The 72,089-nt window shown below is 39.2% G+C and overlaps 1 protein-coding gene across 2 annotated transcripts; it reads right to left on the bottom strand.

Moving 5' to 3' along the window:
• Nucleotides 1-24,389: 24,389 nt before the first annotated feature.
• On the bottom strand, nucleotides 24,390-51,886 carry RAD21 (RAD21 cohesin complex component). 2 transcript variants are annotated; one of them, XM_069600360.1, is made up of 14 exons: nucleotides 51,560-51,886; nucleotides 44,175-44,349; nucleotides 38,838-38,967; nucleotides 37,564-37,663; nucleotides 36,027-36,133; nucleotides 35,528-35,734; nucleotides 34,946-35,071; nucleotides 34,496-34,618; nucleotides 32,653-32,876; nucleotides 31,324-31,483; nucleotides 30,765-30,910; nucleotides 27,709-27,858; nucleotides 26,707-26,790; nucleotides 24,390-26,078 (listed from the first exon to the last, which is right to left on the bottom strand). In XM_069600360.1, exons 2-14 carry the CDS (start codon nucleotides 44,316-44,318, stop codon nucleotides 25,887-25,889), a joined length of 1,893 nt encoding a protein of 630 aa, XP_069456461.1. In that variant the 5' UTR covers nucleotides 44,319-44,349; nucleotides 51,560-51,886; the 3' UTR covers nucleotides 24,390-25,886. The 2 variants fall into 2 exon arrangements, with proteins under 2 accessions (XP_069456461.1, XP_069456462.1); XM_069600361.1 differs by having other exon boundaries at nucleotides 51,299-51,569.
• Between the last annotated feature and the right edge of the window lie 20,203 nt (nucleotides 51,887-72,089).

The raw sequence follows: 72,089 nt of genomic DNA, 5'->3' as shown, positions 1-72,089 counted from the left end.
GTTGTTATGCCCTCCTTCAGGGGATCTTCCTGACCCAGGGATTGAATCCACATCTCTTTACCACTAATCCATTAGCGCCACTAATCCATACTGGTTGAGTAGTTCCTCCCGCACTGACTCTGGGCTTGGTGGTTTGATTTGTTCTGGCCAGTTGGACAATAATACAAAACAGAAGCTTGAAACATGTGGGCATTGGGGCTTCCCTTCACCTACTGCTCTTGAGAACCCTGTTAAGCCTGGTTAATGTGCTAGATTATGAATGACATGGCCTGGTTATAACATTGTCTCTACAAATGGTGAACCATTGAGGTCATTGACCACCAGTTGACCATGAAAACAGGAGTGAGCAAAGATGACACCACGTGGAGCAGAAGTGATCTGTTCCTACTGAATCAAGCCTTAAATTCTGAGGATGGTGAGGCAGCAAACCATGTGGTCATCTGAGGGGAAGCCATTCCAGACAGAGTTCAGTTCAGTTCAGTTGCTCAGTCGTGTCCGGGTCTTGGTGACCCCTTGAATTTCAGCACACCAGGACTCCCTGTCCATCACCAACTCCTGGAGTTCACTCAAACTCACGTCCATCGAGTCAGTGATGCCATCCAGCCATCTCATCCTCTGTCGTCCCCTTCCCCTGCCCCCAATCCCTCCCAGCATCAGAGTCTTTTCCAATGAGTCTTCGCATGAGGTGGCCAAAGTACTGGAGTTTCAGCTTTAGCATCATTCCTTCCAAAGAACACCCAGGGTTGATCTCCTTCAGAATGGACTGGTTGGATCTCCTTGCAGTCCAAGGGACTCTCAAGAGTCTTCTCCAACACCACAGTTCAAAAGCATCAATTCTCAGTTACCAGCATAATATTCCTGGAGTATGATGGGCCTGACTTGGTCCAGGCATAACAAGGAAGCCAGAGTGACTGGAATGCAGTGAACAAGGGGAAAGGAAGTAGGAAATATGATCAGGGAGGCAATGGACGAGAGTGAAGTTACCTGGGACCAATGCCATTACAGCGACTGGCGTTTACTCTGAGTGACATAGGAAGCCATTGGAAGGTATCGAACAGAGTCGTCATCCATCTGGCCGAGGTTTTAATAGGATCACTCTGGCTTCTCCCTTGAGGACAGCTTGATGTGGGGGAATTGGCTAAGGTGAAAGGGAAACCAGTTGGGAGGCTATGGCAATGATCCAGGGAAAGAGATAATGGACACTTGGATGATAGCCATAAAGGTGGTAAAAGTGGTTGAATTCTGGCTATATTTTGAAAACAAAACAGCAGGATTTGTTGGAGGGTATGATGTAAGATGTATGAGGGAGATTAAGGAGTCAAGGAGGGACCCCAAGGTTGTGGGTTTGAGGAAATGGTATTTCCATTGACTTTGATGGTGAAGTTACAGGAGGAAGTTGTTTGTAGGTGAAGCTCAGAAGGTCAGCTCTGGACATGTTAAATTTGAGATGTTGATAGACATCTCGGGGAGAGGTCAAGCTGGCAGCCAAGAGCTAAAGATTAAAGTCAGCTAGAGGTATAGGGTTCAGCGTCATCAGCATGTGGGTGCTATTTAAAGCCGCGAGACTGGAAGAAATTACCAAGGGAATGTGCACAAATGAAAAAGACTTTCAAGGACTGAGCCTTGAGGTATTCCAATGCTAAAGATAGGAAGATGAGAAGGAATTAACAAAGAAACCTGAGAATGAACTTCTAGTGAAGTGGAAAAACTAAACAGCAAGAGAGTGAATGTGAAATACCCCAGAAGCCAGGTCAGGAATATATTTCAAAGATGAACCAAGTGGTCGAATGAGCAAATGTGCCAACAAAATCATTGTTGTCAGGCCAGCAAAATCATTATTGACCATGTGATAATCATATTGCTGAGTATAAAATGACAGACTGGATTTCTGGTTCAAATTTTCTGTGAGTTGGATACTCCAAGTTGAACCTAGAGCAATGAAACTGCTTTGGGTCTGTTGACCAAATTGGGTAATAGGAGGGTCAGACCTTGGACTATAGTAAATTCGTGTGACCTTGTGAGACTATTTGGCAATCCCTCTGTTTGTATCTGCTTTTAATGATATTTTGGCTTTGTCACGTGCAGGGCCTGCCTGGGAATTCAGTCTTCACATGTGCCTCTAGCCAGCCTGCCCTGTCAGAGCTAATCTATTAGCTGCTTTATGAGATATCCCATCTGGGCTGGGTCTTTCATGGGTAGGTTCTTGGAGTCATTGCCACACACATGGTGAATGGGGCAGTAGAAACTATGACCTTTATCACAGTCAGATTGGAATTCATACAGCAGAGACCTGCCTGGGAACCAAAAGATGTTGTTTCTAGTGCTAACTCCCATCACTTACTTAGATCTGTTATTTAGGGTAAGTTACTAAGTTTCTTAGTGTATTATCAGGAAAGGTTAGATTATACAGCTGTTAATAAATTAGTACTAAAATCTCAGTGGCTTAACACAACAAAGGCTTATCCCTTGCTCCTGGTATATATTTATCCCAAGTTTGTGAGCAGCCTCTATTCTCCCTAGTTACTCAGGGACCAGCTTGATGGAGGTTCCACCAGCTAGTAGCTACTGACGCACTCCCACCCTCCTTCATCCTTTGAGCTCAGGGGAAGAGAGGAACAGGACTGGGAGAAGAAAGTGCAAATGGGTTTTTCACTTCCTCAGTTCTGAAGAACTAACTGTGCTTCATTTCTGCACAAAGCCCATGGGTGAAAGCTAGTTTTGTGACCTCACCTAACTATCGTCAAGTCATGAAGCATGAAGAAACAAATGAAATCTTCATTGACCATTGTAGTCTAGGACACACTAAATTTTTATATCTGTTGATACGATTAACAGCAATACTGTTGTTATTATCATGGAGATACGATTATTGATCTCATAATAATACTATTATTTATCTCAGATGTTAGGATTAAGTGAGATAATGCAGGTGACATGCTTAATGTACAGCCTGACTCCTAACAAATGTTGGACAAGTTCTAGACATGATATATGTATTATTAATAGGGCTTTCCTGGTGGTTCAGTTGGTAAAGAAGCCACCTGCAAAGCAGAAGACTGCCTGTAGCATAGGAGACCTGGGTTTAATCTCTGGATTGAGAAGATCCCCTGAAGAAGGAAATGGCAACCCACTCCAATGTTCTTGCCTGGGAAATCTCATGGACAGAAGAAGCTGGTGGGCTACAGTCTATGGGATCGCAAGAGTCAGATATGACTTATTTTTAAGTGGGCAGTAAATTGTTCTTTTGTTATTATTATCATCATCATTTTGTGATTCTCTTAAGAGCAAAACTGATTTTGCCTAAGCCCTTAACCGTTTGTCACTTTGGGGCCATTGTAAAGTCATTCTTCCCTGAAGTTTGGCTTAGGATCAAGACGAGGGCCATTGACAAAAACATTCCAGGAAAACTGGAATTGAAGATGGCTTCTCTTTACCTTCTTCCCTTGGCCTACCCTTTTTCCCCAGTATTCCTGGCCACAGATGCCTCTGTTGGCAACCCAGGAAGCAGTCTGAAGATATTGGAAGCATTTAGCTCTTTCTCCTCCTAAGTGATTTTCCAGGGTCCAGAGCACTTCTTACATGTCCAAGCTCTCAGAGTGTGAGACACGGGAGGCTGCAGGGGCGGCTCAGTTTTCCTCGCAGTCAGGCTCCCATGCAAACAATGGAATGAGGTGGACTTAAAAAAATGGTCGTACTCAACAAGCAGACTTACTCTTCTCTGGAAATGTTTTTCAACTTTCTCTTTTCTGTCTGGTTTGTCGAGGTATGAAGATCCCATGTGACCTGATTTAAAAGCAGAAAGGTCTGTTGAGAACCCCTATTTGTTGTTAAATATAGGGATATGGAGAAGACTGTACTGAAGGAAGGAGAAATGCCAGGTGGTCCTTTGAGCCTAGACTCTCTACAAAGTCCAGCAAGACTGAGTAGCCCGAGAGTTAATCCTGCCTACTGCCTGCTACCTAGGCTTTGCTTCCTTACATTTGCCCTTGAAATCAATCCTGCTCTTTTTTACCTCCATGCTCTTCTTCTTTTTTAAAAATTGCATTTATTTTTGGCTGTGCTGAGTCTTTGTGGCTGCACATAGGCTTTCTCTAGATGCAGCGAGCAGGGGATCCTCTCCGGTTGCAGCGCACAGGCTTCTCAATGCAGTGTCTTCTCTTTCGAGGAAGCATGGGCTCTAGGGCGCAGGGTGCAAGGACTTAGTCGCCCCACGACATGTGGGATCTCCCTGGACTAGGAATTGAACCTGTTTTCCTGTGTTGGCAGGCAGATTATTTGTCATTGGCTCATCTGGGATGTTCCCTGCCTTTTTTATGCAATTATCTATTATGTGTGTAATAGGTATCTGTCTATCTTTTTTAATCTATCTGTCTAGGCCAGGTTTAGTTGTGCCACGTAGGACCTTTACTCACAGCATGCAAAACTCTTAGTTGCGGCATGTGAGGTCTAGTTAGTTCCCTGACCAGGGATCGAAACTGGGCCTTCTGCATTGGGAATGTGGAGTCTTAGCCACTGGACCATCAGGGAAATCCCTGCAGTCTTAGCCACTGGACCATCAGGGAAGTCGCTGCCCTGCCCTTCTATCTATCATCTGTAGTCTACCTGGCAAATGAAATCACACTCATTCTTCAAGGTCTGGTTCAAATGCCGCTCACTGCCTCCTTGAAATCTTTGAAGATGTCATTGTAAGGATTATGTTTTTGTGCTATTAACAGTGTCTGGTGTTTAATAAATGTGTGCCGAGTTGAAAACCTCCCTCTTCATTAATTTTATCCTTTAGTTTATGTTTTTGGAAGCCATCGACTATGTCAGGGTTTGTGGAAAGTTGTTTTTGCCCCAGAATCTCATCAGGAAAAACATTAAATGTTGAAATTCCCCCAAACTTTCAAGTTTATAAAACTTGAAATAGTTACTCCCAGACATCATCCCTAACTACATGATATTCCCTTACCTTCTGTGAAATTGGCTTGTAGATCAAGGTTTAACCTTCAGTTCAATTCAGTTCAGTCGCTCAGTCATGTCCGACTCTTTGTGACCCCATGGACTGCAGCATGCCAGGCCTCCCTGTCCATCACCAACTCCCGGAGTTTACCCAAACTCATGTCCATTGAGTCAGTGATGCCATCCAACCATCTCATCCTCTGTCATCCCCTTCTCCTCCTGTCCTCAATCTTTCCCAGCATCAGGGTCTTTTCAAATGAGTCATCTCTTTGCATCAGGTGGCCAAAGTATTGGAGTTTCAGCTTCAACATCAGTCCTTCTAATGAACACCCAGGACTGATCTCCTTTAGGATGGACTGGTTGGATCTCCTTGCAGTCTAAGGATCTCTCAAGAGTCTTCTTCAACACCACAGTTCAAAAGCATCAATTCTTCGGTGCTCAGCTTTCTTTATAGTCCAACTCTCACATCCATACATGACTACTGGAAAAACCATAGCCTTGACTAGATGGACCTTTGTTGACGAAGTAATGTCTCTGCTTTTTAATACGCTGTCTAGGTTGTTCATAACTTTTCTTCCAAGGAGTAAGCGTCTTTTAATTTCATGGCTGCAATCACCATCTGCAGTGATTTTGGAGCTCCCAAAAATAAAGTCAGCCACTGTTTCTACTGTTTCCCCATCTGTTTGCCATGAAGTGATGGGACTGGATGCCATGATCTTAGTTTTCTGAATGTTGAGCTTTAAGCCAGCTTTTTCACTCTTGTCTTTCACTTTCATCAAGAGGCTCTTTAGTTCTCCTTCACTTTCTGCCATAAGGGTGGTGTCATCTGCATATCTGAGGTTATTGATGTTTCTCCCAGTGATCTTGATTCCAGCTTGTGCTTCATCCAGCCCAGCGTTTTTCAAGATGTACCCTACATAATAGATAATAATAGATAAAGAGCAGTGACCGCAGGCCAAGCACTGTAAGTGCTTTGCTTGCATTATATTATTTAATCCTCATAGGATCCTTGACTAGTTTTTGCAGTAGAGAACCAAGATGTAGAGAAGTGAAGGCAGTCCCATGGTTGGTTTCTAGTTAGAGACAGAGCTGTTACTCAATTCACCTTTCTCTTATTCCAATTTCATGCCCTCAGTTCAACCAAACTCTCTCAATAAAGAGAAACTATCAATTAAAAACAAATGTGTTGCAGTATAGTTAATTTACAACATTGTATTAGTTTCAGGTATACAGCAGAGTGATTCAGTTATACAGATATTTATTCTTTTTTAGATCCTTTCCCCCTAATAGTTTATTGCAGAATATTGCCTTGAGATCCCTGTTCTTATTGGTTATCTATTTTATATATAGTAGTGTATATTTATTCCAAGCTCCTAATTTATTCCGCCTCCCCCAACGTGTTTCCCCTTTGGTAATTATAAATTTGTTTTTGAAATCTGTGAGTCTATTTCTGTTTTTCAAATAAGTTCATTTATATCATTAAAGTAGGTGCTTTGCATGGATTATATCATATGACATTTGTGTTTCTCTGACTTAGTATTCCTATCAATGTTTTGATGATTGCTATTGACGTGATTATTATCCATCCATGAGTTGGTTCTCTTATTTATTTTCCTACTGTGTAGGAGACTGCCAGCAACTGTGATAATTAGAGTGGGACTTGAGAATCCCTTTGGCCAGATGCCCTGTGGAAATAACACTGTATCAGTCTGCTCAGCTTGGACAGCCTCATTCCATCTCTGAATTGTGTGGGAATTTCCCACTGCACAGCTGTTGGCCATTTGAGAACTAATTAGTCCTAGAGCATAAATAATAACTGACCACGGGAAGGGCTCTTCCTCCTTCCAGTTGGGGCTCCAGATGCTGGCCAAGTGTTTGACATGGCAACTCTAAGGCTGGGGCTAACTTGTGGTATCTGAAAATATCATCTGGGAATTGCCTGCCTCAGACCCACAGGAATGCTTGTTAAAAATGCAGATTCCTGGGCTAGATTTCAGGCCTATAGATTCGTAATCTCCCACATGCCTCTTGCATTCATAACATCTGAGAAACACTGCATTGTTGGGCTTTTGTAAATTTGAGAGGGTGAGACTTTTGTCTGTATGTGTAATTTTTTTCTAGCCCTGCTTCTAAGAAGAGGTTTCTGTTAGGTTATATGCTTATATAGTGGTTATACGGTGGTTATCATGAGCTGAAGCATAAAGTCAAATAAGAACTCTCCTGTTAGGCTTAGAGAATAAAACAAAGGCCCTGGGAGAAGCGAAGACAATGTTATTTAAAGAGGAAGCGGTAACAGAGAGAACAGTCCTGGAAGCCTTGCTTTAGTGTGCTTTCCTTCCAGCTTTTATACTCCATGCAACAGAAGCCACACAGCTGAGGCTGGATCTGCATGATGTTGGGAACAATTTTGGATCATATATCATATTTAAAAATCAGTGTTCAAGAAAATCTGGATTCATGGCCTCTCTTGATAAACCCCTAAATGTGGCATCCTTGGGTCCTGTTTTCTGAACCAGCAGTTGATGAGATTTTAACAGACACCACCCACCCCTCCCACTTCTGTTTGTCCAGTTTACCACTATTCCCCTCCTGCTGTCTTGCTGCACACCGACCGTGTCACTTATTTCCATTACCTGCCGGACGTGCCTAAGCACGTACCCTCCTGGCAATGCATGGCTCGGAGAGAAGTGGGAAGAATACTGAACAGGAAGCAGAGGCTACTGGAAGCGTGTTCTTGGAATAATAGCCCCCCACCATTTTAAATTCCTGTGTTGACTCACTAGTTGAAAAAAATGTAAATGTTTAGAGGAAACAGCATGAAAGCAAGATAACAAGGCAGGACCAGAAGGTCATCAAAGTAAGTGGCTCCAGTCACCTCCTAATGCCCAGGGCCCTCAACTCCACCTGGGAGGTCACATCCAGGGGTCGCTTCCCATATTTATGGAGCAAGGCTGGTTGTCTATGTATGTCCTTGTCTTCCAGGTTCTATAAGTGATACATTCTTCTTCTTCTTTTTTAAATTGGAGTATAGTTGCTTTTTGGGCTTCCCTGGTGGCTCAGTTGGTAAAGAATCTGCCTGCAATGTGGGAGACCTGGGTTCAACCCCTAGGTCGAGAAGATCCCCTGTAGAAGGGAATGGCTCCCCATGCCAATATTCTTGCCTGGAGAATTCCATGGACAGAGAAGCCTGGCAAACTACAGTTCATGGGGTTGCAAAGGGTTGGACACGACTGAGTGACTAACACACACACACAGTTGCTTTATGCTGCTGTGTCAGTTTCTGCTGTACAGCTAAGTGAATCAGCCATACATACATATTTATTTCCTCTTTTTTGGATTTCCTTCCCATTTAGACCCTAGCAAGCACTGAGTAGAGTCCCCTGTGCTATACAGTAGATTCTTATTGGTTATCTATTTTATATGTGGTAAGTGTATATATGTCAATTCCAGTCTCCCAGTTCATCCCCCACACCCTTGGTGTCCCTATTTGTTCTCTACATCTGTGTCTCTTTCTGCTTTGCAAATAAGATCATCTGTGTCATTTTTCTAGATTCCACATATATGCATTAATATACAGTATTTGTTTTCCTGAAGTGATAAATTCTTAAATTACATTTATGAAAGTGAAAGTATTAGTTGCTCAGTTGTGTCCAGCTCTTTGCAACCCCACAGACTATAGCCCACTAGGCTCCTCTGTCCAAGGAATTCTCCAGACAAGAATACTGGAGTGGTTGCCATCTCCTCCTCTAGGGGATCTTCCAGACCCAGGGATCAAACCCAGGTCTCCCGCATTGCAGACAAATTCTTCACCACCAGGGAAGCCATAAATTACTTTTATAGAAGAGACTTAGAGACTTGTAGAAATGAATTTTGTGTGTGTGTGTGATAATGTGTTTATAGTGACAAGACAAAAATGTTTTGATGCAGGTAGTTACATACTTCCTAATACTTTCCAGGTACCAGCTGTTGGTCTGGCTTGATGCTTGTTGTGTTCATAGAGTATGTTATTTGAATCTCACAAACCCATAAGGTAGATCTTGCTACGCAGCCTTAAGGATGAGGAAACTGAGGTTCAGAGAAAAGAAGAGGTTTGCTTAAAGCGTATTAGTGGTAAGTGACAGTTGTTCAATCGCCAAGTTGTGTCCAGTTCTTCTCAACTCCATGGACAGCAGCATGCCAGGTTTCCCTGTCCCTCACCATCTCCCAGCGTTTGCTCAAGTTCATGTCCATTGCGTCAGTGATGCCATCCAACCTTCTCATCCTCTGTTGCCCCTTCTCCTTCTTCCTTCGATCTTTCCCAGCATCAGGGTCTTTTCCAATGAGTTGGCTCTTTGCATCATGTGGCCAAACTATCGGCGAAGCTTTCAGTATCAGTCCTTCCAAAGAGTATTCAGGGTTGGTTTCCCTTAAGATTGACTGGTTTGATCTCCTTGCTTTCCAAGGGACTCTCAAAAGTCTTCTACAGCACCATAGTCTGAAAGTTTCAATTCTTCAGCACTCTGCTTTCCTTATCGTCCAGCTCTCACGTCTGTACGTGACTACTGGAAAGACCATGGCTTTAACTATATGGACCTTTGTCAGCAAAGTGGTATCTTTGTTTTTAACATACTGTCTAGGTTTATCACAGCTTTCCTGGCAAGAAGTAATTGTCTTCTAATTTCATGGCTGCAGTCACCATCCACAATGATTTTAGTGCCCAAGAAGAGGAAATCTGTCATTGCTTCCACCTTTTCCCCTTCTATTTGCCATGAAGTGATGGGACTGGATGCCATGATCTTAGTTTTTTAATATTGAGTTTCAAGCCAGCTTTTTCACTCTTCTCTTTCACCCTCATCAAGAGGCTCTTTAGCTCTTCTTCATTTTCTGCAGTCAGGATGGTATCATCTGCATATCTGAGGTTGTTGATATTTCTCCTGGCAGTCTTGATTCCAGCTTGTAACTCATCCAGTCTGGCACTTCACATAATGTGCTCTGCATTTCAGTTAAATAGACAGAGTGACAATGAACAGCCTTGCCATACCCCCTTCTCAGTCCTGAATGAGTCAGTTGTTCCATACAGGGTTCTAACTGTTGCTTCTTGACCTGCATACAGGTTTCTTAGGAGACAGGTAAGGTGGTCTGGTATTCCCATCTCTTTAAGAGTTTTCCACAGTTTGTTACAATCTACACAGTCAAAGGCTTTAGCATAGTCAATGAAACAGAGGTAAATGTTTTTCTGGAATTCCCTTGCTTTCTCTATGATCCAGTGAGAAATTTGATCTCTGGCAATTTGATCTCTGGTTCCTCTGCCTTTTCTAGATCCAGCTTGAACATCTGGAAGTTCTCGGTTCCTGTAGTGCTGAAGCCTAGCTTGGAGCATTTTGAGCATAACCTTACTCGCATGGGAGATAAGTGCAATTGTACTAAAGAACTGAACATTCTTTAGTACTTCCCTTCTTGGGAACTGGGATGAGGATTGACCTTTTCCAATATTGTGTCCTCTGCTGGGTTTTTCAAATTTGCTGACATATTGAGTGTAGCACTTTAATAGCATCATCTTTTAGGAATTTTTTAATAGCTCTGCTGGAATTCCATCACCTACACTAGCTTTCTGGGCAGTAGTGCTTCCCAAGGTCCACTTGACTTCACACTTCAGAATGTCTGGCTCTGAGTGAGAGATTACATCATCATGATTATCCCGGTCATTGAGATCTTTTTCGTACAGTTCTTCTGTGTAAAAAGGTAAAGTGACAGAGCTGGGATTTTAAATTCAACTGTGTCTGATTATGAAGTCAGTAGTTTTTCTACCAGGGAGTCTAATGTTATATTTTCTCATTTTTTTTCATGGTTTCAAGAGACATGTTATGGTTGAAGACATATATAATGGTATTTATTGGATTGTGTTATACTAACCAGTAGGTCATGCCACCTTAGAAATTTAACAGCATTTCTCTAAATGATAGGAATGTTTACTTGCTTTTAGGTTAGGATGATCACAGGTGACTCATTCTAACTTCTAAGAATTTATAATTATTTTTCAATTATTTAGCATTGTATGGTTTAATATTTTTGGCACAAGATCCTTAAAAGAAAGTATATTAAAATCTGCAATTTCTTTCAAAGAAAGTGGGAAAGTTTTGCCAGTTAACTATAATGATCATTCTTTCATTCATTTTTTTCTCTAAATTTATTGAGATTATATTGATATATAACATTGTACAAAGAGCACAGCATGTTGACCGATACACCTATCTATTACAAAATTATTACCAATATGGTGTTCACTAGTTCTGCTGTCTCTTCACGTAATTACCATTTCTTTTTTTGTAGGGAGGATATTAAATATCTATACTCTCAGTGACTTTCAAAGATATAATAAAATATTCTTAATGATAATCACCATCATATACATTAGATTCCCAGACTCATCTCATAACTGAAGTTTATTCTCTGATCAACAACTCCGCTGTTCCCCCACCTCTCAGCCTGTGGTCCTACCATTCTACTCTGCCTCTATGAGTTCAGCTTTTCTAGATTCCACACGCCAGTGATATCACACAGTATGTGTCTTTCTCTGACTTACTTCACTTAGTATAATGTCCTCAAGGTCCATCTATGTTGTAGTAAATAGCAGGATTTCCTCATTATGACTGAATAATATTCCATTGTCTGTGATGTATATTTACATACATTTGTATTTACATTGTATATTCACATTTTCCCCCTGTTTTTGTTGTTGTTGTCGTTCAAAAACACTAAAGTTGTTTCCGTCAGTTCAGTTATGTCCGACTCTTTGCGACCCCATGAACCGCAGCACACGAGGCCTCCCTGTCCATCACCAACTCCTGGAGCCTACCCAAACTTATGTCCATTGAGTCAGTGATGCCATCCAACCATCTCATCCTCTGTCGTCCCCTTCTCCTCCTGCCCTCAATCTTTCCCAGCATCAGGGTCTTTTCAAGTGAGTCAGCTCTTTGCATCAGGTGGCCAAAGTATTGGAGTTTCAGCTTCAACATCAGTCCTTCCAATGAACAGTCAGGACTGATCTGCTTTAGGATGGACTGGTTGGATCTCCTTGTAGTCCAAGGGACTCTCAAGAGTCTTCTCCAACACCACAGTTCAAAGGATCAATTCTTTTGCACTCAGCTTTCTTGATAGTCCAACTCTCACATCCATACATGACTACTGGAAAAACCATAGCCTTGACTAGGTGGACATTTGCTGACAAAGTAATGTCTTTGCTTTTTAATATGCTGTCTCAGTTCAGTTCAGTTCAGTTGCTCAGTTGTGTCCAACTCTTTGCGACCTCATGAATTGCAGCATGCCAGGCCTCCTTGTCCACCACCAACTCTTGGAGTTCACTCAAACTCACGTCCATCGAGTCTCTGTCTACGTTGGTCATAATTTTCCTTCTAAGGAGTAAGCATCTTTTAATTTCATGGCTGCAATCCATATCTTGGCTTATTCTTTGGTGATAGCCATTCTAGCTAGTGAGAGGTGATATTTCATTGTGGTTTCTATTTTTTCTTTTTTGCTTTGAAGTTGTATGACTTCTTTGTAGAATTTGAATATTAACTTCCTATCAAACAGATGATTTACAAATATTTCCCCAATTCTGTAGGTTACCGTTTCATTTTTTTGATGGTTTCCTTTGTGCAGGAGCTTTTTACTTTGTAATCCCACTTATTTTTGCTTTTGTTGCCTTTGCTTTTGGAGTCAAATCCAAAAAATCACCAAGACCAATGTCAAGGACTTTACACCCTGTGTTTTTGTCTAGGAGTTTTACAGTTTGAGGTCTTAAGTTCAAGTCTTTAATCCATTTTGAGTTGATTTGTCTGTGTGGTATAGGATAGGGGCCCATTTTCATTCTTTTGCAGATTTCTTGGGAAATCTTATGGACAGAGGACCCTGGTGGATTGCAGTCTATGGGACTGCAAAGAGTTGGACATGACTTAGAAACTAAAACAGCAACAACCCAGATATCCCAATGTTATTTATTTGGTGCTTTTGTTGCTAATCAAATGATTTATATATGAGTGAATTTATTGCTGTGCTCCATATTCTAGTTCTTTGATCTGTTTGTTTTTATTGCCAATACTGTATTGTTTTAATTACTATAGCGCTGAAATATAATTTGAAATCAGGAACTATGATTCCTCCAGCTTTGCTCTTTCTCAAAATTTCTTTAGCTATTCGGGGTCTTCAAAGTCAATTTCCCTTGGGGTCCTCAGTCCCTTTGCCAGATCCTCAAGTTGGGAAATCTGTTGTGGGTCCTAGAACTTTCTTAACAGTATGAGAATTTATTTGGTAATACTGTTCTGCAGTTTGTGAGTCATCTGCTTGGTGGCTCTATGGTAGGGTTAATGGCAACCTCCTCCAAGAGGGCTTATGCCACACCCAGGACGGCTGCATCCAGAGCCCCTGCCCTTGCGGCAGGCCACTGCTGACGCGCACCTCTATAGGAGACATTCAAATACTCAAAGGGAGGTCTGGCTCAGTCTCTGTGGGGTCTCACAAGGTTTTGTTTGAGCCCTCCAAGCATCTTTGGTGTGTATGGGGTTTGATTCTAAACGTAATTTCGCCCCTCCTACCATCCTGGTGGGGCTTCTCCTTTGCCCTTGGACATGGGGCATCTTTTTTTGGTGGGATCCAACGTTCTTCTGTTGATGGTGGTTCAGCAGTGGGTTGTAATTTTGGAGTTCACAGGAGAAGATGAGCGCATGTCATTCTACTCTGCCGTTTGTCATTCCATACGAATTTTTCAGTTCATTTCAGTTCAGTCAGTCATGTCCGACTCTTTGTGCCCCATGGAGTGCAGCACGCCAGGCTCCCCTATCCTTCACCATCTCCTGGAGTTTGCTCAAGCTCATGTCCATTGAGTTGGTGATGCCATCCAACCATCTCATCCTCTGTTGCCCCCTTCTCCTCCTGCCTTCAGTCTTTCCCAGCATCAGGGTCTTTTCCAATGAGTCGGCTCTTTGCCAGAGTATTGGAGCTTCAGCTTCAGTCCTTCCAATGAATATTCAGGGTTATTTCCTTTAGGATGGACTGGCTGGACCTCCTTGATGTCTAAGGGACTCTCAAGAGTCTTCTCCAGCACCACAGTTCAGAAGCCTCAATTCTTCAGTGCTCAGCCTTCTTTATGGTCCCACTCTCATATCCGTACATGACTATTGGAAAAACCATAGCTTTGACTATATGGACCTTTGTCAGCAAAGTAGTGTCTCTTCTTTTAAATACACTGTCTAGGATTGTCATAGCTTTCCTTCCAAGGAGTAAGCGTCTTTTAATTTCATGGCTGCTGTCACCATCTGCAGTGATTTTGGAGCTCAAGAAAATAAAATCTGTCACCATTTTACTTTTTCTCCATCTATTTGCCATGAAGTGATGGGACTGGATGCCATGATCTTAGTTTTCTGAATGTTGAGTTTTAAGCCAACTTTTTCACTCTCCTCTTTCCCTTTCATCAAGAGGCTCTTTAGTTCTTTGCTTTCTGCCATAAGGGTGGTGTCATCTGCATATCTGAGGTTATTGATATTTCTCCCAGCAATCTAGCATTTCTCCAGCGTCTCTCCATATAAGTTAAATAAGAAGAGTGACAATATACAGCCTTGATGTACTCCTTTTTCTATTTGGAACCAGTCTGTTGCTCCATGTTCAGTTCTAACTTTTGCTTATTGACCTGCATACAGATTTCTCAAGAGACAGGTCAGGTGGTCTGGGATTCCTATCTCTTTCAGAATTTTGAGTTTGTTGTGATCCACACAGTCAAAGGCTTTGGTGTAGTCAATAAAGCAGAAATAGATGTTTTTCTGAAACTCTCTTGCTTTTTTGATGATCCAACAGATGTTGGCAATTTGAAATCTGGTTCCTCTCCCTTTTCTAAAACCAGCTTGAATACCTGGAAGTTCATGGTTCACGTACTGTTGAAGCCTGTCTTCGAGAATTTTGAACATTACTCTGCTAGCGTGTGAGATGAGTGCAACTGCACAGTAGTTTGAACATTCTTTGGCATTGCCTTTCTTTGGGATTGGAATGAAAATTGACCTTTTCCAGTCCTGTGGCCACTGCTGAGTTTTCCACATTTGCTGGCATATTGAGTGCAGCACTTTCACAGCATCATCTTTCAGGATTTGAAATAGCTCAACTGGAATTCCATCACCTCCACTAGCTTTGTTCATAGTGATGCTTCCTTAGGCTCACTTGACTTCACATTCCAGGATGTCTGGCACTAGGTGAGTGATCACACCATCGTGATGATCTGGGTCATGAAGATCTTTTTCGTACAGTTCTTCTGTGTATTCTTGCCACCTCTTCTTAATATCTTCTGCTTCTGTTGGGTCCATGCCATTTTTGTCCTTTATTGTCCCCATCTTGGCATGAAAAGTTCCCTTGGTATATCTAATTTTCTTGATGAGATCTCCAGGCTTTCCCTGTCTGTTGTTTTCCTCTGATTATTTTATTTCTGTTGGAAAATTGTTAGGGATTACACTGAATCTGTTTATTGTATTAGGTAGTATGGATATTTAGTAATATTCTTCTAATTCATAAGCACGGAGTATCTTTCCATCTATTCATGTCTTCAGTTTTTCTCATCAATATTGTATAGTTTTCAATGTATGCTCTTTCACTTCCTTAATAAAATTTATCCCTAGGTATTGTATCCTTTTTGATATAATTGTAAATCAGATAATTTTCTTAATTTCTCATTCTAATAATTTATTGTTAGTGTGTTGAAATGAAACTGATTTTTGTGTACTGATTTTGTATCCTACAACTTTACTAAATCTGTTTATTATAACTTTTTTTGAGGGAGAGAGTCTTTAGGGTTATCTATATATACCCTGCTTATTTAACTTATATGCAGAGTACATCATGAGAAACGCTGGGCTGTATGAAGCACAAGCTGGAGTCAAGATTGCCGGGAGAAATATCAATAACCTCAGATATGCAGATGACACCACCCTTATGGCAGAAAGTGAAGAGGAACTAAAAAGCCTCTTGATGAAAGTGAACGAGGAGAGTGAAAAAGTTGGCTTAAAGCTCAACATTCAGAAGACTAAGATCATGGCATCTGGTCCCATCATTTCATGGGAAATAGATGGGGAAACAGTGGAAACAGTGTCAGACTTTATTTTTGGGGGCTCCAAGATCACTGCAGATGGTGATTGCAGCCATGAAATTAAAAGACTCTTGCTCCTTGGAAGAAAAGTTATGACCAACCTAGACAGCATATTGAAAAGCAGAGACATTACTTTGCCAACAAAGGTCCATCTAGTCAAGGCTATGGTTTTTACCAGTGGTCATGTATGGATGTGAGAGATGGACTGTGAAGAAAGCTGAGCACCCAAGAATTGATGCTTTTGAACTGTGGTGTTGGAGAAGACTCCTGAGAGTCCCTTGGACTACAAGGAGATCCAACCAGTCCGTCCTAAAGAAGTCCAGTCCTGGGTGTTCATTGGAAGGACTGATGCTGAGGGTGAAACTCCAATACTTTGGCTACCTCATGCAAAGAGTTGGCTCATTGGAAAAGACCCTAATGCTGGGAGGGATTGGGGGCAGGAGGAGAAGGGCACGACAGAGGATGAGATGGCTGGGTGGCATCACCGACTTGATGCATATGAGTTTGGGTGAACTCTGGGAGTTGGTGGTAGACAGGGAGGCCTGGCGTGCTGCGATTCATGGGGTCGCAAAGAGTCAGACACGACTGAGTTGGACACGACTGAGTTGGACGCGACTGAGCGACTGAACTGATACATACTATCCTGTGTAAGTAGATACAGCTTTACTTTTAATTTTCTGATTTGGATGCCTTTTTTTTTTAATTTTGCCTAATTGCTCTGACTATTGTACTGTTGTACTGTTTTTAATAAAAACTGTACTTTTTAAATAAAAAGCTCAAAGATTGGGCGTTCTTGCCTTACTCTTCATCTTAGAGAAAAAGCTTTCAGCCTTTCAGCATGTAGTATGATGTGGCTGTGGGCCTGTCATATATGGGTTTTACTATGTTGAGGTACATTGCCTCTATAGCCATTTTGCTGAGAGTTTGGATAATGAAAGATGTTGAATTTTGTCAAATGCTTTCTGTACCTCTGTTGATTTTTACCCTTTGTTACTGAAGTGTATCACATTGACTGATCAGCAGATATGGATCCATTCTTACATCCCTGGGAAAAAACCTAACTTGGCTGTGGTGTATGATCCTCTTAATATACTGTTATAATCAGTTTTCTAATATTTTGCTATTTTTGCATTTGTATTCCACAGGGTTATTGGCCTATAGTTTTCTTTTCTTGTAGTGTCCTTGTTTGTTTTTGGTATCAGGGCAATGCTGGCCTGGTAAGATAAATCTGCACGTGTTCCTTCTCGTCTATGTTTTGGAAAGGTTGAGAAAGTTTGGTGTTAATTCTTCAAATGACTGATGGAATCACCAGTGAAAGCATTTCCTCCTGGGCTTTTTTTTTTTTTTAATAGTGGATTGTTTTTGATTACTAATTCACCACTTGTGATTTTTCTCTTCAGATTTTCTATTCCTAATTCAGTCTTGTAGGTTCTAGAAATTTATCCACTATTCTAAGTTGCCATGTATTATTTATAATATTCCCATATAATACTTTGTATTTCTGTTATCAATTTGTCTCCCCTTTCATTTCTAATTTTGAGTCCTCTCTTCTTTATTAGTAGCCTAATAAACAGACATTTGTCTGTTTTATCTTTTAAAAGAAAAAGCTCTTAGTTTCATTTTTTCCCCTAATATCTTTTTTAGTCTCTATTTAATTGATTTCTACTTGAATTTATTATTTCTTTCATTTTATTAACCTTAGACTTAGTTTTTTCTTTTTTATTGTTTATTAAGATGTAAAGTTAGGTGGGCTATTTGAAATCTTTCTCTTTCTTATGTAGGTATTTTTATTTACTGCTGTAACCTTCCCTTTTACAACTGCTTCTGCATCCCATAAGTTTTGGTTTTATCTGTTTCCAATTTTTATTTGTTCCAATTTATTTTTTATTTCTTTTTCAATTTCTTCTTCAACCCATCCGTTGCTCAAGGGCATTTTGTTTTATCTCCCCATACTTGTGAATATTCTAGTTTCCTCTTGCAATAGATTTCTAATTTCATACCATTGTTGTCAGAAGAGATGCTTGGTATTATTTGTTTTGTTTAATTTGGTGACATGTTTGATGGTCTAATACATAGCTATCCTTGAAGAATGTTCCATGTGTACTTGAGAAGAATGTGTATTCCGTTGCTTTTGGATGGAATGTTCTGTAAATGTCTAAATCCATCTTGTCTAATGTTATCACTTAAGTCCAACATTTCATTTTTGAATTTTGGTCTAGGTGATCTATCCAGTGTTGAATGTGGGGTACTAAACTCCCTACTGTTACTGCCTTTTTCTCCCTGCAGAGATGTTTATTATTTGCTGTAAAGCAAGGGCTTCCCAGGTGGTGCTAGTGGTAAAGAGCCCACCTGCTAATGCAAGGGACATGAGAGACGTGGGTTCGATCCCTTGGTTGCGAAGTTTCCCTGGAGGAGGGCATGGCAGTCCACTCCAGTATTCTTGCCTGGAGAATCCTCATGGACGGAGGAGCCTAGAGCTACAGTCCATGGAGTCCCACAGAGTTGGACACGACTGAAGCGACTGAGGACGCATAACGTGTATATTTGGGTGCCTTGATGTTGGGTATGTGAATATTTATAATCACTATATCTTGGTGAATTGAGCCCCTTTATCATTATGCATTGACCTTCTTTGTCTGTTATTAATGTTTTTGGCTTAAAGTCTGTTGTGTTTGGTACAAGATTAGTTGCCTCCGCATGCTTTTTGTTTCTACTTGTAAGGAATATCTTTTCCCATCCCTTCACTCTGAAGTGAGTCTGTGTAGGTAGTATATGTTTGGGTCTAGATTTTAATCCCTTCAGCCATTCTGGGTGTTTTCACTGGTGAATTCAACTCACACATATCTAGAGTTGTTATTGATATGTAAGGACTTAACTACTGCAGTTTTATTAATAATCAGTTTGTTTTATATTTCCATTGTTTATCTTTACCTTGTTTCTGGCTACTTTTGTAAATTGGTGATTTTTTATGAGCATATATTCTGTTTCTTCTTTCTTTATCTTTTACACTTTTACTATAGGCTGTTGCCTTGTGGTTACTAAGATGGTTACAGAAGACGTCTGATAAATAAAACAGTCTATTTTAAGATGACAGAAACTTTAATTGTCTACAAGAGCTTCACCTTTTTGCTTTTCTGCCTTTAAATTTTTGACGCATTATTTACTTTTTATATAGTGTGTTCATTAACAAATTATAATAGCTATGATTATTTTTAATACTCTTTTGATGTTTTTGACTTCCCTGGTGGCTCAGATGGTAAAGTGTCTGCCTACAATGCGGGAGACCCGGGTTCAATCCCTGGGTCGGGAAGATCCCCTGGAGAAGGAAATGGCAACCCACTCCAGTATCCTTGCCTGGAAAATCCCATGGACGGAAGAGCCTGGTAGGCCACAGTCCATGGGGTCGCAGAGAGTCAAACATGACTGAGCGACTTTCTTCTTCTTCTTTTGATGTTTATACTGTAGTTAAGTGGTAACACATCGTCCTACTACAGAATTAGTTTTCTAAGTTTGAATGTTTATTTTTACCCATATGCTGTATGCTTTTGTACATTTTCATGTTACTGATTGGCATTATTTCATTTCAGCTGGAAAAACTACTTTTAGCATTTCTTGCAAAGCGGGTCTAGGGGTGATGAGCTCTGCCGGATATTTTTTCTGCTCTAGAAAATTTTGGGCTGGCAATTGTTTTTCTTTCAACTTTGAATATGTCATTGCATCTCTCCTGACCTAGACTTTTAGCTGAGAAATCTGCTTAGAGCCTGATGGGAATTTCTTTATAGGTTATTATCTTTTTCCCTTGGCTGCTGTTAGGATTATCTCTTTATTTTTGATTTTTGACAAGGTCATTATAATGTGTCTTAGATATGGTTTTATTTGCACTGAGTTAATAGGGTTATATTAGCTTTGTATACTTGGATATATAATTCTCTACCCAGACTTGGAAAGTTCTCAGCAGTTATTTCTGTTTTAAATTGAGGTGTTATCTCTGCAACCCCATGGACTGCAGCACCCCAGGTTGCCCTGTCCTTCACCATCTCCTGGAGTTTGCTCAAACTCATGGCCATTGAGTCAGTGATGCCATCCAGCCATCTGATTCTCTGTCACCCCCTTTTCATCTTGCCCTCAATCTTTCCCAGCATCAGGGTCTTTTCCAGTGAGTCAGCTCTTTGCCAAGTATTAGAGCTTCAGCTTCAGTCCTTCCAATGAATATTCAGGGTTATTTCCTTTAGGATTAACTGGTTTGATCTCCTTGCTGTCCAAGGGACTCTCAAGAGTCTTCTCCAGCACGACAGTTCGGAAGCCTCAATTCTTTGGCGCTAAGCCTTCTTTATAGCCCCATTCGCATATCCATTTATGACTACTGGAAAAACCATAGCATTGAGTATATGGACCTTTGTTGGCAAAGTGGTATCTCTTCTTTTTAATACACTGTCTAGGATTTTCATAGCTTTCCTTCCAAGAAGCAAACGTCTTTTAATTTTGTGGCTGCAGTCACCATCTGCAGTGATTCTGCAGCCGAAGAAAATAAAATGTCACCATTTTTACTTTTTTTCATCTGTTTGCCATGAAGTGATGGGACTGGATGCCATGATCTTCACTTTTTGAATGTTGAGATTTAAGCCAGCTTTTTCACTCTTCTCTTTCACCTCTCATCAAGAAGCTCTTCAGTTCCTCTTCACTTTCTGCCATTAGGGTGGTATCATCTGCATGTCTGAGGTTGTTGATATTTCTCCCAGCAATCTTGATTCCAACTAATGCTTCATCCAGTCCAGCATTTCGCATGATGTATTCTGCATATAAGTTAAATTAGCAGGGTGACAGTATGCAGCCTTGATGTACTCCTTTCCCAATTTTGAGCTAGTCCATTTTTCCATGTCTGTTTTCAACTGTTGCTTCTTGGCCTGCATACAGGTTTCTCAGGAGACAGGTCAGGTGGTCTAGTATTCCCATCTCTTTAAGAATTTTCCAGTTTGTTGTGATCCACATAGTCATAGTCAGTGAAGAAGAAATGATTTTTTTTTTTAAATTTCCTTGCTTTTTCTATAATCCAACAGTTATTTGCAGTTTGATCTCTGATTCCTCTGCTTTTTCCGAATCCAGCTGTACATCTGGAAATTCTCAGTTCACATACAGTTGAAGCCTAGCTTGAAGGAATTTGAGCATTACCTTGCTAGTGTGTGAAATGAGTGAAACTGTATGGTCATTTGAACATTCTTTGGCTTGCCTTTCTTTTGGATTGGAATGAAAACTGCGCTTTTCCAATTCTGTGGGCACTGCTGAGTTTTCCAAATTTGCTGGCATAATGAGTGCAACACTTTAACAGCATCATCTTTTAGGATTTGAAATAGCTCCGCATGACTTCCATCACCTCCACTAGCTTTGTTCATAGTAATACGTCCTAAGGCCCACTTGACTTCACACTCCCAGATGTTTGGCTCACACTCCCAGGTAAGTGACCACTCCTAGAGTGATCATGGCCATCTGGTTCATTAAGACCTTTTCAGTATAGTTCTGTGTATTCTTGCCACCTTTTCTTAATTGCTTCTGTTGGGTCCTTGCTGTTTCTGTCCTTGATTGTGCCCATCTTTGCATGAAACGTTCCCTTGGTGTCTCCAGTTTTCTTGAAGAGATCCCTAGTCTTTTCTCATTCTGTCGTTTTCCTCTATTTCTTTGCATTGTTCACTCAGAAGACTTTCTTCTCTCTCCTTGCTTTTCTTTGGAATTCTACATTTACTTGGGTTTATCTTTCCCTTTCTCCTTTGCTTTTTGTTTCTCTTTTCTCAGCTATTTGTAAGGCTTCCTCAGACAACCACTTTGCCTTCTTGAGGTGAATATATCATCAGTTTCAAGTGCACAACATGATTTGATCTTTGTATATATTGCAAAATGATCACAGGTTAACATCCATCACCATATGTCATCACAGATTTTTTCTTGTGAGAACATTTAAGATATACTATTATCAACTTTCAGTTATGCAGTACAGCATTAACTGTAGTCACCGTACTATATATGACATCCCTATGACTTATAACATGAAGTTTATACATTTTGACCTCCTTCACCCATTTCACCAATCCCTCCTTCCCCATGTACCTTTGGCAACCACTAATCTGCTCCTTGTATCTGTGAATTTGGGAGTTTTTGTTGTTTTAGATTCCACATATAAGTGATATCACATGGTCTTTGGTTTGCTCTGACTTATGTCATTTAGCATACTGTTCTGAAGTTCTGTTTTTGCAAATGGTGATGTTTCATGTCATCTTTTATGGCTGAAGAATATTCCATTGTGTGTCTGTATGTGTATAAAAGACACACAGTTTTTATCTATTCATCTATCATAGACACAGGTTGCTTCCATATGTTGGCTATTATAAATAATGATGCAATAAATTTGGATGTGTGTCTTCTTCAGTTAGTATTTTTGATTTCTTCCTGTAAATATTGAGAAGCAGATATGCTGGATCATATGTTGACTCTACTTTTAATTTTTAAAGGACCCTCCATACTGTTTTCCATAGTGGCTGCACCTATTCAGTCTAACAGCATACCAAATATTCCCTTTTCTCCACATCTTCACCAACACTTGTAATTTCTTGTCTTTCTGGTAATAGCCATTCTGACAGGTGTGAAGTGCTATCTCATTGTGGTTTTGACTTCCATTTCTGTGATTATTAGAGATGATGATCTTATTTTTTTCATGTACTTGTTGGCCATCTGTATTTTTTTTTTGGAAAAATGTCTGACACTCTCCCATTTTAAAATGATTGTTTTGCTATTGGGTTGTATGATTTCTTCAAGTTTTACCTATTAATCTCTTATCAGATACATACTGTAAATGTTCTCTCCAATTTTGTTTTCAGTTTTCTGGCAGTTTCCTTTGCTGTGCAAATGCTTTTTGGTTTTAGTCGTACTTGGTAGTCTTGTTGCTTTCTAAGGTCAGATCCAAAAAAATCTTGGTTGAGACTGATTTCAAGGAGCTTATCACCTGTTTTCTTACAGGAATTTTATGGCTTTACGTGTTATATTCAAACTGTACTTGATTTGTAGTAAATTCTTTAATTTCCAGCTTCATTCTTTTGTACGTGGTGGTGGTTTTCCCAGTACCATTTTTGAAGAGACTGTCATTTCCCAATCGTATATTCTTGGCTCCTTTGTTCTAAGTTAACTGGCTGGTAAAGTTTGTATCTAGGCACCTTCCAGGTGGGCCTTTTGTCTGCTCCCTCTGATTAGGGCCTGGGTCTGTGTGCACGTGTACTCCTGAGTCAGTTAATTCCTTTGCTGTTTGCTACAGTCCTGTGGTTTGAATGTCAGCTTGTGAATCCTGTTGGTTATTAGAATTAGCTCATGAAGGGTCCTTCCCTCAGGCAGCAGCCGTAAAAGCTGGGGCATCAGACGTGTATGATCTCATCTCAGGGATATACTGGTGACTTGAAGCAAGCTAGAAGTGTCTGTTGGTTTTCCTAGTCTCTGAAGAGGATCACAGTCAGCCCCTACAGGAGTGCTAAATTAGAAGCCTGAACCCTAAGCATCAGCTTTTTTTTCTCCCCTCTGTGTATTTATATTAAAAAAATATTTTTGAGTATAACTGCTTTACCGTGTTTTAAGTTTCTGCTGTACAGCAATGTGGATTAGCTGTATGCATACATACATCCCTTCCTCCTGAGCCTCCGTCCCACCCTTCTAGGTCATCACAGAGCAGCGAGCTGAGCTCCCTGGGTGTAGCAGCTTCCCACTAGCTATTTCACACGTGGTACTGTATGTATGTCAGTGCTCTCTCCATTTGCTCCACCCGTCTTCTTCCCCTGCTGTGTGCACAAGTGCTCTGTACCTCTGCACCTCTGCATCGCTACCAAGCATCAGCTTTCAAATAGAAGCTTTTCTTTGTTTCCTGAGTGCATGAAGTCTTAAGTGTCTTAAAAGTTCACAGCTGGTGGTGGGACAAGTCAGATGCTTGAATGCAAAGATGGGTTCATTGCAAGTTACCTATTGAACGCCCTGGCTAAAGTAGATTTCTCAGATGGAGCCAGCAAATCTCCAGGACATTGTTAATTGGCTATGTTTGTTTAGACCCCCAAGGACCCCCCCCCCCCATGTCATAATTTCTATGTACTTAGCAATTACAAGACTATAACTATGCCCCAAAAGATTCCTCAGCATCAGCCATTTATTGGTTTCATTTTAATCTTAATACATTCTAATACACCTTGTAAAGATTTATTATTTTGTACTCTAAATATCTCTTAAAAAATTCACTATTAGTGTGGATAATAATTATTTCTAGTTAAGGCAAAAAAGATGAAGCAATATTCTTGGGGGATGCCACCAACTGAATACTCCAAAATTTACAGCTTATAACACAACTTTTATTAGAAAAGTTATACATAACAGCATCAACTATTTTCAAGAACAATATTAAACCCAATAAGCAACAAAAACCAGACTAACAAAATGTGTAACAAGAAACTAATGACCTTTCTATAATCAAACATTCAATTATCTACAATGTCTTTATACACAGGGAGAAAAATCCATGGTTTACAGGCACATGATACTGAAATAAAGCGGCAATAGCAATTTTATACAATTACCATTCTCAAGAAACTGAATCATCAAAACAGGAATTACGAGTTCACAAATTTAAAACATCTCACATAATTTAAAATTATTGGGTATACACTGAAGTCTGAATGATTTTTTTTTCCCGTACAAGTGCCAACACTTAAGCTAGAACTTTTAGTGTGTAATTTTGCCCTAAAAAGTTAAGACATGTTTTGATAATCATTAACAGTCACATAATTTCTCGTGCTACCTGGTCTGTTAATATTTAAAGCCTTTATTTGGATGTTTTTCTTCACTTAATTTATAGGAAACTATTGGATTTCTGTTGCAAAGCTATTACAGTTCCAAACAAAGGAGTGTGCAAGCTTTGGAAAAAAAGATCAGTACTAAAACTTACAATAAATATCAAAGAAGCCATTAGTTTTTACAGCACTGTCTGCTTAAAGGTTAAGTCTACCAGTTGTACAACTTCCCATCAGTCTGTCCTTTCAGTTAGCATAGCAATTTCTATTTTCATGATCTGAATACTCAAATATGTCCAAACATCTTTTTAAAACCTTGATTTATAGCTCCTGGAAAATTATAGATGCTTTTTATATTCATTCTACTCTAAAAAGTCTATTTCTGCTCATTTTAGAGTCTCACTAAAACAACAGATTTCAGCATAGTAAGATTCATTAAAAAGTTTCAAATGGAATGATTTACAAAATAGGGCACTTTAAACCAAGTCCTATCTTTTTATACAGTACAATTTCACATACCAACCCCTACCCCCCGATGGTGAATTGTGAAATTATACTTTAAAACTTATCCCAAGAAGACAGTCTATTTGGGGCACCATCCCTGAAGGACAGTGCTTCCTTCTAAGACTGCTGGGTGTTGCTGATGGGAAAAGACCATTTCTGTCAAAGATTCACACTACTGTTCTTAACTGTCAGATGTTTTTTCCTGAAACGTTCTCCTTTATAATGCAGTAATGGAGAACTGAGATTAAAAACTCTAACCTTCCGTCGCTACTCAATTATATGCGCCAATATTGCACACATCTGTTGCGGACTGATCTTGGGGTGCTTGCTTTCTCCACCAGAATACAAACACCATACAAGCAGTTCTGCTTAAAGAGGAAATGGGTAAATTTAAAATACTGGGAAAAATGAAAAGGCAGAGACTTTGTACAGACAAAAATCTAAATTTTCTGGAAGGGTTTTGTGTGCCCTACACATGGGGGCAATTTGTACACACTAGTGAAATGAACACTAGCTCTAATGCTTCTAGCTGCTCAAATAATGTGGAACCTTGGTCCCGGTGTTGCAATGATATCACTGTACGGTTCTTCCTGTGTCAGCTCAATGGCTTGCTGCTTTTTAAGAACCAAGAAGCTGTAGAACTTTGCTGCAGCTTGCTTTCTGTTTGTGTTTCGGCACAACTCAAGCAAACTGATAGATTCAGCTCCAGTTTTAGCGAGAGCTCGCTGAAATAAAACGAGAGAGGAAGGATTAAATGAAAGTAATCAGCAGACCAAATCAGTAGTTTTAGAAGCATACTATTTTTGTATATTATGTGAATGTTTCTCATGTTTAAAAAAAGCAAAGGGACAATGTTAACACAGACTCATTTCTTTGTAGATTTAATTGAACGGATAAAACAGTAAAATAGAGCACTTACAGTTTCGCAAACTTTCAACTATCCTTTGAATCTATTTTAGGAGACCCTGAGCATCTTGCCTGGTATTTCAGACACTCAAGCAATCTCCTCTGTATCTGATACATGAAGGCCCAAGGATAAGTGACACTCTAACCCTGTACAATGATTTGACAAATTTAATGATTCAACATATTAAATTTGCTCAACCAAAAATAAGATGTATACACACACCAAGGAGCTCTGCTTTGCAGAGTAACAATGGGAAAGTGTTCACCTGGATGCTTTCCAGGCTTGATTTTAGCCTAACAGCTTATGTATTAAAGTAAGGTATGTGGTTTTGGAAGAAGTTTCACAAAAGGCAGACTTGCTGGTTATGTAGCATGTAACTTTTCCTTTTAAGGAAACAATGCCAAAAGCCTTTGACGAATTTTTTCTCTAAGCCTTCACCGGCATACCTGAAGACCATGAAGCATCTGCTGGGTCCTTTTGTTCCACCTTCTTTCCTCTTGATCCTGATCACCCCCTGAAGCATCTTCATCCTAAGTGAAAATGACCCCACACAAAACTGACAAAACTGTTACAAAATGAAGCATTTCTGTTACCTCCTGAAAGCTCTAAATTGTGTATTTTGGTTAGTGGAAAAAACACTTCGCGTTTAGTTCAGTCTTTTTTAAATTACAGAAGAATATCCTCTGTGCATTTAGCTGATTATATGATTCTGTACTGATCTAGAAGCACGGGATCTACACAGTGTGGTCCATGGACTAATGCTGGCAAGCAATGGGTTATTGGCCGCTGCTAAGAAACTTATATCAGGTGTTTCAAAAGAAATGGGCTATAATATATAATATATATTTAACTGTAATAGCCTGGTTCCTAGTCACCTGCCACCTACAAGATGGAGGTTGGCACTGGGCAAGAGCTGAGATACTCCCAAACTATGTTGGAACTATACATAATATCCAAGGACCAGGAGTTAACAATCTCAAAAATATCAGAAAGCGTAATTTTAAATACTAACTGAACACAGTCTGAGATACTCTAGAACACAGGCTGGAAGAACTCAGGGGTTAAATTCTTACTTTAAAACAATGTAAGGCTCATACTCAAGCCCTAAATGGTTATGAAACCTATGCTGGCATAAATTACAAATATGAACAGATGGTAATGAGAGTTAGTCTTGGAATAAACTTTAAATATAAAGGTTTAAATAAAATATTTGATAGGACATCAAATAGAAAAATATCTAAGTCTTCTATAACAATCTTAAAGACCCAACAAAGGCGGGGGGTAGGGGGTTGGGAAAACAAAAGAATTTGGCTAAGTTTTGCTTTTATTCAAACATTTTTCATCACTCTAATTAACTCAGCTCCAATACGAAAAATAACAAGCTGGTGGAAGATTTTCTCTAAATCTGGATGAGAATGTACTCATCAGATCTTTTTACATTTCCTTACCTCCTCCTCCTCCTCATCTTCTTTCTCCTTCTCCTTCTCTTTTTCTTTTTCTGGTAAAAGTTCTAACTCTGGAATTAACTGACAGATATTTGGAGGTTCTTCTGGGGGCAGCTCTACAGGAGGTATTTCCATCTGCTCTGCCTGCTGAGGCTTAAAGCAATAAAAACAAGGCAATTTAAGGATGCACATTTTAAAGGTAGCTTCTTTTAAGTATGTAGTTGCTGCAGTTTTCAAAATGAAAAGAAATATTGGGGTCACACCTCCACACTTCCTCATAATCAAAAACTGATTACAAGTCTCAACATTAGTTTACAAAAGAAAATCCATTCTCTGTCTTATTATCCTAGAGCAAAGGTGCTTTGTTTTTACTTACTATTTGCAAACACTTAACAAAAAACCCTCAAAACTTTCTGTATTAACATTTTAGGAATAAACAGAATCCACTGACTCCAGGGCAATGCAAAAAGGCTCTAACATTAATTAGCCTGGCACAGGCAACCATAACTGTGTGAGGCTGCTTTAAGGTTACTGCAACTCAGCTTGAGTGCTAAACAGGCCTTTGGGCTCTTCCTGAAGCAAATAATACAAATGAGGAGACTGTTTTTCTGGATCCATTTCTTGTATTTTCTTCTCTGACTTAATACAAACAAATGAGAACATTAAAATACTGACAAGGGAACAATTATCCAGAGAGTGGTACTACAGCAACCCACCTGTTACCTACTCCCCTTCCTGAACTCAGAAAGAAAAATGCGCCCAGCCTTTTACAACTCCTTAACACCAGGGGGGGCTTAGAGAACTAGTTCTTAAAATCTGCAAGGAATATTCTTTGCCAGTGTCTTGATGGAGGCTGAACCAAGAGCCTAAGGTACCCCAAAGTCTCCCTTTGTCCAAATTAATGTATTCTATAGACTTAAGCTTGGGAAGCTTCAAACCAGACCACCTTTCTTTTCACTTACAATAGGACACTGAAGTGAACTCAATGGTAGCCAGTTTAAATGAAGTACCAAGATGCTACTTTACTTTTCGGACAACAAGATAGCCTGAAACTACTCTGTACTATAGATAGGCAGGAATGTTTGCTAAACAATAAACCAGAATCTGGAACAGAACAGAGGCCTAGAAATAAAGCTACACTATATGGTCAATCAATTTAGCACAAAGGAGCCAAGAGTAGACAAGGAGAGGACAATCTCTTCAATAAATGGTGCTGGGTAAACTAGACAGCCACATGTTTAAGAATGAAATGGATTAAAGACTTGAATCTAAGATTTGAAACCATAAAACTCCTAGAAGAAAACACTGGTAAGAAACTTATTGGTCTTGACAGACCCTTTTGGATTTGACACCAAAAGCAAAGGCAATAAAAGCAAAAATAAACAAGTTGGACTTCATCAAACTAAAACACACTACAAAGGACACCATCAATAAAATGAAAAGGCAACCTACAGAATGGGGAAATATCTGCAAATCATTTATCTGATAAGAAACTAATATTCAAGATATATAAACAACTCAACTTAGCTCAAGAGCAAAACAAACTGAAAATGGGCAAAGGATCTGAACACAAATTTTTCCAAAGACAATATACCTGATGACCAACAGGTACAAGAAAAGGTGCTCAACACACCTCTAATTAGTCAATGTAAATAAAAGCCACCTGACACCTGTCTGAATGACTAACCTGTTAGAACACCAAAAAAGACGAGAGCGCAGCAAGTGCTGGCAAGGATGAGGAGAAAAGGGAACCCTCACGCACTGCTGGTGCAAGTGTAAATTGGCTCAGCCATTAGGGAAACTGTGGAAGTTCCTCAAAAAATGAAAAGTTAAAACTAGAAATTGCACCTCCACTTATTTATCCAAAGGAAATGAAATTACTATCTGGAAAAGATGCTTCCATGCTCATAGCTAAGCCATGAAAACCACCTAAGGGTCCATCAACACATAAATGGATGACGAGAATACAACACACACACAGATCTATTATTCACCACATGAAATTATGCCTTTTGTGACAACATGGATGGACCTGGAGAGCACTATGCCAAGTGAAATGAAAGGTGAGTCCTCTATGACAGCTGTATCACTTATATATGCAATCTTAAAAAGCTGACATTCATAGCAGCAGAGAGTAAAATGGTGGTCATGAAGGCTAGAAGGTGGAGGGAATGAGATGTAGTAGATGTTGGTCAGAGTATACACCTGCAGTTATAAGTAAGTCTGGGGGATCTAATACACAATATGATGATTACAATTAACAATACAACTGTCCCTCTGTATCTGCAAGGGATTGGTTTCAGGATCCCTTCTAAATAGAAAAATTCATGGAGTGCCCAAGTATCTTACATAAAACACTTATTCCAGACAGCCCTCAGTATACATCCATGGATAAGGAGGTTCAACCAACTATAACTACATACTTCAAAACTGCTCAGAGTAGATCTTGTGTGACAAGAAAAAAATCTAATTCTGTAAAGTGATTGATAGTAACTAAACTTATCATATTAATCATTTCACAATATATACATGTATCAAGTCATTATACTGTACACCCCAAACTAATACAATTTATATGTCAATTTTTTCTCAATAAAAATGGAGGGAAAATGTTCCATCTTGCTAACAGTTATTTATCAGCAGGAAGCTTGTTCTATTTTACTCAAAATGTATTTAACAGGTTCCTTATGTTGCTTTTCTTACTCTATCTAGAATTGTCTGATTCACCATGGGCTAATGTTTGAGAAATAAAATAAAATTAGAACCTAGTGTCAAGGATTCCATATTAGCCAAGGATGTTCAGGCCACTCTGAAGCAAGACTATCCATGAAGAGTCAGAAAAAACCAAAAACTTCTAAACTAAAAACCACTCCCACTCAGGGCACACTGTGTTTAGATCCCTGGCTGCCGTTCTCTCTCTCTCTGGGTTCATTCCTTGCTATTTTCTGCCCAAACCAAGATACTTCACAAGGTCTCCTTAAATAACACTTGCTACTAATAGGGATCCTTAAAATACTGTCTGAACATCCCAAACATTTTTGATGGAGAGATGTGCTTACAGGGATCACGGGTTCTGGGTCAATTTGTCCCGCTTTTCGTTTAACTCCCTGAGGTGGTGGTGGGGGCATGGCTGACTCATCCAAGTTTGTTCTGCTGGTCTCCATTGACTCCTGGAGGCGGCTGGGCTCTTCCAAAATAGGCTCATCTACAATTGGTCATATGAAGAGAAGACTTAGGTCACACAGTCCTTAACAGTATTTTAGAACCATTTAATATTAATATGCCACAACATAGGTACTTTCCCTAGTAAGGAAGACAGAATAAAATTTTACCTCCACAAAAGTTACTCAATTTATAACAATACATTTAAAAGTAGGAGGGAGCTTTAAAAGGACAGATGCCACTTCCAGTCCAAGGCAGGACAATCCTTCAGCAGACTAGCACTCAGCCAAGTCCTAAACCTCTACGCAGTCAGAGAATATAAAGCATGTATTTTCCTGTTCAAAATCTGAGTACACTTCTTCGTTCCTGACTTCTTTTACTTTGGCAATATATAGGTAAGATTTAAGCCAAATGTTCACTTAAACTTTATGAGGCAACTATTCTAATAAAACAGACCGATAACATCACGCTGCTGATGCTGCTGCTGTTGGTCCTCTCTGGGAACCTCTGGATTTTCAAATTCTTTGAGGAATTCATCCAAATTATCAGCCTCTCCTCCTTTCCTCCTTTTTCGAAGATCTTCTGGTACTAGTGGTGTAAGACAGCGTGTAAAGAGCTATAAAAAATTAAAAGATCAATTATATAATCTTTACTACCAATCACAAGAAATGAAAACCTACCACTAACATTACAATGTTTTAATAGTTGGTGTATATATACATAAAATTGAACACGATTTCTACTTAATGTTATACCATATTCACACTCCATTCTATAATTTGAAGTCCTGTAAGATTTTCATTGCAGCAATTTTAGAAAATTTGAGGAAATTTTTTTATCCATTGTCTAACTTGGAGATTTAGTTTTAAATTTACTGACCCGCAGTTTATTTTCACATTTATACACTTAAAACTCAATCTAACTGAAATCATACCCAATAGCTTTACATGGTATCCTTTTCACTTAATGATATGGTAATTTTATTAACTATTATTTCTAGTATTTTTAATGACTGAATATTCCACTGAGTGGAAATATATGTGGGTGTGCATATATATGCCACATTTGAAAGATTTTTTTAATATTTTAAAGTTCTTTAGAAAAATTTAACTGTAAATAACTATTTAACATCTTCATGGAGTAGTTTTTTTCCCCCATATTTTAAATTATCTCCTCAGGAAAAATAGTAATGAAACCACTAAGTCAAAACAAACAAACAAACAACTTAAGAACCTTCTTCCAAATGATTGTGCATCCGAAAAAACAGCAGTTTTAACAAAGTTTGCTGCTTTAGAGACTTTCATTTAAAAAAAAAAAAAAAATTGGTTCTAAGAGTATTTCAACTCTAGAAAAGGGGTTGTAAATGAAAAGAAATTCTCATAAAGCCAGAAATCTGTATTGTGGGTAAAGTAGAACCAAGCCATGTTTTAGCCAGAAAGCACCATCTACAGAATACAGACTTGAACCACAGTACACACTAAGGCAACAGAACTAATAATTTATCACAGGAAGTTGAGGAGAGAGAACTATTACTAAAAACACCAGTGGCTTTTTAGAATAGTGAAAATTCATTCACATCTTTTAGAAATGTAGGTGTCACTTATCATAATCTTTCAGATCAGGTTTATGTTCAGTATACTGTGGTTTAAGGGAGAAAACAGAAGATGCCATATGGCTGGCTGAACAATACCTGATCAAAAATGATGTAAAGAAAAGGTTTTAAAGTTTATTTAAAAAAAGTGATCAAAATCTGTATGAAATTTAAAATCCTGCAAACGCTATTACCTTCAGTAGTCTGTTATTCCATAAAGGCTGAGCAGGTAAAGAGAAGAGTTTTTCCACTCCTCCTGTCTCTTTCCACATCATCAATTTCTTGGTGGGTGGTGCCAGATCCAAAGTAGTAACAATATCAGAATAATCACTAAGCTGGGCTCTAATTGTCTTGCTATCCAACTCTTTGACACTGTCAACGATGAGCTTCCTCTTCCTCTTGGCTTTTGTTTCTTTGACTGGCATGATAAAAGAAAATAAGGTCATCTTTCTGAGAGGCCAGCAAGAACTGTACAACTTTGGTCTCATTGTATTTCTGCCTTTCTACATGCCTAGAAGAAATGTTAAACTTTCATGAGTACACAATCTATTTTAACTGATGTTTCCCAAGCACCATATAGAAGCTGACATATGATAAATATTCAATAAAAATTTGCTGAATGAATATGTATAGACTTTTAGCACAAAATCGGCAAAACAAAACAAAACAAAAATCTAAGAACCAATTCATTTTTGCCCATGTAGTTTTATACTGTAAACACGAAACATATCACACCTCATTCAGAGTTAGACCCAAGCGCTAGGTTTTGCAAATTAGGTGAGTGACCATTAAAAAAAATTAACTTTACTTTGCTAACCTCTTTATTTCCTCATCTGAAATATGGCCAACCATTTACAAGGGATTGTAAAATAATTAGTATAGTGTCTGGCATAGATTGAGGACTCCATAAATGGTTGCAATTACTATGACTTTTATTAGAAAAGTTACAATTCCTATATGGCAGCTGCATAAGCACCTTGATGAAGTGAAACAAGCCCAAACCCAGTTAAATGAACCTGAAACTCCATCCTGTACACTTTTTGTGTTTTCATTTCTAATCCTTACTAAATTCTTACAAAGCAGGTAACATTATCTCATGTTGCTTAAGATACAGAAAGGCTCGTGGTGTTAAATAAATTCCTCAAGATTTCATTCTGTCATACGTTCTATAACTCTATTGGTTTTAAAGATAAAATATGCACGTCGTTCAAAATTCAAGAAGCTGTTAACACAGTGACAGCCTCTGTCCAGCCCCTGTCCTCTAGCTACTGAGTTCCCTTCCTTGAAATTTAAAGTTCAAGTTCTTGTAACAGCTGGCTAAACTCAGCTGTCTTAAACAATGCAGTATTTGTCCTTTTAAAGATCTCTGTGATATCTATCAATAATACAGTACATAATTTACTTAATTACCCAGGTTACCCTACTACTGAAGTTCCGGGAGGAAAGACTTGTTCATTTTTATATTTTCAGTTCCTAAATCGAGTTCATTACACAGAAAGTACTGTTTTTAAACCAGAAGCCATGTACCAATTTTGGTGATCAGATTCTAAGTAGAAAATCTTGAAAAGTTAATCTTGTTTTAACTTAGAAGTAATAACAATATCTTGAGTCACACTGTAAATAACTTATTCCATCCCATTACACCCAAAAATCATTTAGAAATTTTTAAGTTTCACATCCAAATTACATATTGCCTCTTCTACTCAGAAGAGGCACCTCCAATTATACTTTTCTATGCTTCTTATTTAAGCACTATACCTGATTTAGTCAATCTTGTTATTTTACTGAAAAATGCCTTGCAGTGTTTTTAAACTATTATACATGTGACCTGTTTGCATTTTTTTGTGACCCCCAAAGACTGAGATACATATTTGCAGGAAGCCTGTTTCATCCTTTGAAAAGTTATTTCACAGCAACTTGTAAAAACATTCTGTAAGATACTAAAATTGTCATTGATTAAAGATTCTATGATAGATGCTGGACAAAGGAGAAAAGTTATTTAAAATGAGGAGATTACTAGAAAGTGTGTTTGCTCACCAGTGATATCAATAGGTTCCAAAGCAAAGGCTTCTTCCTCATTTGGAACAAGCGTTGTCTGATCAGTCATAGTTGGCATTGGTTCGACAGGATCCACTGAATCAGGACTATCAGGCCCACCCACTATAAAAGCAGAAAGTTGGTCACAAAAGGCTTGGAATTTACTATACATCCAACAAATGGCAGGGAAAAAACCCCTGTGAGTAACTGAAAGAAACCCACTGGTACCAAACAGAAAACATTTTTCTAATTATAAGGTCTTTCCAGTTGACCTCCTGGCCAAAACACAGCGAGGAGCACAGGGTTAAACACATTAAGAGACTCAAGCATAAGCACCTTTTAAGTTTCAGAGTTCATTTAAAGCTGAAATGGTTAGTTTTTGGTCTTCTACATGAAATATGTTTTGGATGCCATACAATCACATGCAATCACTGAGCATGAAATGCTTACTTGACACGTTATCATCCTCGTCCATATCATCATGTGCAGGCTGCTCTGGCAACATCACCCCCGCCTCAGACAGGGCAGGGGGGTCGTCAAAGATACCGCCATCATTATTACTAATCAGCTTGTCATCTGAAATAGGGAATGTAATTTAGTTGCAGTTTAGAAAAGAAATGCTGAAAGATCAATAGCCAATCACTGGGAAAATAAAATTATGTCAAAACAGAAATTTTAAAAATTTAAATCTGTATTCAGTATGCGTCTGTTCTCTTCATGGTAGTATACGCAAGTATTAAATACTTCCACACATGGGAAAAAAGTCTCCTTCTTAATTTTAAAACTTATACTTACAGACACAGATAGAGAAGCCTGAAGAATTAGTGAAACTTAAAATTTCAAGACAAGCACTTATAAACAAAATTAGGTATTGCTAACATTTTAAGGTTATAGGCTTACAGAAAACTTCAACTGAACCAACTGGTCACAATTCACATATATATACCTAGAGAGATGCTCAAGATTGAGAATTAGCAGCCACTCTAAAACACTGCAACTAAACAAAGAATTTATCACCTTGTAGTGACTCACCTAATATACCACCATCATTTCCTTCTCCAAAATTGTCATCCTTATATTGGTCTTCATATTCTAAATGGTTAATTTTCTCATTAAGATTGCTGGTGCTCTGCTCAGGCTCTAATAGGAGATTAGAAGCACCAGTGCTTGCTAACATGTCATCATCCTCGAAAGCGCTGCCTTCTCTCATTATCTCACGATCATCCATTCCAAAGTCACCTAAACAAATTTTAGTCAGTCATTAATTGAAAAAAGTTAGAAATACTGCTGACACAAAAGAAAATGCCTTATGATTTAATTATCATGCCATATTAGCCTAATAAAGTCTTATGTATCTTTGAATATTGAAACATCTGGTTTAAACTTTAAATCTTCAGCATCTACATTGCACAAACCAATTCTGGGGCGTGATCAGAAAATTCAAATAAGATCCAAATTTAGGTTATCTTAAATATGTCTAGTGACATAACTTAAACATTACAGCTAGTGGCTAGTGATTTCCTTCTCTTACCAAAATCATTTTCTTGTAGAATACTGATGTTTCCAACTTCTTCTCTCATGGTTATCTCTTCCACTCTACTCTGGTTCAGGCTGAACTGCTGGGCCACATCGATGTCACTATAAAAGAATTCCAAAAACACTTTAGTCTCAATTCTCACTGTATTGTTTTATAAGGGAAAACATATCTCAAATTCTATTCTATAAGGGGGGAGAAAAGCAAACACACAAGCTATGGAGCCTAAATATTTGACATTAAATAAATACAATCCAAGAATCTAAATGATTTAGAAGCGAATTTCATTTGTATTTAAATTTTAAAAATGTTAATGACCAGTGAGCAAAATACAGTATGCTGAAATCACTACATAAAGCAACCTGGTATACAGAGAGGAAGAACTTAGAGATGCCTGGGTTAGAGAACCATGGGTTTCCATCAGGGCACTGCAATTTATAGGCTATGTGAACACTGACATTAACTGCCTTTTCTGGAACTCTGTTTAATATGAACCAACCTAAGATTGGGTGATACTGCAGCATCCATTTAGTGGGGAAAAAAAACACCTGCACATAAGCAGACCCTTGCAGGTGAAACTGGTGTTAAGTGTCAACTGTACACATTATATACAACTGGCAATGTACTGATAATGAAAGAAACTGGATGATCAGTACCTGGAGTTCATAATACTAAATCACTTTTACTTTTTAGCTGTGTTAAAAAGGAAAAATTCCACCATAAAAATTAAACAAACAAACAAACCCACCAAAGTATAAAGAGAAAAAGTAAAGCAGTCAAATAGTGCCAAGCACTAATTAACACAATAAATTCAAAGTAATAAATTTACATTTAAGCCACAGATTGTTTTTTTAAAAAGCAAAAAAAAAAAAGTTCAACAGCGAATGGGGCTTGAGGTAGAGGGTTTCCTGGTTAACTGTGCTACTCAATCACTTGGTCACAGTCGCATGCCCCGTCACAGTCATGAGACCTGGCTTCTGAAGACTTGAGAAGAGGCAGACAACCCAGCAAAGCGCGCGGTTACAATGGCCATCTCTGTACAACTTTCTGTTCTCAAATGTGTGTTGTGACAACAACCTTCACTCGCTCTTTGTATAAAGTTATCTCACATGTTTATTAAAAAAAGAAAAGAAAAAAAACTTGTGGCTGAGTATAGCTTGGTCAAGATGATAAAATGCTAGATGTTAGTAAATACCTCTGGAAAAAAATCATGAAGCTACAGTTCGAGTTTATTGATATTCTCATGTAAAGCGAACAGCTAGACAGCTGTTCAATTTACATAATGGCTTAAGCAAATCAAATTCTCCTTAGCAGTGGTAAAGCTGACATCGTTTACATGGTTTTCTTACAGAAGAAACACTTCCTAGTTATATGTTTCATATTTATATACTATCATAAATACAGCATATGCATTTTGGCTACATGTTAACTCAATGTCAAAACATCCCACGAAAACTATGTATTTGTAAGCCAGTAATGTTTTTTGGTACACCAAGTCAATAATTAAAAAAAAAGAAGAGAGAGAGAGACATACTCTAAGTCAGGCAGTGGCTGATCAAAATCATGAAATTCTTCAGGTAAAGTAATGGCATTGTACGCAGCTTCTCGATTTTCCTCAGGCAGGTCAACAACACCTGGAAAAGTAACAGTAAGCTTCAAGCCCTGGCTATACCAAAGATTATCAAGGGGTCAAGGAAGGTAAAATATCCGTTTAATTTCCTAAGGTTAGATACCATGAGGGCTGCTTCAGTACCACTGAAGCACAAGTACTTTAAGTTTTTCTAGAATCATAATTCACACTACTTGAATCACAAGAAAAAGGTCAAAGCACTAATTATGAATTAAACTGAGAAATCTTTAATAAAAGGACATAGCAACAACTAAGTATTAGTAATAGCTTTCTATATAAGCATGAAACTTATGAGGAAAAGGAATGACTGCAAGAGTATCCCAAACGTTAAGAGGAATTAGTTATTTTAGAAAAGTGGGATTGAATTATTTTTTATTTTCTTTACATTTTCCCCTATATTTTAAAGTGGTCTATAATAAACATACATTGATTTAAGATTAAAAGAAACAAAATGTTATTTCAGCAAAATACGCTTAGTAGCCTACAAAGTAGGAAACAATCAAGTATCATGTCCTCTGCCTAAGCATTTTACTTTTAATCAAATCTTAGAATCTCAAAGATTTCACTATTCATGTTACAATAATTTGAAATAGAAGAATACAACATCAGTAGAAATTAACAGTATAAAGCAGCTCTCCTACATGCTGAGATTATTTTAATCAGAATAAAATTTCATCAATTCTTAAAAAAAATTATACAATTGTAATTATCTATGCAGATGGAAGTTTGGTTCCAAGGGTTCAGTTTTAGAAATCAACTATTACCTGAAACAAAACAACAAAGAAATATAGAGAACATCTAATAAAGTTTTAACAACTTCAGTTAAAAGTGAATTTGATTTTAAGACTACATCAAAATTTTAAGATTTTTTTTCTGAGCTGTATTTTTAAAAACATGTAACAATGAGTTTTCAATACTTCAACCTCTGATGACTGCTGAAAAAGGAGTTAAAAAGGGTAGCTCCAAAGGAATAACAAAAAAGGTCTGCCATAATTCCATCCACAGAACAAAACTGAAATGGGCTATCTCCCTTGAAACACTGCCTCTCCAAGCTTTGCCCATTTTTGAAGGGCTCCTTGTACTGCAATTAAACTATGCCCATCTAGAAATACATGCTTAGCAGTTTTTCACCCTGAACACAGTAAACTTCAAAGTTAAAACAAAAAAGTCAACAATACCTGGCCGAAAAGCCATCTTTATCTTAATGAATGCCTCATTACAATCTGCCAGGAGGTATTTGGCTTTTCTGTGATAGATTCGAACTACTCCCAGTAAGAGATGTCCTGACGTTCGGAGTGCCATCTTCACCTGCGGATTAACATTAATTTATATAGTAATGTTCTGGTTTTAGAGAAAATTTCAAAGCCTGTATGTTGTGCAATTTATAGGCAGTTTATATCTCTTCATACTTTTAACCATTTATTTGAAGTTACCTCATAATCATGACTGAGCGACTTCACTTTCACTTTCCTGCATTGGAGAAGGAAATGGCAACCCACTCCAGTGTTCTTGCCTGGAGAATCCCAGGGACGGGGGAGCCTGGTGGGCTGCCGTCTATGGGGTCTGTACAGAGTTGGACACGCCTGAAGTGACTTAGCAGCAGCAGCGTAATCAGGTATATTTTTTCTCACCTGTAAATTTCCTGAGTATACCCAAAGAACAGACTGACAGAAATCCATGAATGAACATGGATGTGAATGTACATATTAAGCAAGTATTAAGGCAACCCATGCAGTGCTATCATTAGCACACTAAGTATGTGACACTTTTGGATGCCAATCCAGAGTCGCTGCTCCCTGTCAATTAACTGAACTCTGCTTTTATGTGGGAAGTGAACATCCCCAGACTCGAAAGATGATGGTCTTGTTCATCTCTGCTGATGCTTGTTTCTGAGTGGGCATATAACCTAGTTCAACTAACAAGGAATATTAAGTAGGTCAGAGAATTCTGAGATTTTCCCAATTAAAAAAACAAAACAAAAATCTCCACAAAAAAACTGAACACTCTCTTCCTTCTCCCCTCCTGCACTTTGAGTAGGTGGAGCTTATAGCTGCCTGCAGTAGCCCTGTAACCACAGGGCATAAGCATGAGGACAAGGACAAGAAGCCAACAAACTAAGAAAGGTGAATCTAGGTGAGTCCTTGGATGACATGTTTGAACTGCTGAACCAATCCTAGATCTTCCTACTTCTAAAACTTCTAGTTAAACAAGACCGCTAATTTCCTGTCTAAGCCACTTTAGCTTTTATTACCTGACTGGAAAGCATACTAACCGATAAAGGATAACGGTACTTTTTTTTTTTTTTTTAAACAAGAAATCACACTCCTCAGCCTGTATTTTATCAAGGTGGATCTTGACCAGTGTTTATGGGGTGGGTCTAGACTGAGGTCCCATCACTTCATAGGAAATAGATGGGGAAACAATGGAAACAGTGTCAGACTTTATTTTGGGGGCTCCAAAATCACTGCAGGTGGTGACTGCAGCCATGAAATTAAAAGATGCTTACTCCTTGGAAAGGAAGTTATGACCAACCTAGATAGCATACTCAAAAGCAGAGACATTACTTTGCCAACAAAGGTCCGTCTAGTCAAGGCTATTGTTTTTCCAGTGGTCACGTATGGATGTGAGAGTTGGACTGTGAAGAAAGCTGGGTGCTGAAGAATTGATGCTTTTGAACTGTGGTGTTGGAGAAGACTCTTGAGAGTCCCTTGGACTCCAAGGAAATCCAACCAGTCCATTCTAAAGGAGAGGAGTCCTGGGTGTTCTTTGGAAGGAATGATGCTAAAGCTGCAACTGCAATACTTTGGCCACCTCATGCAAAGAGTCGACTCACTGGAAAAGACTGATGCTGGGAGGGATTGAGGGCAGGAGGAGAAGGGGACGACAAAGGATGAGATGGCTGGATGGCATCACCGACTCGATGGACATGAGTTTGAGTGAACTCTGGGAGTTGGTGATGGACAGGGAGGCCTGGCGTGCTGCAATTCATGGAGTCGCAAAGAGTTGGATACGACTGAGCGACTGAACTGAACTGAATGGATGGACTCCACTAATAAACTGAACATCTACTGTTAAAAGACAGCCATTTTGCTTTTTTGCATTTCTTTTCCATGGGGATGGTCTTGATCCCTGTCTCCTATACAGTGTCATGAACCTCCACCCATAGTTCATCAGGCACGCTATCAGATCCAGTCCCTTAAATCTATTTCTCACTTCCACTGTATAATCATAAGGGATTCTTATGAAGTTTAGAGTTATAAATTCTTATTTAAAACTGTAATAAATTTCTGACTAAATCTAAGACACATCCGATGCTGACTCTCTTACCCAATTAAAACACTGCTCTTAATTGAAAAACCAGACTCTCCCTTTATGGCTTGCCTTAGGAAATTTGAAATTAATAATGACTATGCCTAACCCTTCACGTGAGAAAAAAGGAGGCAAAAAACTCAACAATGGTATGCCATTATCTTGTCCAGAATTAGCAACTTTTAGAAGGAGGTATACAAAAAACAGAGGAGCGGTTACCTTAGGAGAAGGGGATGGGGGAGAGGCAAAGGGGCAGAGGGATCAGCTCTATGGGAGTGGATGGAAACAAAACTTTAGGTGGTGAGCTCGGTGCACGGGATACAAAAGTAGAAATACAAAATCTATTATGTAATGTTATAGATCAATATCACCTCAAAGTAAATTACTTACAAATGAAGATAATAGTTTAAAAAAATGTAGTGTTTGGGCAAAGGCTTTCTTTCTTTCTAGATTAGTTTGGTTCCTAATTTAGTCTAGAAGGAGGTAAAATGAGTGGAATTTTTGCTGCTGAGCTTGCTCATTATTAAGCATGTAGGTATGATCAAGAACACAGGCTATATACATCCAAGGACAGCTCTACAGGGGCTAAGAGGGACCGTTCCAACCAGAGCGGGGGAAGGCACGGAGTTCTGAGTGTACCATCTGTCTGACACTTGTTCTAAACGACTAAATCAACATTTCCCCACAAGGACTGCACAACCAGAGCAAACATTAGAAATTTTTAGGTCATTTCACCCTGTGGAGGTATCTATTGTGATACATTCGATCACAATAAACCAAAATCTAAGAACAGACTTAGAAATGATTTTAAAGTTATAAGTGTCCCTAATGGCGTACAAAATACTCTGCACGTATTATGAAAAAATGTTTTTTTAAAAGCCAAATCAGCTTCAGTATTTGCTTATGGATTTTGTTAAAGATTAGCCACACATATCCATTTCCAGAAAAGAGTGCCATTTCTCCTTTCTCCGTTTACTTAATTCAGTAAGCATACCTATAAAAAGAAAACATTTCTCAATTTGACCAGCAGTGCACACTGGTACAACTTCCCTAATGCATCAGATATCTTAAAAATAAGTATATCACCCGCTCCAACAATCATATTCCTAAAACATCAACATTAAAGAAAGACACAGAACAAAAGATTTTACAAGTAACGGTTACCAAATGGTAGTTTTTTAAAGAGCAAAATAAAAACTTGTAATCATACCACTTAGAGCAATCTTTAGTAATGTTTTAACATGCCTTCTAGGCTTTTATATGTGCATACACACAATTTTCCTTTTTGTGTATGTATGTGTACATAAAACTGCATATTGTTTTGTAATGAGCCTTTATCCAGGAAAAGCTCTGTCTATAGTATTATTGTAATTTTTAATGGCTGCATTACAAAACCAGAGCAATTCAGAAAATTTGGGAAAACTATGGATCAGCTCCCTTCTTTCAAAGACTGCAGCTGGTGAAACGAATCCTGCACAGCCACAGCTATGAATCGAAGTCCAGTCCCTTCCTCTGGAGTCCTAGGGGCCAACTGCGTTTTGGAATTCAAAGCTTTTTTGAATATTATAAAGTCAGTGCAGTACACATGCCATTTATCAAAACATTCCCGGAAGTGTCTGCAACAGCGCCCCCCACCCCCCCCCAAATCATACACTTTAGTGTTTCCGCAGTGAATTTATGAAAACACAAATGACCTCACTTCAATTACAGTCAAGTGTGTTTCTGGGTTTTTCTCTGTATTTTAAGTTCTGTGCATAAGACACTATGACACTGTATAATACAACTGTTACAACGACGGCAGAGTTATGAATAGAGCTTTTCCCGAACGCAGTCTTGTTACAAAACATACAATGCAGTTTTTGTATACATTCATTAAAAGGGAGAAAATTACATGTGTAACACGTGCACCCATGAAAGTCTAGAAGGCATACCAAAATACTAAAGGTTTTTCTAGGTGGTAGAACTAAAGGTCACTTACTTTCCCATTTGCAGAAAGTTTTCTAATTAGTATTGTCTTAGAAATTATAAAACATCTTTAACACCATAAATTCTATATTAATAACTCTAAAGCTGGCTGAAGTTCCATAGAAACTTTATAATGTACTCTAATTCCAAATCAAACTTTCACTTCTCCCCTGTAAACATTTTTCCACATAACTTTTCTGAACAAGTGTCTGCTACATCCCAGGTTTATTCCTGGATCCTCTTGCTCTTTCAGCAATGAAGAACTATTCTCATTTAACTGTCAATTGTAACAGTAGCTCCCAATGCTGATCCAGAGATCTGGAATCTTTAAAAACAGGAAAACTGGTAGATTTATGTGTATATGCATATGTAAAAATACAACATACAGGAAAGGACCTTTAAAACACAGACGTAATATATGTATAAAAAATTACATTCAAGGACTATACCTTTATTTTGAGATTAGCCCTTTATACATTTTTTAAATCAACCTGTTTGTTCCTCAATGAAATGCTAATAATGTTAGTAGCTTTGTGTCTGTGTGTTTTAATGGTCCTTCTTTGGCAACACAAAAAACATGTATTAAGTCATACTATTTGTGAAATCCAAGGGTGGAAACCACTGCTTCAGAAGTTTCAGAGGATATCAAGAAAATCTCTAGAAACAGAGCAGCAAACAAGGCAGATAAGGTTAGGACATTCCCAAGCCTTCCATTCCAGGGGCACACAGTGATTAAGTATTTAGGGAAAGGGCATGGCCAAGTACAAGAGTTCTCTGATGGGAAAAGGTTGGTATCTTCAAGAAAGAGCAAGCAGGCTTGTGAAGCTGAGGTGGAGCAAGTGTTCACCATATGGATAAAGTAGTTAGACCTGGCCCCTATAACATTTTCCAAATGATGGGTCCTTATTTTGAAAACTTTATATAAATTCTATAAATTCCTCAATCAAGAACACCTATACACATATTTAGTACAAAAACATCTAGAAAGTCAAATATAAAATATTTGGGTACTGCTAGACCATCCTTATCTGTCATTAAAAGAGGCAAATGAAAATTATCTTTGTACTCACCACAGAATTTTTAGAGAAGAGAGTGTCAAACTGAAACTCTGGGTAATCTATGGATTTTCTTTACCCCCAATATACACAGATGCCTGCCTAATAAATCATTTTTACAGAATTCTATTTCACACATCAGTGAACAATCAACAAAGTGAATAAAAATATCAACATCAAACATACCTTTGGTGAGATGATACTCTCCACACTGCTCTCTAAATTACACTCAAACACATGGGCTTTGGTTAGCTTCTTATCCCAGTGGGCCGCAAGCCAAATTTTGGCCAGCGGCCCTCTTTTACTGAGGACAAAATGTGCGTAGAACATTATTCTGGTTGACTATGAAACAGGAGGAAACCTGAGGGGGAAGAAAAATATAAATGCCACATGAGAACTGAATTATCAAGATGTACAAGAAATCGGGCTTCCCTGACAGCTCAGTCAGGAAGGAATCCACCTGCCATGCAGGAGACCCCAGTTTGATTCCTGGGTCAGGAAGATCCCCCGGAGAAGGGATAGGCCACCCACCAGTGTTCTTGGGCTTCCCTTGTGGCTCAGCTGGTAAAGAATCCGACTGCAATGAGGGAGACCTGGGTTCAATCCCTGGGTTGGGAAGATCCCCTGGAGAAGGGAAAGGATACCCACTCCAGTATTCTGGCCTGGAGAATTCCATGGACTGTAAAATGGAGTCTCAAAGTGTTGGACACGACTGAGCGACTTTCAAAAAAATCTGAAAAGTTTCCTTTTAAATCTGAGAACTATGTATGAAAGGCTCAAGTGAAGTAGAGTATAAATTAAAAGAAAAAACCCTATTGTTTAATTTTGATAGCATTAAGAAAAAGACGACTCCTCCCATACTACGGTGAAAAGGGGACAAAGGTCAGATCACTTTCATGCCACACTGTCATCTTATAATAAAAGTGCTAGTATGTTTTTTCACTTTAAGTAAAAATTGTCATCAGAAAATCTACTCTTTTTGAAGTTCCATCCAGTGTTAATTCTATTCCAATCCAGATTACTAACTGTGAAAGTAAGAAGTTTGCTTTTGGCCATAAGTTAGAAAATTTATTCCTCATGATAAGAAAAAAATGTCCAGGAAAAAAACCACTCAAGCACAGATATTAATCAATGAGGAAACTTCCATTTTAGAACCCCATTTAAAAATGAGATTTTCAGCCAAAAGCATTATACAATAATTGCTACCTCAAGTCAAGCATTTTACATTTCACCAAGTTGATAAGTAAGTGGGTTGGCCCCATTTTACAAGTGAGTAGTTTAGAAAAGCTGAGCCTTAAAAAGAAGCATTATCTAAGTTTTCTCAACTCAGGAGTCTGGAAAGCACCTGCCCTCTTATAACTTAAACACTAAATCTAAAACAATGATACAGTATACAATTCATCATGACTGAAATATTCTTAGTAGAAGAAATACAAGTATGTTATTTTCCTTTTAGTAATCTAATATATAAATACTAAAGCAAAAAAACAGCCTGAAATACTCTAGCTTAGAGCACACACTAACTGTGTCAAACGGTCATTTCCCTTATACCATGTAGTTTTTCTTTTCCACAGAATTTTAAAAATCTTTCACCAAATGAATTTCTATTTTTTTTCTAAAATGTCCATAACTGGAAAAAGGTAAGTCATACCTCTACAGAAAGCATGAAAAGTAAGTAAAATTTTAAAACTTACTGCACACCTATCCTTTGCTCCCTACCATTCCTAAGTTCTGGCCAAACACCAAATTTTCTTTAAACTTTATCATTTTTTGAATGTTACAAAAATGGAATCATACAGTATCTGACTTTGGAATAGCCTTTTGGATTCAGCATCAGGTTAAAAAATCTATCAAGGTGTTTGGTGCATGTATTAATAGTTTGTTTCCTTTCGACACTGAGCAGCATTCCCTGGGATGGGTATGGTACCACAATTTGCTTAGCCATTTTACCTATTGAAGGACATCTGGTTGTTTCTAAGTTTTTTGACTATTTCAAATAAAGCTGCTATAAATACTTGTGTATAGACTTTTGGTGAATATAAGTTTTCACTTTCTAAGACAAATAGTCTGAGCTGTGACTGGACAGCACAGCAAATATTCCTTTAATTTTTAAAGAAACTTTAACACTGCTCCTATCAAAATTCTAATGAGGCTTTTTAAAGTAAGCTACCGACAAGATTTTTCTAAAATTCATAAGGAGAGGCAAGAGACCTAGAATAACTAATTTGAAAGACAAAAACTGTGAAGACTCATTCTACCCAATTTTAAGACTGATTTTAGAGGCATACTAGTCAACTACTGTGTGGCCAGAAAGACACAAATCAATGGAACAGAGCAGAGAACACGGGAATACATCCACACAATTAAGTCCAACTGATTTTTCACAAAGATGCAGAATCAAAGGAGGGAGGCAGTCCACTAGACTTTTTGACAAATGACCCTTCAGTGATTAGGGATCACCCCACAGGCAAAACAAACAACAGAAACACAAAACCCTCAACCCAAATCTCACACATTATATAAAAAGTAAATTACAGACTTAAATATAGAACTATAAAATTTTAAGGGGGGAAAAAAAAACACAAGAAAACACCTTTAACACCTGAAGCTTTGTAAGAACTTTTAGACATCACACCAAACACATGTCCCATAAAGGGGAAGAACCTATTATGAAGGAACCCACTGAGGATGCAAAGACAAGACAGAAAATGAGAAAACATATGTGCAAGCCACATATTTGAAAAGGACCTGGATCTAGAATATAAAGAACTCTCAAAACTAAAGAGTTAAAAAAAAAAATCCAACTAGAAAAGGGTGAATATTTCAAGGAAGACAATGTACTGAAGGCAAATTAAGAACAAGATGCTCAGCACTGCTAGTTAAGAAAATGCAAATTAAGACTCAATGAGATATCACTGCACACCTCTCGTAAGAGCTAAAATAAAAAATAACGGCAACAGCTCATGCTGGTGAGATACAGAGAAGCCGAGTATCTCATAAATGGCTACTGGGAATGCAAAATTTCCTTTTGAATTAGCTTAAGAAAAAAAGATCCAGACTAAGTCAATTTGAATTTTCATGCTTTCATAAAGGGACCCTAACTTTAAATAAGAACTTTGGTTACTGTATTTTCAATTAAAACCTGTGCTCATTCTTTCCAGTACGGTACAGAAAATACATATATACTAAACATATTCCAGGCAAGAGATTTCACACCTGTCAAAAATGTTTGGGAGGGTGGTGGTACAAGAGTAATAAGGTCAGGTTTGCCTCATCTTGATGCCAATAATTTGATGGAATTTTCATTCTCTGAACCAGATGCTTTCAGGGGATCATTAATTCACACTAGGAAAAATTTTTCAAAAGAAAAAATAGGCTTCATCAACTGCCTAAAGTTGTGAAGTTTTTCTTGCACATGTGGAGTTAAGAAAAGAACTAAAGAAGAATTCAGGTCGCTCGAAAGTAAAAGGACTAAACCTCCCCGCACCGCCCCCATCAAAAAACAAAAAAACAGCACAAGTGTACCTTATACCCTAGTAAATCAAAATATGCTTCCCACAATCAAGAAGAGCCTCCTATGTTGTAGCACTTCTACTTCAAGCCTTAAAGTCTGTTAGTATAAAAATCAGGCTGCCTCTATAGCATTATAAATATAATCCACAGGATTTTGCAGAAATCCAATATGGCTTTGAAATGTTACTAAAAACACTGACTTAGAAATCAAGTCAGTGACGCACAATAAGCCCCAAGTTTTACTACAGAAGACAGTCATGTTCCAAATAAGCTAAAAGAACTCTTACTATTTAGCTCCTACAAGACTCTGCTGCAGTCAAATACTAAATATGTATTTAATGAAAATGGAAATGAAATACACCAAGTGATCTCATAATTGATACATGTGAAAAATTTTGGAAATTTTAGAAATTGAAACTAGCATGTCTCAACAGGTGTCAGTAGCTCACGGCCAGCACTTCAGCTGCTGGTTAAGAGTTCCATGCTTAAAATATCCCAGCTATGCCCAGACAGAGATTCCTAAACAGATGCTTTCTTGGCATTGGATGGGGAGTAACTAAAGCAGAGTAGTGCTAAAATTAATCTGGGAAACAATTAGCAACAGGAAATCACCTTAATAACTAAAGGAAGCCTGATGGACAGTAGTGATCAACTATTGGCTTTTATCTAGATAACAGTAAAATTTGATCATCCTCGCCCTTTGCAGCATTTCTTTCCCTTACTGATACCAAACCTTTAGCCTGGCCCCCACCCCCACAAAAACAGGTTGATTAAAAGTTCTCAAGATTCTAAATTTTGGAACTCCCTTACAATAGATCTTAGCAGAAAGCCTACATTTCTGCTTACCAGAAACATAGCTTACCAATTTCATAATTTCTCAATTTTTTTCTAAAGCAGCAACTTTTAAAAAGTAATTTAAAAAATCTGATATGAAATGGCAGACTAGTATTTAGGAACATATTCAGGAACGCAAAAAATGGCAATTTCTTTAAGATATGTCGGAAAAACCAAAGTCAAATTACAGCTCATGTTTCTACAATGATGTTAAATCATTCTAATATTTCACTCATCTGTTAGAAAGCAGGGCAAGATAGTGGTTGTATAAATTGGTATGCCCTCTTTGAAGGGCAATTTGGCAAAACCTTATACTCTCTAGCCAGAAACTGGGCTTCCATTAATAAGCCAAAGGTATACTTGAGGACGTATAATAATGACAGATCAAAAATTAAACTTACTAAGCGCTAAGGATTTTATGTGTCCATCCTCTTCATGACAGCCTTAGAAGATAAATACCGGCCCATTTTATAGACCAAGAAAGAAAAGGAGAGGAATAAGGAACTTGGCAAAGGTCACCAGTATTCAATGCAAATGCAACTTGAACTTCAGAGCTCACAAGCCTAACTAAATGTTTTGTTGCCTTGCCAGCTTGACTACAACAAGGTGTTAGAAAAAAACCTACCTAGCCCCTAAGACGGAGAAAGCAACGGCACCCCACTCCAGTACTCTTGTCTGGAAAATTCCATGGACAGCATAGCCAGATAGGCTGCAGTCCAGGGGGTCTAAGAGTCGGACACAACTGAGCGACTTCCCTTTCACTTTTCACTTTCATGCATTGGAGAAGGAAATGGCAACCCACTCCAGTGTTCTTGCCTGTAGAATCCCAGGACAGCGGAGCCTAGTGGGCTGCCGTCTATGGGATCACACAGAGTCGGACAGGACTGAAACGACTTAGCAGCAGCAGCCCCTAAGAAATGATTTTAAGCAAATCAATACAATCAGGCAATAGAATTCTATGCACTCTCAAAACAATGATAAAGTATTGAAAAAGAGAATTCTCTCTATACATGTATGTTAACACGCACTTGCAGGAGCATAAAATACCTGCAGAGTGAACACAGAACTGATAAAACTGGTCACCTTTGAAAAGTAGGTCCAGTGAGAAAGTAAGGCCTACCCTTCTGCACCGCCGGGCTTTTTTTTAATTTAAAGCATAGACAAATGTCACCTATTCAAAGTAAAAACAATTCTATTGGGAGTGCTTTCCCAGTAACTAGTGAATTAGGCTGGTTATTATGTGGTGTTCATTTTTCCTAACCATAAAAAACTGGAAGGTGGAAATTCAGTGATTACTAACCTTGGAAAACATCAACATCTAACTCAGGTAAGAATGGAACTGTCTTCTGGGGGGTGTTTGGGGGGAGGGTCTCCAGAACAAAAGGTATTTCCAATGCTACACATTAGAGCTGCATCCCTTTTGATACTAAAGTTCTTTGAAGGAGCGTTTTACAACCAGATAGTCCTAGGTTCAAGTTCAGCTCCCTCCTTAGCTGTTCTGTAACTGTTGAAAGCGATTTAACATGTTAGTCTCAGCCTTCTCAGCTCTAAAATGGGGATGTTTCCTAAACAGGATTTTGAGAATTAAATAAAACATCATACCCAACACAATGCCTTTATAGACGAAGTTACTCTGATAAAAAATCTCCTCCAAAGTATACAGAAGTTATCAAGAACATGCCTAACAACTCGGATATCACAGCATTTAAACATAAAACATAAAATCTTCATTTTCAGTATCAAGAACTTTCCTTTCTGTACCAAATTATATGAGAGAAAACTCAGAATCTTTGTGTTCCAATAAATGGGAACTCACCAGGAGAATCTCATCCTCAAGAAGTTAATTCTAGAGTGCAGTAATGTGTTGCCTCAACACAAAAATGGTAAAGATTATGCGCTACCAGCATAATTGACTTGTATATAAAAAAGCACAAAGTCCACTGAGTTATTCACTACTGTCATCTCATCTGCAAACTGTTTAATAATTTAATCACTGGATATGGCACCGGTCCCCATCAACGTCTTTTTAAAAGTAACTGGTTAGCAGCCTCCAACAATAAGCAATTTAATGACCCTACAACTTCAAAAAGCTCCCCCAATCTGTCTTCAACATTCTGCACAATCACACAGCTCACTGGCATTGACATTCATTGGAAGAAAATAGAAATTTATTTTCTGCAATTCAATGATTACTCTATAAACAGCGTAAGGAGAGCAGATGTTAAACTTTGGCTTGCAAAGAGAAGCCGATAAACACTAGCCTTTACCAGAAACCCTTAGAAACACAAGCGCGTTTTCGAACGCTGGTAGCCTATCTATCAAATCTAAAGGCGGCCAAACCCTCCAGCATTTCCCTCTTTGAAGAAGGTCGCGAAGTCTGGCAGCACAGCTCGACCGTGTCACCCCTGAACTATTACAGATCCTTCTCAAAGCCTTCTCAGCGAGGAAAAAAGACACCACCTATTTGTCAGAAACACACACTTCCCTCCCAAACACAACATTCAATATCCTCAATCTCCAAGAAAAGTCTGGGAGGAAAACCAATTATGCTAATTTCCTAAGAATCAGAGGCAACTTCCCTTGGTCGCGTTTTCTATTGGTCTAACATTTGCTATCCCCATCGTAACCATTTTCCTTAAAAAAAAAAAAAAAAAACCGGGGAAAGGGGGAGCAGCAGCAGTCCCCGGCTGGGGGCCCGCCGCATCCTCCGGGCCCGCGTGTCTTCGATCCCCGCACCCGCGCGCGAAAGACGGTTGCGGCCCCTCGGAGCTGGCATCGCGGGCTGTCGCCGCCTCCCGCCCCGAATCCCGCGTCCTCCCAGACAGCCATTTTCACCCGAGGAGTAGGCGGCCCGGTCCGAGAGCGGGCTCGTTTAAACCTCCTCCTCGCCCTCCGCGGCCCAGGCTTTCCCCCGCTCCCCGAGGGACCCGCCGAGTAACGGCTCCTCTGGCCTAGAAACAGACCTGGACCATTTGTTAGCTAACAAGAGACGATGCGGGCCCAGGCGGCGCGGGTCCCGGCCCAGGGACCCGGGGCGGGCGGCGCTGCCGTCCCGGAGCTCAGAAGAGGCAGCACGGCTCCGTCCCGGGGCGCGGGCCGTGCCGCGGTCTTCCTCGCCCTCCCGCCCCGCTCCGGAGTCCGGCTCCCCGACGGCAAGACGGCGGGGATCGGGGGTGGGGGGGGAGGAAGCTGGAGCAAAAGAAGGGGCCGGCCGTCTGTCTTACCTTGCTCTCCGCCGGGAGTTGGGCGGGCTGGGTGGCCTGGGGAGGGGAAAAGGGTCGGGGAGGGGGCGGGGAAAGGGAGGGGAGCCCTAGTGCGGTGTAGCTTCGCAGCAGCTCCCGCTGCCGCCGCAGCCGCCGCCTCCTTTTCCGATTCACTCAAACAAACAAGATGGCTGCCGTTACGCCGCGGCTCTTCCTGCCGCCCAAATCCTCGGTTCAAATCGGCAGGATGTTTACGGTCAAAAATGGTACCTGTGCGCCTGCGCAGCCAGCCTAGGACCCAGAAGGAGCGACGCAAGCGCAGCGACCATTTCCTTTTCCTAGGAACCCGCCCTCTGGTTGAGCAGCCCCGAACTGAGCAAGCGCGAAGGGGTTTCTCTTGCTTAGAGGGTCTTCTAGTTTCGCGACCCTGGCAAGTGGCTCACGCGCAGTGCTTGCCAGTGAAGCGCTAATTGGATTCAGTTTTATTCTTTGGCTTATTTTAAAGGGGGAAAAAAAGACAACTTGTCTTTGTGCAGTTTTATGTGCCCCTGACGCGTTGATTGTAATGATTCTGTAGCAACTAAGGTAGCATAAAACCATTATATAAGTTATTTAAAATGTAGGGGTTCATTCAGTCAGTCAACCTATATTTATAGACGGTCTTTGAAACACATGCTAGGGTCTGGAATCTAATGACTATATAATGAGATAATATCCCAAAGTGCTTAAGAAAATACAATGGTCTTGCCCCCGCCTCCTGCTCAAGCTTCCTGGCCCCTCTCTACCTCACTGTACTCCAGTCACTCCGCCTTTTAAATTACCAAATGCACTACGAACGCTCCTGCCTCAACGATTTTTCCACTCGTTGGCCCTCGTGGTTAAAACAGTCTTGCAATTCCATCCCTTCCCCTTTTGTCTGATTTCTTTTGCTTTTAATTTAAGAATGTTTTATTGGAGTATAGTTGATTTTCAATGTTTTAGTCTCAGGTATATAGCAAAGTGAATCAGTTATACACACACACAATCTATCCACTCATTGATTCTTTTCCTAAGTAGCCATTACAGAGTATTGAGTAGAGTTCTCTGTGCTACAGTAGGTCCTTATTATTTTATATATAGTAGTGTGTATATGTCAATCCCAATCTTTCCATTTATCCCCCACCCTCTTACCCCCTGGTTACCGTAAATTTTGTTTCCTACATCTCTAACTTTATTTCTGTTTTGTTAGATAATCTTACACATCTTAGTTGAAAAGTCACCTCCTCAAGAGTCTTCTCTGATCCTCTGTATTATGTAGGATAACACTATTACTATAAGAAAAGGTCTTCATCCTGCCCCAAACTTAAGGGCTTTACAACAAGGCCCTGCCAATTTCTGCTGGTATGACCATGAGTAAGTAACAGCCTCTCTCTGTGCTTTTGGTTTATCACCTGAGAGGACTGTTGCGAGGATTCATGAATGAGTATGTGTAGAAGCTTTTGGAATGCTGCATGGCCTATTACAAGTAATCTAAGTTTTATTACTTAATATCTTCATTATCATTATCAGAATTATTCTCCCCTATAATTTTTCCCCCCTAATGAATGGCACCCTGAGCTAGACATTATGCTCCAAGCCAGAGGAGGAGAGTAGGATCATCATCTTTGGATGTGGACACCTAGTGCTTTTAATCCAGCCCAGTTGTGTGCTAGTTTTTCAACTGCCCTGGACCCTTCCAGTGTTTTCACACTATGCAGCTCACTTTTAACTTTCTTGTGTTGTAGCAACAGGTTGATAAGAAAGTGAGCAGCTTTCTGCTCCACTTATTCTGGGTCACCTGATTTTGGCTTGGGGCAGGGTTCAACTCACAAGCTGGAGTCCATTAGCCTAGTGGTCATGTCAGCAGGAACTCGGTAACTCCTATTTTAGTTGGGCAATTTTTTTTTGCTATTTTTTAATGGGGACTTTGACTACTGGAAAAAACATAGCCTTGACTAGACGGACCTTTGTTGTCAAAGTAATATCTCTGCTTTTTAATATGCTGTCTAGGTTGGTCATAGCTTTCTTTCCAAGGAGTAAGTGTCTTTTAATTTCATGGCTGCAATCACTATCTGCAGTGATTTTGGATCCCCCCAAAATTAAGTCTGACACTGTTTCGCCATCTATATGCCACGAAGTGATGGGACCGGATGCCATGATCTTTGTTTTCTGAATGTTGAGATTTAAGCCAACTTTTTCACTGTCCTCTTTCCCTTTCATCAAGAGGCTCTTTAGTTCTTCTTCACTTTCTGCCATAAGGGTGGTGTCATCTGCGTATCTGAGGTTATTGGTATTTCTCTGGGCAATCTTTATTCCAGCTTGTGTTTCTTCCAGTCCAGCGTTTCTCATGATGTTCTCTGCATAGAAGTTAAATAAGCAGGGTGACAATATACAGCCTTGACGTACTGCTTTTCCTATTTGGAACCAGTCTGTTGTCCCATGTCCAGTTCTAACTGTTGCCTCCTGACCTGTATGTAGGTTTCTCAAGAGGCAGGTCAGCCGGTCTGGTATTCCCATCTCTTTCAGAATTTTCCAGTTTATTGTGATCCACACAGTCAAAGGCTTTGGCATAGTCAATAAAGCAGAAATAGATGTTTTTCTGGAACTCTCTTGCTTTTTCCATGATCCAGCTGATTGTTGGCAATTTGATCTCTGGTTCCTCTGCTGTTTTTAAAACCAGCTTGAACATCTGGAAGTTCACGGTTCACATATTGGAGAATTTTGAGCATTACTTTATTAGCGTGTGAGATGAATGCAATTGTGCAGTAGTTTGAGCATTCTTTGGCATTGCCTTTCTTAGGGACTGGAATGAAAACTGACCTTTTCCAGTCCTGTGGCCACTGCTGAGTTTTCCAAATTTGCTGACACATTGAGCGCAGCAGTTTCACAGCATCGTCTTTTAGGTTTTTCCAGTAGTCATGTATTGGATGTGAGAGCTGGACTATAAAGAAAGCTGAGCGCTTAAGAATTGATGCTTTTGAACTGTGGTGTTGGAGAAGACTCTTGAGAGTCCCTTGGACTGCAAGGAGATCCAACCAGTCCATCCTAAAGGAAGTCAGTCCTGGCTGTTCATTGGAAGGCCTGATGTTGAAGCTGAAACTCCAGTACTTTGGCCACCTCATACAAAGAGCTGACTCATTGGAAAAGACCCTGATGCTGGGAAAGATTGAGGGCAGGTGGAGAAGGGGACGACAGAGGATGAGATGGCTGGATGGCATCACCAACTCAATGGACATGGGTTTGGGTGGACTCTGGGAGTTGGTGATGGACAGGGAGGCCTGGTATGCTGCCGTTCATGGGGTCACAAAGAGTCGGACACGACTGAGCGACTGAACTGAACTAAACTGAATGGGGACTTTAAGAGGCTGGCAATAAGGATAGCTGTTGAAATTCCAAGCTAAGTAGGGAAGGGGTGCAAGCACTGTTACTATTTTCAATGTTATTTCCCTCAACCAATACAGATTCAATGTTTAAAACATTTACAGAACTTCTGTGGTGGTCTACTGGTTAAAAATCTACCTGCCGATGCAGGGCACATGGGTTCGATTCTTGGTCTGGGAAGATTTCACATGCAGTGCTGCCAACTAAGCCCATGTGCCATAACTACTGAGCCCATGCTCTAGAGCCTGTGAACTGCAACTTCTGAGCCCAGGCACCATAACTGCTAAAGCTTGCACACACAGAGTCTGGGCTCAACAAGAGAAACCGCCATAATGAGAAGCCCACACACTGCAATGAGAGAGTAGCCCCCTCCACACAACTAGAGAAAGCCTGTGTGCTGCAGGGAAGACCCAGCTCAGCCAACAACCAAAGCAAAAACAAAACTGTTACAGAAGTAGATGATCAACACACAGTAACAGAGTTCTTTAAGATGTAAACACAACTTCATAGACCTAATCATCAGAATTGCTAGACTTTCAAAACATAATTCTCTATGGCATAATATATAGTGTAGGTAGGAGAGGTTAGATTAAGAGAGCAATAAGGCAAATGGACAGATTTTCAGGATTAATAATGGAGTGTTAAGTATGAGTGTTAAGTATGTTGTAACAGAATTTAAGTTATTTAAATAAATAAATCAAAGTATAAAATATTTGTTTTATGAGGTTACTAAAGTTCATTAGAGTCCAGAAAGAGTGAATAAACCCTTTAAGATTTGGTATAAACATTTTCCAGTCATTATCTGTCCATTTTTCTCTGTTTAGATTCTGACTTTTCTTCTAATGTCAACAATATTTTTTATCCCTAAAAAGGATGGTACTATTTTGATCAAAAAGGGAACACATTCTAAGGACAACATAGTCAAAAATGTTATAATCAGATGTATTATATTTAAGAAGCAGCAGGACTAAGGACAAAACATTGGTATTGAAATATCATATTAAGATATTAAGTTAGCTAAATCACAGAAATGTTAGATTTCATTCACAATCAAATGCTCAGCTTCCGGAATGTGGGTTTGAATCAGGATCCTGCTCTGGAGAGGTGCAGCAAACATCCCTGTCAAGGCCGTACTAAAGGTCTGTTCTGGCAAGTAGCTATCTGCAAAGAAATATCGCCAGGGGCCAGGAGTGGCCCCAGGGATGCTGCAGGTCTCTGGACCAGGTGGGAATGTGAATTTGTCAACCCCTGAGATTGAGGCTTCTCAGGTGGCTCAGTGGTAAAGAATCCACCTACCAAGCAGGAAAGGTGGGCTCGATCCCTGGGTCTTGAAGAAGGAAATAGCAACCCACTCCGGTATTCTTGCTTGGAGAATCCCATGGATAGAGGAGCCTGGAGGGCTACAATCTATGGGGACATGACTGAGTAACTACGCACACACAGTTAGTCCCTATAGTCTTCTATCTTTTATCTTGCTTACCTACTGTTATCATTCATTTCTTTCATGCAGTGAGACCATGAGAATCAGAGGCAAAGGTGATCATTGTATCTTATGTTTGGGATCTAACAGATCAATGGCTCTTCATCCAGTGTTGCCACCCTCTATGTCTGTGTGGTAACCATACACCTAATTACCACTCAGCAAGTACCTTTGATAATTACTATACGATAACACTGTTTTCAATCTATTTTTTAAATTTTTTAATATTTTAAAAACTTTCCATTCACACTACATCTCCTTCCTGCCATTGCACCATTTTCAACTACTCTTTACATCAAAATTTCTTTAAAGAATTGTTCATGTTTTGCACCTCCAATTCCTTCCTTTCCACAATCTTTTCACTGCAGTGAAGTATATACAATACAGAATTCACCATGTTAACCACCTTAAAGTGTATAGTTCAGTGGCATGTAGTATAATTACAATGTCCTACAACTATCACTACTGTCTAATTCTAGAACCTTATCAACCAAAAAGGAAAACCTATACCCGTTCAACTCTCTCTCCCTATTCCATCTTCCTTCTGGCCCCTGGAAACCACTAATCTCTGGATTTTCCCGTTCTGGATATTTTATATAAATGGAATCGTACAACTTGTGGCCTTCTGTACCTAATTCTTTAGCTTAGTATAATATTTTCTAAGTTCATTCACATTGTAGTGTAATTTGTACTCCATTCCTTTTTATATCTGTATAATATTCCATTGTATGGATATGCCACTTTGTTTAACCATTCATCAGCTGATGGACATTTGGCTTGTTTTCACCTTTTGTCTATTGTGAATAGTGTTGCTATCAACATTTGCTTAGTCATTTGTTTGAACACCTATTTTCAATTCTTTTGGGTTTATCCCTAGAGGTGGAATTTAATCATTGTGGAATAGCCAGACTCTTTCTCCAGTGTCTGTACTATTTTATATTCCTACCAGCAATGTATTAAGTTTCCAATTTCTCTAAATGATCACCACCACTAGTTATTTTGTTTTATTTCTTAATTCTGTCCATCCAAGTGGATGTGAAATGGTATCTCATTGTGGTTTTGACTTGCATTTCTTTAATGACACTGAGCATTTTTTCTCCTGCTTGTTGGCCATTTATATTTCCTCTTTACAGAATGTCTATTTAAATACTTTATCCATCCTTAATTGGATTGTTGGTCTTCTCTTGCTGAATTATATGAATTCTTAATATATTATGGACGCTAAGTTCTCATCAGGTATATTATTTGTAGATATTTTCTCTCTATGGGTCATTCTTGACAAAGATTAGCACAAAACCCAAAATTCTCAAATGTTACGATATTTCATTGTGTGGGTTGAGTAGAGTGTTTTTTTAATTTAGTTTGCCTACAGGCTTATTATTAGTAGAGATACAAATTTTGAAATCCTTTGTTTTCATTGTTGTCGTTCCATCACCAGGTTGTGTCCAATTCTTTGCAATCCCATGGACTGCATCATGCCAGGCTACCCTGTCCTTCACTATCTCCTGAAGCTTGCTCAAACTCACGTCCATTGAGTCAGTGATTCTATCCAACCATCTCATCCTCTGCCACCCTCTTCTCCCTTTGCCTTCAATCTTTCCCAGCATCAGAGTCTTTTCCAGTGAGTCAGCTCTTTACATCATGTCACCAGCCAAAGTACTGGAGTTTCAGCTTCAGCATCAGTTCTTCTAGTGAATACTTAGGGTTGGCTTGCTTGAGGATTGACTGATTTGATCTCCTTGCAATCCAAGGGACTCTCAAAAGTCACCTCTAGCACCACAATTTGAAAGCATCAAATATTCAGCACTCAGCCTTCTTTATGGTCCAACTCACATCAGTACGTGACTACTGGAAAAACCATAGCTTTGACTATATGGAAATGCAAAAAAGCAAAATGGCTGTCTGGGGAGGCCTTACAAATAGCTGTGAAAAGAGAGGCGAAAAGCAAAGGAGAAAAGGAAAGATATAAGCATCTGAATGCAGAGTTCCAAAGAATAGCAAGAAGAGATAAGAAAGCCTTCTTCAGCGATCAATGCAAAGAAATAGAGGAAAAGAACAGAATGGGAAAGACTAGAGGTCTCTTCAAGAAAATTAGAGATACCAAGGGAACATTTCATGCAAAGATGGGCTCGATAAAGGACAGAAATGGTATGGACCTAACAGAAGCAGAAGATATTAAGAAGAGGTGGCAAGAATACACAGAAGAACTGTACAAAAAAGATCTTCACGACCCAGATAATCATGATGATGTGATCTCTAATCTAGAGCCAGACATCTTGGAATGTGAAGTCAAGTGGGCCTTAGAAAGCATCACTACGAACAAAGCTAGTGGAGGTGATGGAATTCCAGTTGAGCCATCTCAAATCCTGAAAGATGATGCTGTGAAAGTGCTGCACTCAATATGCCAGCAAATCTGGAAAACTCAGCAGTGGCCACAGGACTGGAAACAGTCAGTTTTCATTCCAATTCCAAAGAAAGGCAATGCCAAAGAATGCTCAAACTACCGCACAATTGCACTCATCTCACATGCTAGTAATACTCACATGCTAGTAATACTCAAAATTCTCCAAGCCAGGCTTCAGCAATACGTGAACTGTGAACTCCCTGATGTTCAAGCTGGTTTTAAAAAGACAGAGGAACGAGATTTCAAATTGCCAACATCCGCTGGATCATGGAAAAAGCAAGAGAGTTCCAGAAACACATCTATTTCTGCTTTCTTGACTATGCCAAAGCCTTTGACTGTGTGGATCACAATAAACTGTGGAAAATTCTGAAAGAGATGGGAATACCAGACCACCTGACCTGCTTTTTGAGAAACCTGCTTGCAGGTCAGGAAGCAACAGTTAGAAGTGGACATGGAACAACAGACTGGTTCCAAATAGGAAAAGGAGTACATCAAGGCTGTATATTGTCACCCTGCTTATTTAACTTCTATGCAGAGAACATCATGAGAAACACTGGACTGGAAGAAACACAAGCTGGAATCAAGATTGCCAGGAGAAATATCAATAACCTCAGATACGCAGATGACACCACCCTTATGGCAGAAAGTGAAGAGGAGCTAAAAAGACTCTTGATGAAAGTGAAAGAGGAGAGCGAAAAAGTTGGCTTAAAACTCAACATTCAGAAAACTAAGATCATGGCATCTGGTCCCATCACTTCATGGGAAATAGATGGGGAAACAGTAGAAACAATGTCAGACTTTATTATTTTGGGCTCCAAAATCACTGCAGATGGTGATTGCAGCGATGAAATTAAAAGACGCTTACTCCTTGGAAGACAAGTTATGACCAACCTAGATAGCATATTCAAAAGCAGAGACATTACTTTGCCAACTAAGGTCTGTCTAGTCAAGGCTATGGTTTTTCCTGTGGTCATGTATGGATGTGAGAGTTGGACTGTGAAGAAGGCTGAGCGCCAAAGAATTGATATTTTTGAACTGTAGTATTGGACAAGACTCTTGAGAGTCCCTTGGCCTGCAAGGAGATCCAACCAGTCCATTCTGAAGGAGATCAGCCCTGGGATTTCTTTGGAAGGAACTGAGGCTAAAGCTGAAACTCCAGTACTTTGGCCACCTCATGTGAAGAGTTGACTCATTGGAAAAGACTCTGATGCTGGGAGGGATTGGGGGCAGGAGGAGAAGGGGATGACCGAGGATGAGATGGCTGGATGGCATCACAGACTCGATGGACGTGAGTCTGAGTGAACTCCGGGAGATGATGATGGACAGGGAGGCCTGGCGTGCTGCGATTCATGGGGTCGCAAAAAGTCGGACACGACTGAGCGACTGAACTGAACTGAACTGAACTGACTATATGGACCTTTGTTGGCAAAGTGATGTCTTTGCTTTTTAGTATGCTATCTAGATTTGTCAGAGTTTTCTTCCAAGGAGCATCTTCCATTAAGCATTTTTTAATTTCATGGCTGCAGTCACCGTTTGCAATGATTTTGGAGCCCAAGAAAATAAAATCTAATACTGCTTCTACTTTTCCCCCTTCTATTTGCCATGAAGTGATAGGACCAGATGCCATGATCTTTGTTTTTTTAAAGTTGAGTTTTAAGCCAGCTTTTTCACTCTCATCCTCTCAGATCTTTTAGTTGTAGGCAATTCTAGAGCCTATATCTAATATCCAAATATTTCCCTAAACACTGGAGTTTTTACACATGCAATATAGTTCTCAGACTATTTGAAATATGACCATGGAACCGTAATTAAAATAAATGTTAATGGGTTTAAGAAAGGCCGCCAACAGAAATTCAATGTCTCTGAATCTTTCCTGATTTCTGAACCTTTGCGAAAGAATTTAAATTTAATGTACTAGATTATCAGGCTTGGAAATTTGGTTGTACATGTCTAACATTACAACTGATAGGCTGATTTATTTTGGAAGTTAGTAGACTCCTGAAATTTTTGTAAAATAAAGACAGCCCATGCAGAATTGCTATGAATTACCTACAGAAGATGTGTCAGTCAGGGCCTAGCTAGGAGATAGAAACCACTCAGTAAATTGAATGGAACATTTAAATATAAAGCATTATTATCTAGTAATGAACTACTAATAGCAATTAAGTAAGGGATAAATAATTAATAGTTAACTAGATTAGAGGAGGTGACATCTTAGCAATAAAGTAAACTTGACCGAATACAAGAATAGCAGACGTAGGGAGGGGCTACTACCTCTACAGCTGAGGCTAAAACCCATGGAAGGAGAAGATTTGGAAAGAAGCCAACACTGACATACAGGCCCTGTTGGAGAGGGTGTGGCTATGGCCTACTTAATGACAGAGAGTTTGCTGAAGTGCCACCAGCCAGGGCTGGCTGGAACACACCTGTTGGGGCCCTAGGAAAACTAGCTGGGAATCAGCCCTCTGGGATGCTGGTGAAACTCACTTTCTGATTTTTGCATATCGCTGGCAAAACATGTTTGTGCATGAGTACCTATGTGCTGCATGGGTGTCCTATATGTTGCTTTCTGTCAAGAGCTGTAGGAGCAACCTCCCCCCACAGCCCCAACCCTCCATCTTCACACAAGAACCCAAAAGAGCAGTCCCTGCCTCCAGCAATAGCACTGCCTCGCCCTCTGCTGACAAAGCCTAACATCGCACTAGCTGATCTGGGGAAATGCTTGCAGGATCCAGCTAGCACAAAGCAAAGCAAACAAAGTTGAATTAGGAGCTCAGAGACAATCAACTGATAACTGGCACAGAGGGTGACTATGACTGTTTGAGGGGAGAACCCAGGTTTATGGTTTGTGAAGGAAAGTTTCAGAGGTGGTCATTTGTGGAATTAATGGTAGCACTGTGATTAGTCTGAGAACAAAAGCTTAGCAATGGCTGAAGCAGGAAATCTGTAATAATTGAAAAACAGATTATGTTGCAGGTTATCTGAATTTGTGAGCCAAGAACTTCCCCAAACAGGAAATTCTCTCTTGGAACAGACCCAAAGATAATGCCCAAATAGGTACTATACAAATACGTATGAGTCAATATCACATGTTCTGGATAAAGTGTTATGTTGCATGAAGAATTGGAGACATCAGCAAACAAATGATTTCGTGTTTTTCTCTATCCGAGAAGACTATTGTGACATCAGATCAGGCCTACCTTTCAGTACCTGGAAAAAAGATGCACTCTTCCTTTTAGGGGTTTATCAATGAAGAATTCCTTTTTTTCTACAATAACAGTGGTTTCAGGGACAAAGAATAAAACATTTACACTGGATATTAATCCCTTATGGGTCATATCATTTGCAAATATTTTCTCCCATTCAGGAGACTGTCTTTTCATTTTGCCAATGGTTTCTTTTGCTGTGTAAAAGCTTTGAAAATTTTAATTAGGCCCTATTTGTTTATTTTTGTTTTAATTTTCCTTGCTTTAGGAGACAGATTCAAGAAAATATTGCTGTAATTGATGTCAAAGAATGTTCTGCCTATGTTTTCCTCTGGAAATTTTACAGTATCTGGATTCTTACTTTTGTATATGGTGCTATCAGTTCAGTTCAGTCGCTCAGTCGTGTCCAACTCTTTGCGACCCCATGAATCACAGCACGCCAGGCCTCCCTGTCCATCACCAACTCCCAGAGTTCACTCAGACTCCATCGAGTCCGTGATACCATCCAGCCATCTCATCCTCTGTCGTCCCCTTCTCCTCCTGCCCTCAATCCCTCCCAGCATCAGAGTCTTTTCCAATGAGTCAACTCTTCGCATGAGGTGGCCAAAGGAATGGAGCTTCAGCTTTAGCATCATTCCTTCCAAAGAAATCCCAGGGCTGATCTCCTTCAGAATGGACTGGTTGGATCTCCTTGCAGTCCAAGTGACTCTCAAGAGTCTTCTCCAACACCACAGTTCAAAAGCATCAATTCTTCGGTGCTCAGCCTTCTTCACAGTCCAACTCTTACATCCATACATGACCACTGGGAAAAATCATAGCCTTGACTAGACGGACCTTAGTCGGCAAAGTAATGTCTCTGCTTTTGAATATGCTGTCTAGGTTGGTCATAACTTTTCTTCCAAGGAAATGCCCTAATTTCATTCTTTTACATGTAGCTGTTCCATTTCCCCAGCACCACTTAGCAGAGACTGTTTTTTTCCTTCATTGTGAATTATCACTTCTGTCCTCATAGATTAACTCACCGTTAGTGTGTTGGTTTATTTCTGGGCTGTCTGTCCTGTTCCACTGATCTATGTTTTTGTGCCACTACCATACTGTTTTGACTACTGCAGTTTTGGAGCATAGCCTGAAGCCAGAAAGTGTGATTTCTTTAGATATGTTCTTCTTTCTCTAGATTGTTTTGGCTGTTTGGGGTTTTTGTGTTTCCGTACAAATTTTAAAATTATTTGTTCTTGTTCTGTGGAAAATGCCCTTAGTATTTTGATAGAGATTGCACTGAATCTGTAGATTGCCTTGGGTAATATGGTCATTTGAACAATATTGATTCTTCCCATCCAGGAACACAGTATATCTTTCTATCTTCAATTTCCTTCATCAGTGTGCTATAGTTTTCTGAGTACAGCTCTTTTTATCTTCATAGCTCATACAGCTCAACATAAAAAAAAATCAAATAACCCAATTAAAAAATGGGCAGAAGAACTGAATAGATATTTTCCAAAGAGGAAATGCAGATGTCTAACAGGCACATGAAAAGGTGTTCAACATCATTAATTAGCAGGGAAATGCAAATCAAAACCACAATGAGATATCACCTTATACCTGTCAGAATGCTGCTGCTGCTGCTGCTGCTGCTAAGTCACTTCAGTTGTGTCCAACTCTGTGTGACCCCATAGACGGCAGCCCACCAGGCTCTTCTGTCCATGGGATTCTCCATGCAAGAATACTGGAGTGGGTTGTGATTTCCTTCTCCAATGCATGCATGCTAAGTTGCTTCAGTCGTGTCCAACTCTGTGTGATGCTATGAATGTGCGACCCTATGGACAGCAGCCCACCAGGCCCCTCTGTCCACGGGATTCTCTAGGCAAGAATACTGGAGTCGGTGGTAGCCATTTCCTTCTCCAGAATGACTCTCATAAAAAGTCTACAGGGACTTCCCTGGAGGTCCAGTCGTTAAAACTCTCTGCTTCTACTGCAGGGGCATGGGTTTGATCCCTGGTCAGGGAACTAAGATTCTGAATGCTATGTGGTGTAGCTGAAAACAAATAAACAAATAAATAAGTTGGCAAATGTTGGCAAGGCTGTGGAGAAAAGGGAAAACTTGTACAATGTTGGTAGGAATGTAAATTGATGCAGCCACTGTGAAAAACAGTATAGAGCTTTTTTTAAAGAGTAAAAATAGAGTTGCTATATGATCCTGCAATCCCCCTCGTGGGCACACACCTGCAGAAAACCATAATTCGAAAAGATACATGCACCCTAATGTTCATAGCAGCACTATTTACAATTGCTAAGATATGGAAGCAACCTAAGTACCCATCAACAGATGAATGGAAAAAAAAAGAAAGATGTCACACACATAGACACATACAATGGAATACTACTTGGCCATAAAAAGAATGTAATTTTGACATTTGCAGCAACATGGATGGACTTTATGCAAAGTGAAATAATTCAGAGAAAGACAAGCATTACATGTTATCACTTAAGTATGAAATTGAAAAAAATACAACAAACTAGTCAATATAACAAAAAAGAAGCAGACTCACAGACATAGAGAACAAACTAGTAGTTACCAGTGGGGAGAGGGAAGTGGAGAGGGGCAGTATAGGGGTAGGGATTAAGAGGCACAGACTACTGGGTACAAAATAAGCTACATGGATCTACTGTACAATATGGGAAATACAGCCAATATCTTATAACTGTAAAGGAACTATAACTCTTAAAAACTGTGATTCACTGTTTTGCACACCTGAAACTTATGCAATATCGTAGGGCAACTATACTTCAATAAAAAAAAATAGAAAAAATATAAATTTGCACTTGGAAGCAAAAAAATATATATATATTAACATAAGAAAACATCTGGAGAAAACAGTTCCTTGATAAACTCAAAGCCTCACATCTTTTACATCTTCCTGCCCTATCAGCCTAAGAATACTGGCTTCATGGTTGAAATATGATGCCTGTTATGGTAGGTATCATTCCATCTTTTAAGTCAAGAAGAAGGAAGAAAGGAATTGACATCTATATATGTGCTCAACAGGCATCGTTGTTCTCAAATTGTTTGACCAACATGTATTGAAACACCATGTGTGTGGCAATCTATCAGACTGTGGAATTTAGTGATTAATTAAAATATGTATATTCTGGGCCCTTTAACAAATCCTACCGGTTCAAATATGAGGCTCTCCTTCCGAGGGTTTCCTTTCCCACCTCATTCATGCAGAATCTATCTTGAACTCCTGCATACTCACAGTAGGAATATTCCTCTATCCTGAGTCTTCTTGGTACATCCTGGGAGTTAACTTATTTATACTCACTATATCATATGTTTAGGATAATATTTTATGTAATGGTGTTTTGTGGCAGAATTCCTTAATGTAAAACCCTTTTAAAAAATATAAATTTTATTAATAGTTGTCAAGAGTATTTATTTTCTCTCCTGCTTTCTCTCTTCTCCTGTCTTCAACATCTAACAAGCTATTACGTTAGATGATATAAGACTCCCATTTTTAAAGCACATTCTCTTTGTTGTTAGGGTCTGACTTTCATCTGAAGTGGGAAATATACTGACTAGGACAACCAAAAGGGAAACTCTCTTTTGAAAAATAATCTTCAGTGACAATTTCTCATGATATAAATTACAACTTTGGAAGGGACAGTCCCTTCTGCACTTTTTGGGAACCAATTGGTTTTTTTTTGGCTGTGCTATGCAGCTTCTGGGTTCTTAGTTCTCTGACCAGGCACTGAACCTGGGCCCTCGGACATGAAAGCGTGGAATCCTAACAACTGGACCACCAGGGAATGCCCTGGGAACCAACTCTTAAAAACTTGTACAATAACTCTTTAACAAATAGAAAAAAAAAACCCACAGTGTGTTAAAAGTACAATATAATTGACTCACATGTTATTCAGCAAGTTTGTATTACAAATTTTCATACCCATGAAAAAATATGTTGGCCCTGTCCATCCTCTGATACCTTCTACTGTCCATCCTCTGATACCTTCTACTTGACTCGCTTTCTGTATTAAGAAATCTCCTCTTACCAGGTTTATCTTTTCAGAGGAGTAGCCTGTCCTTGGCTTGCCTCTATAAAATTATACAAACAGTGAAGAGGATTTTCCCTTTATGATGTTTTTCTGAGATGGTTTTCTCTTTGAAAAATGTTTTCAGTTTCAAAGGCAAACACCACAGATATACCAAAAAAAAAAAAAAAAAAAAAAGAAGGAAAAAACCACACTAGACACAGAGTTTAGCTGCTTCAACAGAATGTACAGAAGACAGGAAGCAACAGCCAGATTCTCAGGCTCTGATTGTCCCAAATCACACAAGTCATCAACTGAGTAATCAGAAAAGGAAAACAAGCCATTTTTAGTTGAAAGAAGATTTGAATCCATAATATGTACTGCAAATCCACAATGGATGGTTTATAACCAAACAGCTGGTTTTTGTGACTTAATTTGAGTTACCCAATGCAACATATCTTGAAAATTCCACAAAATATCCTACAGGATACATTATGCAAAATGCTCAAATATTGAGATGCACAATTTTCTTGCCCCTGGGGAGCAGTCTTAACAGTCATCCACAGCAGGTGCAAACTATTCCAGACAGAGGGCTGGGATGGAAAGAATGTATTTTTTCATCAATTCCAGAAATCCATGTTTCTGAGGGATTAGGAAGAGAAATTTCTGAAATGGAGTAGGTGTTACTCAGTCATTGGAAGAGGAATTTAGAATTGTTCATTTAGTTTGTGGGGTCAAATAAACTCGGGTGTGGCTTATTGCGGTCATTTAGTGTTCCTGATGATCAGCTTTCTTGATGTCAGATGAGGGTGTAGTATTAGTCAGGGTTCAGTCTTAGATAACAGGGCACATTTGGATAAACTAAGATGAATGAGAGAGATGGTGAAGAAAAGCTGACTCTCTCTGGGTCTCCAGGAGAGACTCCCAGAATATCCTCTAAAACAAGGGCTACCTCTGCAACTGTCAGGAAGCTGTGGAATCAGAAAGGCCCTGTTGGCATACTTCCAGAATTAGCTCCATTAGCTACGGACTGGAGTCAGAAGCTCCCTCCAGCCTTAGAGCTCCAGGGAGAGACCATGCCTACTACACCCACTCCAGCAAAACATTACTGGCATCCACACCTTTCCTTCTTTTTATTTACTAAGTGAACACACACATATTTATTGAGTACTTACTACAACAAATGACTAAAATACATAGTACATTAGAAGGTGATAGGGATTCCCTGGTGGCTCAGTTGGTAAAGAATCCGCCAGCAATGTGGGAGACCTGGGTTCGATCCCTGGGTTGGGAAGATCTCCTGGAGAAAGGAATGGCTACCCACTCCAGTATTCTGGCCTGGAGAATTCCATGGACTGTATAGTCCATGGGGTTGCAAAGTCAGACGCGACTTAGTGACTTTCACTAGACGGTGATAAGTGCCATGGAGAAAAATAATGTTGGGCAAGTAGAGAGTAATGAGTGGGTGAAGGAAGGCTCCCTAAGAAAATGATACTTGGGACTTCCCTGGCAGTCCACTGGCTACCACTCTGTTCTTCCACTGCAGAGGGCACAAGTTCAATCCCTGATCAGGGAACTAAGATTCTGCATGCCACATACTGTGCCCAAAAATTTTAAAAAAAGAATGACAATGATATTAATACTTGTGTGGAGATTTGAGGGAAGTGAGAGGATGAGCCCCGTGAGTTCCTAGGGAAGGAGTATCCAGGAGAGGGAGCAGAAAGAGCCACGATTCTGAGACAAGAGGCTGCCTGGAAGTCTTAAGGAACAGAAAGGAGATCAGCGTGGCTGGAGTAGAGTGGAGCGAGGGGATAAGCCTTCTATGAGACAGTCAGACTTATTCCAAAGTAGAAATTTCTTAAGATGCTTCTTAAATAATTCATTGCTTGGTTTGCTATATAGACTATGTATTTTGAACTAGGATATTAAAGATTTGGACAGATTTTAAACTAACACGTACGTCTTGAAATAAGAACAGATCTATTAATACTAATCTATTTGAAGCTATTGTGCTTTCAAATTATATATATATATATATATATTTTTTTTTTTTTTACAGGTAATAAGGGCTAATATTTATTGAGCATTTTGGGTAAGGGGAGGCACCAGCTGCAACTTAAGGTAGCATATCTAGTTTGGTGTTTTTTCTTTGTATTGTTTAAGTTTCATCATAAAGAATTTAAAAACACCCATCTTTGATGGAATGGTTTTGTGCGAAGAATTAATCAGTTACAAGATTGAATTCTACACTTTGGGAGATTCTTACAATTGGCTTCATCTTTATTATGGTACAACTATTACATCCAAAAGAAAATCTGAGTATAAGTTGTCAGATGCATCATTGAAACATATCTTAAGGATGGAGAATAATAAGTAGGCCAGCTTTGACAAGTATCTCTTCTCAAAAGAAGGCTAAACATGAAATAATGAACTCGTACCTCTGTGAGATAGAAACTTACATTTGACAAAATACTTTCAGAAATAACATGCATATTCTAAGAACACTGGTTTTTATCTGAGACACAAGAGATCTTATTGTAAGAACCATTGTATTGCCATTATAATCAAGAATTAGCCTAGGGATTTAGAAGAATACATGGGAGGTAGGCTGAGGAGGAAACAACACAGAAGACATCTAAGAGACAGAAGGTGTTGGAGCAGGCTTTCCCAGACCCGGCGTGACTGTCCTTGTGCCACCTGTGGCAGCTGTCCAGTGGTCCGGGTCTTCAGCAGCATTTCTGGCCTCTGTCTACTGGTAATATCTCCCTCTCCCTCCTTATGTGACAGCCCCAAGCGTCTCTGGTTTGAGGACCACTGAGTTACAATCAGAAGAGTGAACAACCTGCAAAATTGATCTGACTTTGAAATCTGAAAGAGAAATCTCCACCTATGGATCTGGGAACAAAAGGACCTTCTGAACAGAGACCTAAAGAATTTAAGATTGAATCTTAGATGCAATTTTAATATTATTTGCAACCTTTGTTAAATAATTATTGGTAAAAATCATTAGTTAAATATGTGTGTACAAGTTTTTGTGTGGACATAAGTTTTTAACTCTTCTGAGTAAACAGCAGGGAGTAGAATTTCTGGATCATATGGTAAGAACGTGTTTAGTTTTGTAAGAAGCTGTCAAACTGTCTTCCAAAGTGGGTGTACCATTTTGTATTCCTAACAGCAATGCACGTTCCTGTTGCGCTATATTCTCATCAGCATTTGGTGGAGGCAACATTGTGGATTTTGGTCATTTTAATAAGTGTGTAGTGGTGTTTCATTGGTATTTCCATTGGTATCTTCCAGATAACATATGAGGGCTTCTCTGGTGGCTCAGCTGGTGAAGAATTCGCCTGCAATGTGGGAGACCTGGGTTTAATGATGTAAAGTGTTTTTTCACTCACTTATTTGCCCATATACAGACATATCTTCTTTGGTGAGGGATCTGTTAAGGTCCTTGGCTCATTTTATAATTGAGTGCATGTGTGCATGTGCGCGTGTGCTAAGTCACTTCAGCTGTGTCCGACTCTTGGTGACCCTCTGGGCCATGGCTTCTTCTGTCCATGGGATTCTCCAGGCAAGAATACTGGGGTGAATTCCTGACCCAGGGATTGACTCTGTGTCTGTTACACCTACCTGCACTGGCAAGTGTCTTTTTTTTTTTTTTTAAACCACTAGCATTATTACAGATATCAAAAAAATAAAAAGACTAGGAGAAAAACCTTGCAAAATACCTATCTGACAACCGATTAGGTTTCTTACTATTGAGTTTAACACTTTTTGTGTATTTGGAATAACAGCCCTTCAGATATGTATTTTGCAAGCTTTTTTCTCCTAGTCTTTATATTTTCTCAACATCTTTTGCAAAGCAGGAATTTTTAATTTTAATGAAGTCTAGCTTATCTTTTTTTTTTTTTTGTGGACTGTGGCTTTGTTGCTCCATAGCAAAAGAAGCAACCACAATGAGAAGCTGTACACTGCAACCAAGAGTAGCCTCCACTTGCCACAACTAGAAAAAGCCCAAGTGCAGCAATGAAGACCTACCGCAGCCAAAAAAATTAAAAAAAAATTTTTTTTAAAAACCAACTAAGAATAGAACTACCATATGACCCAGCAATCCCACTCCTGGGCATATACCTAGTGAAACTATAGTTCAAGAAGACACATGCACTCCAGTGTTCATTGTAGCACTATTTACAAGAGCCAGGATAAGGAAGCAACCTGTGTCCATCAACAGAGGAATGGATAAAGATGTGGTACATATATAAATGGAATATAATTCAGCCCTAAAAAGAAATTGGGTCATTTGTAGAGACGTGGATGGACCTAGGGACTGTCATACTGAGTAAAGTAAGTCAGAAGGAGAAAAACAAGTATCATATATTAATGCATATATGTGGAATCTAGAAAAATGGTAGATGATCTTATCTGCAAAGCAGAAACAGAGACACAGATGTAGAGAACAATGTATGGACACAAAGTGGGATGGGATGAATTGGGAAGTGGGTTGATATACATACATTACTGATACTATGCATAAAATAGATGACGGATGAGAACCTACTGTGTAGCTTGAGGGGCCCTACTCAACGCTCTGTGGTGACCTAACTGGGAAGGAAATCCAAAAAAGAGCCGACATATGTATATGTTAGCTGATTCTCTTTTTTGTACAATAGAAACTAACACAATATTGTAAAACAAGTATACTCTAAAAGATTAATTTTTAAAAAATCACGCAAAAAATACAGGCCACAGAGACTAAGTCGTCTGCTTCATGAAATACGGGCTGGCAGGAGGAGCCTTTGGTTTTCTAATGAGGAAGTGGAGGATGCCAGTAATAACTTCCCATGTTTCCGTGAACATGTATTATTGGTGCTTGCATTCACAGAGTTGAATCCATAAATTTATAGAAAATTATACTCATTTTCTTCATCTCAGAAATCAAAAGTTTCCAAGTAGTAAAGCAAACTGACTTTCCTGTAATTTTCTTAGTTCATTTCAGTTCAGGAGCCTTTTACTATCTGAAGTTTCCAAGTGTAGCTCAGAGGCAAATGAATCTTTCACTTTAAATAGCATGAAACATCTGGGAGTTGCTTCTTGTCTGTTAAATTAACAGTTCATGGAATTCCATGAACTGTAGAGTTCGTCCTAAATTCACAGTAGAATGAAAGTCCTTTTCCCTGATGGAAAACTTTCGGTGGTGCGCTGAGATAGGTTTTGCTCAAGAATGCATTTTGCACATTGATTTAATTGGGTGATTCTCATTCTATTTTACTTTAAGATGATGTCTCTATGGGATGAAGTGAATTTTTTTTTTAAACAGAGATATGATGCAGGAGGAATTAGTTATTAGCTAATATAAGAGACTGCTGATCCAGTCATTAGACTGCCAGGCTGAAGTGACCTGAGATTGGGAGACTTTTCAAGAGCCCTCTTCTGATGGTAAAAACTGAACAATGTGCCATATGAGTTCTTCCCTTATATTACAAGTTCACCTTTTGGAATTCAAAACATCTGGTAAACATGAAATTCTCTCTCAAAAACTTTCTATAATATATATTCTTTTAAACATTTTGTGCAGAAAGTTTATTTCACTAAAACCTAGCAAGCCCAAGCATGCAACTCCAACATACAAGACTGTTCCCTTTTGTTTTAAACATAGCACTGGGTCCAACTTTCACAGAAAAGACCTGATTGATCCCCTCTCTCATTATAAACCTTTAATGATATGGACTACCCAAACACAATGCAAAATAAGAACAGACTGAATCTTAACTGCATTTGAAAACAGGCTGAATTCATATTAGTTTTCTGACCACTTCTAACCCACGCTAAGTTTACTGTCAAGAAAAGCCTCTCTGATTTAAAAAAATTATTACTATATCTGCTGCTGCTAAGTCATATCTTTCCATATTTGTGCAACTGCTTCTTACATTTATCCTTAGTTAATTTCTTATTAGTGTATTTTGGTTCATCTTAGTACACATCAGTATTTTTTACTTTCGATTTTGTCAACAGTGTCATCTGGAAATTTGGGGTATGTAA

This window comes from Ovis canadensis, chromosome 9 (assembly GCF_042477335.2).
Source record: "Ovis canadensis isolate MfBH-ARS-UI-01 breed Bighorn chromosome 9, ARS-UI_OviCan_v2, whole genome shotgun sequence".
Classification (NCBI taxonomy): domain Eukaryota; kingdom Metazoa; phylum Chordata; class Mammalia; order Artiodactyla; family Bovidae; genus Ovis; species Ovis canadensis.
This window is presented reverse-complemented; position numbering and strand designations above follow the sequence as displayed.

Excerpts from the sequence above, each read along its gene's own strand:
- RAD21 (XM_069600360.1), bottom strand. The coding sequence starts at position 44,318 with ATGTTCTACGCACATTTTGTCCTCAGTAAAAGAGGGCCGCTGGCCAAA. Across the intron at positions 30,911-31,323 it reads TCAGCAGCGTGATGTTATCG|ATGAGCCTATTTTGGAAGAG; the intron begins GTCTGTTTTATT and ends GACCAATTGTAG. Across the intron at positions 26,079-26,706 it reads AGATGCTTCATGGTCTTCAG|CGAGCTCTCGCTAAAACTGG; the intron begins GTATGCCGGTGA and ends GTTTTATTTCAG.